The sequence below is a fragment of the Panthera uncia genome, assembly GCF_023721935.1.
Source record: "Panthera uncia isolate 11264 chromosome B3 unlocalized genomic scaffold, Puncia_PCG_1.0 HiC_scaffold_1, whole genome shotgun sequence".
Taxonomy (NCBI): Eukaryota; Metazoa; Chordata; class Mammalia; order Carnivora; family Felidae; genus Panthera; species Panthera uncia.
This window is the reverse complement of record NW_026057582.1, coordinates 70,913,836-70,983,429: the sequence shown is the minus strand read 5'-3', so window position 1 is coordinate 70,983,429 and position 69,594 is coordinate 70,913,836. Positions and strand designations below refer to the sequence as shown.

Here is a 69,594-nt window from a genome sequence, read left to right as displayed (position 1 = left end):
ATTTCAAATTAGTTATCAAGTGTTATTATGTACAATTATAATATCATTTAAAAATGTTTATTGTCTGCAAAATGTGGAGTGATGCCAAACTTAGGAGATAGGAAGAAACTGAAACAGCATTAGGGTGGGAAAGTCAGGGTAAGGCAGTAGGGGCATAGCAAGGATTCAGAAACCAGGCCACGGTATTCCAAAAGAGTGCCCAGAATCTGCTAGGGAAGGTGGACAGATAACGACACACGTAAGAAATAGGCAGAGGTCTTACCCTTCAGGGACTCTGAGCATACCAGGGCTCAGGAAAAAGGTCTGCTCAGCCCAAGTTGAGTTGGGATGGGGAGTAACTTCTTTCTTCCTTCTCTCTCTCTCTCTCTCTCTTTTTCTTTTGAGCCCCCAGCAGGAAAATGAAATGCCCCTTAAGCATTTTCTCCTGGGCAGAGTAGCTGGGGGTGGGGTGGGGGTGGGTATGTGAGGTCTGGACATTTTTTAGTGTGAAGTTTTAGTGCTAGTCCTGGTGGGGACTGGGGAAGTCCTAAATATGTAATGATTTGCATTTAACAAATTGCAGGGTGGGAGTGACCATCTTTCTCCAGACTGCTTCTTGAATTGGGGGATATCCTGGGAGTAACAAAATGAAATGAAAACCAGATAAGGATGTTGGTTTTCTTGAGTTCATCACTTTCTCATCACGAGTCTCATCAAGATCATGGCAAGTTCTCACTTGCATGGAGGCATTCTTTTCTCTATCCTGTCCATCACTTTTCAGAAAGCTGATAAATGAAGTCACATTTTTTTTCCCCAAAGGAAACATAAAAAAGTCTTAAGGGTGTAACCCTAAGCCTGTGTTCCTCATGTACTCTTTCTTCAAAGGTCACTGCCTAAGGAGCTTTACGAAGATGGGTCCCTTGGCTCACTCTTGGACCTGAGCCTTACGGAAGCTTCCCTCTGGGCTTCTTCTCCCGTTGAATTTCTTTGCTTTGCCTGTCAGATTGTCTCAGTATTAGCTAGACACAATTCAGGAGAACTTGGTCCTAGGAACATCCCAGCCCTGGGCTCTGAGAGAGTTTTCAGGGAGGGTCTTGTGTGGTGAATGGGCTCCCTGCTATCTCACAGAGCAAATGAAGAACTGAGAGTGAGGGTGTTTAACTCAGAACACAGTGGAATTGCCTGGGTTGGGATGGGGCAGGTGTGTGTGGCAGCTGACTGGAAGCATTATATGGACTGTCATATGGTTTGTGTTTTGTTTGGACCTAAGCTTTCATAATTTTGGTGGAAAAGGGAAGAGGTTGAATTCCATGTACTTTCTGTCCAGGTTGTTGTCTGAGTAGCCAGATGGGGGAGGTTGGGATGCAACCCATCTGAGTAGCCAGATGGGGGAGGTGAGGAAGGAGGTGACTACGCGAACTGAAGCTCTCTTGCTGCTGAAATGGTTGCGTCTTGGAGAGTACTGGCCTGGCAGTTGGGACACCAAGGTTCCCATCTGGAGACAGCTCTCTGAATGGCCCCATGTGGTTACTTCCCTTTCTGTGTCTCAGCTTCTTCATATTTCAAAGGAGGAAGTTGTTATACATCAATGGGTTTCAAAATTATTAATTTTATAATGCCAGGTATATCTTTTATCAAAGAAAATTTTATACCTATGCCTGTACCTGAAAGAGCTAGAGATAGGCTCTTCTGATTGAATCAGAAGTGAGGGACTAGGACCTGAGATTATTTCATTCATTACCATTCTCTTCCTGTTTAAAAGCCATGGAACAAGATGATAAATTACACAAACAACCTTCTGTTCTAGTGCCAATAGAATGTATATTTAGGACTAATGAGCGAGGGAACTGACACCTTGACAATTTTGAGTCTTTCTATCCATGATCATGGAATACCTCTTCACTTATTTAGTTTTTCTGTGGCATCACTCATCAGAGTTTTGTTGTTTTCCTTATATAGATCTTGCACACATTTTGTTAAGTTTATACTTAAGTATTCCATTTTTTTGGTGCCAATAATGTAAATAATATTGTGTTTTTAATTTTGAATTCCACTTGTTCATTGCTAGTATATAGAAAAGTGATTGATTTGTGTTTATTAATCTTGTACCCTGCAACCTTGTTATAATGGCTTATTAGTTCCGGCTGTGTTTTTGTCAATTCCTTTAGATTTTCTACATAGATAATTATCTCCTCTGTAAATATAGACTTTATTCTTTCTTCCCAATCCATTTACCTCCTTCCCACCCTTTCTTATTTCATTAGCTAGAACTTCCAGTATGATGTTGAAAAGAAGTGGTGAGAGGGGACATCCTTGCCTTGTAGCTGATCTTAATTGGAAACTTTCTCGTTTTTCACCACTAAGTATGATAATAGCTGCAGGTTTTTTGTAGATATTCTTTATCAAGTTGAAGAAGTTCCCCTGTATATCTAGTTTATGGTAAGTTTTTATCATAAATTGGTGTTAGATTTTGTCAAATGTTTTTCTATATCTATTGATATGGTCACGTGAGTTTTATTTTTCAGCTTGTTGATGTGATGGATTACATTAATCGACTTTCAAATGTTGAACCAGCCTTGAACACCTGAGGTGAACCCCACTCATTTGGGGTGTATAATTCTTTAAAAAAAATTATTGGATATGATTTGATCATGTTTTATTGAGGATTTTTGCATCTATGTTCATGAGAGTTAATTGGTCTGTAGTTTCTTTTCTTGTAATGTCTTTGTCTGGTTTTGGTATTTAGGTATAGCTGGCTCCAAAGAATGAGTTAGGAAGTAATCCCTGTACTTCTATCTTCTGAAAGAGATTACAGAGAATTGGCATAATTTCTTCCTTAAGTGCTTGGTAGAATTTACTAGTGAATCCATCTGGGCCTGGTGCTTTCTGTTTCAGAAGGCTATTAATTTATTGGTAATCTCTTTACTAGATATAGACCCATTCAGATTGTCTATTTCTTCTTGGGTGGGGTTTGGCATATTATGTCTTTCAAAAATTGTTCCATTTCATCTAGGTTGTCAAATTTGTGGGCACAGCGTTATTCAAAGAATTCCTTGATTATTCTTTTAATGTCCATGCGATTTGTAGTGATGTCCCTCTTTTATTTCTGGTTTTCATGACCTATGTCCTCTCTCTCTTTTTTTCTTAGTTAGCTAGAGGCTAATCGATTTTATTAATCTTTTCAAAGAGTCAGACTTTGGTTTAATTGATTTTCTGTATTGATTTCCTGTTTTCAATTTCATTGAATTTTGCTCTAATTCTTATTATTTCTTTTCTTCTGTTTACTTTGCATTAATTTGGTTGATTTTAGAGATTTCTTCTTTTCTAATAATATAGGCATTGGCTGCTATAAATTTCCTGTAAGCATTGCTTTTGCTACATCTCACTAATTAAAAAAATTTTTTAATGTTTATTTATTTTTGAAGAAAGAGAGACAGAGCGTGAGTGGGGAGGGCAGAGAGAGAGGGAGACACAGAATCCAAAGCAGGCCCAGGCTCTGAGCTGTCAGCACAGAGCCTGACATGGGGCTCCAACTCACAAACTGTGAGATCATAACCTGAGCCGAAGTCGGACACCTAACTGACTGAGCCACCCAGACACCCCAACATCTCACTAATTTTAGATAAGTCATGTTTTCATTTAGTTCAAAATATTTAAAAATTTTTTTTTGAGATTTCTTTTTTGACTATATGCTCTTTAGAAGTTTTTTTTTTTTAAATGTTTATTTTTGAGAGAGACAGAGTGAGTGGAAGAGGGGCAGAGAGAGAAGGAGACACAAAATCTGAAGCAGGCTCAAGGTTCTGAGCTGTCAGCACAGAACCAATGTGGGACTCGAATCCCTGAACTGTGAGATTATGACCTGGGCTGAAGTTGGCTGCTTAACTGACAGAGCCACCCAGGTGCCCCAGAAGTTTAATCTCCATGTACTTTATGATTTTCTAGTTATCTTTGTGTTATTGATTTTTAGTTAAATTCCATTGTGGTGCAAGAGCAAACATTGTATGATTCCCATGATTTTATTTTTTTTTAAAAGGGTATGTATATTAAAAAAATTTTTTATGTTTATTTATTTTTAAAGGAGAGAAAGACACAGTGTGAGTGGGGGAGGGGCAGAGAGAGAGAGGGAGATACAATCCAAAGCAGGGTCCAGGCTCCAAGCTGTCAGCACAGAGCCTGACTCAGAGCTCGAACTCACAAGCCATGAGATCATGACCTGAGCTGAGGTCAGATGCCCAACCGACTGAGTCACCCAGGCGCCCCAGGATATGTATATTTTAAAAGTTTGTTTATTTTGAGAGAGAGAGCGAGCATGCATATGGAGGAGAGGGGCAGAGAGAGAGTGAGAGAGAGAATCCCAAGCAGGATCTGCAATGTCAGCGAAGAGCCCAATTATGTGAGATCATGACCAGAGCTGAAATTAAGAGTCAGACACTTTACTGACTGAGCCACCCAGGCGCCCTGATTTCCATTCTTTTAAATTTGTTAAGGTGTGTTTTATGGCCCAGAATGTGGTTTATCTTGGTGAATGTTCCATGTGATCATGAGAAGAATACATATTCTGCTGCTGTTGGATGAAAGAGTCTAGAGATGTCCCTTGTATCAAGTTGATTGATGGTATTGTTGAGTTCAACTATGTCCTTACTGATTTTCTACCCCTGGATCTGTCCACCTCTGAGACAGAGGTGTTGGAAGTCTCCAGTTATGATAGTGGATTCATCTGTTTCTTTTTTCAGTTCTATAGTTTTTGCTTCAAATAGTGTGCTGCTCCTGTGGTTAAGCAAATGCATCTTTAGAATTGTTATATCTTCATGGAGAATTAGCCCCTTTATCATTATGTAGTGCCCTTCGTTATCCCTGATAACTTTCCATGCTTTGAAGTCTGGTCTGGTGAAATATAGGTATCCCTGCTTTCTTAAAAAAATTTTTTTTAATGCTTATTTACTTTTGAGAGACGGTGAGAGCCATGGAGAGGCAGAGAAAGAGAGGGAGACACAGAATCCAAAATAGACTCCAGGCTCCGAGCTGTCAGCACAGAGCCCAACGTGGGGCTCAAACCCATGAGCTGTGAGATCATGACCTGAGCTGATCCACCAACTGAGCCACCCAGGCACATTTCCCTGCTTTCTTTTGATTAGTGTTACCATAGTATATTATTTTTCTCTATCCATTTACTTTTAATCTATATGTGCTTTTATTTTTTATTTATTTATTTATTTATTTATTTATTTATTTTTATTTATTTTTGAGACAGAGAGAGACAGAGCATGAACGGGGGAGGGGCAGAGAGAGAGGGAGACACAGAATCGGAAACAGGCTCCAGGCTCCGAGCCATCAGCCCAGAGCCTGACGCGGGGCTCGAACTCACAGACCGAGAGATCGTGACCTGGCTGAAGTTGGACGCTTAACCGACTGCGCCACCCAGGCGCCCCTATTTCAATTTTTTTTTTTAACGTTTATTTATTTTTGAGACAGAGAGAGACAGAGCATGAATGGGGGAGGGTCAGAGAGAGAGGGAGACACAGAATCTGAAACAGGCTCCAGGCTCTGAGCAGTCAGCACAGAGCCTGACGCGGGGCTTGAACTCACAGACCGCGAGATCATGACCTGAGCTGAAGTCAGACGCCTAACCTACTGAGCCACCCAGGCGCCCCAATTTCTGTATTTTAATTGGTGCATTTTGACCACTGACATTCAAAATGATTATTGATCTACCATATTTGTTACTGTTTTCTTTCTTTCTTCTTTGCTTTTTGTAGTGGTTGACCTACAGTTTGCAATATATTTACAACCAATCCCAAGTCCTCTTGCAAATAATACCGTACCATTTCACAGGTAGTGTGCCTCCCTTATAATAACAAAATAATCCTAATTCCTCCCTCCCATCCCTGTATCATTACTGTCATTCATTTCGCTTATGTATAAACTTACATTCCATAATATATATATAATATTCTATTATGTCCACTTACACGTCATATATATATCACATACATATATAACATTTATGTATTAAGTATATATATATAGGATCTCACTACAGACACCATGGACATTGCAAGGATAATCAAGGAATACTATAAACAGTTCTTTGCCCACAAACTTGATAATCTAGATGAAATGGGCCTATTTGAAAGATACCACTTGCCAGCCTGCATGGTTTCTGAGGAGAAGTTGGATGTAGCTCTCATCTTTGTTCCTCTATAGGTTAGGTGTTTCTTTCCTCTGGATTTTTTAGGGATTTTTCCCCTTTATCTTTGATTTTCTGTAGTTTGAAGATGAGATGCTATGGTGTAGTTTTTTGGGGCAGTTATCCTGCTCCGTGTTCTCTGAGCTTCCTGGACCTTTGGTTTGGTGACATGAAATTTGTGGGAAATTCTCAGTCATTATTATTTCAAATATGTCTTCTATTCCTTTCTCTTTTTTCTTTTTCTGGCATTCTCATTATGCATGTTACATATTTTGTAGTTGTCTCACAGTCCTTGGATGTTCTGTTTGTTTGTTTTTTTTTCAGTCTTTGTTCTCTTTGTTTTTCAGTTCTGGATGTTTCTGTTGAGATACGCTTAAGCACTAAGATTCTTTCCCCAGTTTCAATCTACGAATAAAACTCATTCAATTTACAAATAAGCTCATCAAAGACATTCTTCATTTCTGAAAAGCGTTTTTGATCTCTAGCCTTTCTTTTTGGTTCTTTCTTGGGATTTTCACCTCTCTGCTTACATTGCCCATCTGTTCTTGTGCCCTGCCTTCTTCTCCATAGAGCTCTTGGCATATTAACCATAGTTGTTTAAATTCTTGCTCTGATAATTCCAATATCCCTGCCATATATGGCTTTGATGCTTGCTCTCTCTCTTAAAATTTTATTTTTTGCTTTTTGGTATGCCTTGTCATTTTTCTCTTGATAACTAGACATGATGGTAAAAGGAACTGCTATAAATAGGCCTTTAATTATGTGGCAGTAAGATGTGGGGAGAGGGGAAGCATTCTGTAGTCCTGTGATTCCGTCTCAGTCTTTTAGTGAGACTGTGCCTCTGGACTGTGAATTTCACATGTCTCCCTGGGGGAGACAGGATAGCTAGGGGGGCTGGAGTTGGGTATTTCCTTTCTCCCGGGTCAGTTAGGTCTGACAGTACCCCAGCAGGTTAGGCTTAGGAGAAACTGGTTTCTCCTGAGGGCAAGGCTTTTTAAGAAGAACAGAGTCTTCTGTTTTCTTTCAGAATGGCTCATTTTCCTTCTTTCCCTGCCAGGAGCACGAGGGGATTTTCCTCCAGTATTTACTGTGAAAATCTGATTGAGCACTAGGAGGTAAATCTCACCAAAGTGTGGGGTCCCTCTGTGGCCAGGTCGTCCTGCAGTTTTTTTAACTCTCAGGCTTGTCCACACTGAGCCTCCAGCAGTCTGTCAATTACAGCTCAGGTTTTTCTGCACCAGCACTGGTTCCCACAGTGGTTCTTGCTCCGGGAATCTCGACTCCATTGAGCTGTGGCTCCCTGTATTTGCCTGTCAGTTTTTCCAAATCATAGGGGTAGTGGTTTGCCCTCTCCCCCCCACCTCTTATGACCCCAAGAAGGGTTTGCTGATTGTTTAGTCTGTCAGCTTTTTACTTGTTGTTTGGATGGTCTGTCAACTTCCAAGCTCCTTACATTCTTAACTTTAGGCGCTAGCTGATTGTGTCAAGTTGGATTGGATGTTGCCAGATAAGTGCCTTTAGACCTGGGGTTTTGTGGCCTCATATTGAAATCATGTCTAATTTGATCACTTTCATATTATCAAAAACAGTTTTGTATTTTCTAAGATTTTATGATGCTTTTTCAGGTTACTTGTTTTTAATTTGGGGACTTATGTTCTTTTTCTTTTTGTGTTGCTATTTATTTATTTATTTATAAAATTTAAATCCAAATTAGTTAACATAGAGTGTAATAATGATTTCAGGAATCGAATTTAGTGATTCATCACTTACATATAACACCTAGCGCTCATCCCAATAAGTGCCCTCCTTCATGCCCATTGCCCATTTTAGCCATCCCCGTACCCAACACCCCCCCAGCAACTCTCAGTTTGCTCTCTGTATTTAAGAGTCTCTTATGATTTGTCTCCCTCTCTGTTTTTATCTTATTTTTCTTTCCCTTCCCCTATGTTCATCTATTTTATTCTTAAATTCCACAAAGGACTGAAATCATATGATATTTGTCTTTCTCCAACTGACTTATTTTGCTTAGTATAATACTCTCTAATTCCATCCACGTAGTGGCAAATGGCAAGATTCCATTCTTTTTGATCACCAATATTCCATTGTATATATATACCACATCTTCTTTATCTATTCATCAGTTGATGGACATTTGGGTTATTTCCATACTTTGACTATTGTCAATAGTACTGCTATAAACATTGGGGTGTGTGTGTAATTTGGGGACTTTCTGACAATAGCTCCTGGGATAGATAACCACTTTCAGCTTTGGAGAATGAGAAGTTCCAGCCCTCATTTTCAGCTTTCCTCTGCTGCCAGGATCCTGTGGCATCCTAGTAATGTCACTTTTTGGGTGACAGGATATGACCCATCTAGGGGAGAGGACCCACTATGTCTCTTTGGAAGCAGTTTTCTGTTCTGTAATTTCTGTATGCTGTATATCCAATGACAGACCTGGGGCTCAGAAAATTTATGGGAGTGAGGCAAGAAAGAATCATAGTAATAACCTCACTGGGCTGCTGGGGAAGTGTCATTGCTGGCATAAGCCAGGCCTCTGAGTCTAGGGATTGTTACATAACAAACATTCAGCTGAGGAAATTTTAAGGATCTAATTGGCTTTATTAAATGATTTATGAGTCAGGCAGCATCGCATCTAGAAAACAGAGGGTCGCTCCGAAGAGATGCACAAAATGGAGGGTTTTTATAGAAGGAGGATGAGGCAAGAAAGCAGAAGGAAACGATTTGTTTCAGGCAAGGTGGCTTTTCCTTAGGGAGAAAACAGATTACCTCATCTTCCTTAGGGGCCTGGAGAGGGCCCACAAGGCAGACTCAATGGAAAAATTCCTGACTGACAGGTTTAGACAACATTTCTGAGGGAGATTGAAACTGCAATTAGATTAGGTATCAAGCCCTGGTTTGGGGACTGGATCTAAGTGAAGCCATTTGGGGCCTGTGGTTTTCTTTTTAACAGAATGGTCCCTTACCTCCTGGAGGGTAGGAGATCAGCCAAGAAAAACAGGAGTAGCAGTAACTTCTTGAAAGGCTGAATGGGTCTGTTAAGAGGTTTTCTTTTTCCAGGCTTTTCAGTCCTTGAGGTGAAGTAGAAAAAGGGGCTGGCTCAGTGACCACCAATTTTCTCCTGGTTCTGATTCTCAGGCTATGAGCTTTCACCATATCGCCCTTCCCCTCACACAGAAAGATCTTTTCTGTGGTGAGGTTGTTGCAGGAACCACATTTCTAGGCTGTTGATAGTGTTATCAACAATGATAGTATCATTGCTCTGCAGTTCTCTGTACACAGGGGCTTGAGATCTATCAGCTTTTTTTTTTTTTTAATTTTATTTTTTTAAATTTACATCCAAGTTAGTTAGCATATAGTGCAACAATGATTTCGGGAGTAGATTCCTTAATGCCCCTTACCCATTTAGCCCATCCCCCCTCCCACAACCCCTCCAGTAACCCTCTGTTTGTTCTCCATATTTATGAGTCTCTTATGCTTTGTCCCCCTCCCTGTTTTGTATTACTTTTGTTTCCCTTCCCTTATGTTCATCTACTTTGTCTCTTAAAGTCCTCATAGGAGTGAAGTCATATGATATTTGTCTTTCCCTGACTAATTTCACTTAGCATAATACCCTCCAGTTCCATCCACGTAGTTGTAAATGGCAAGATTTCATTCTTTTTGATTGCCAAGTAATACTCCATTGTATATATATACACCGCATCTTCTTTAGTCATTCCTCCATCGATGGACATTTGGGCTGTTTCCATACTTTGGCTATTGTTGATAGTGCTGCAATAAACATTGGGGTGCATGTGTCCCTTTGAAACAGCACACCTGTTCCTTGGATAAATACTTAGTAGTGTAATTGCTGGGTCATAGGGTAGTTCTATTTTTAGTTTTTTGAGGAACCTCCATACTGTTTTCCAGAGTGGTTGCACCAGCTTGCATTCCCAGAGGGCTGTCAGCTTTTGGATAGAATACAATCAACCTGATACTTCCAATGACTTCTTTGTTCATTTATAACTTCATACAGATAAGAGAAGACCTCTGAAATCTTATCTCAGATTGGACATAATGTTGATGCTGCTTTTGTATCTGTTGGATAGGTCATCACTTGGAAGGTGGAACATATAAAGTAACTTCTTGTTTTCATTCTTGGCCCCTAACTCTCACAGAGGGTTAAGTAGCTTGATAAGTCACACTAATACAGGGATTCCAGAAGATACTCAGGTTAGTCAAACACCGTCACTTGACAGAGCTGTACGGATTGTGGGAAGCCACAGGGAGGCAGGTTTCATTTCGGAGAAGGGAGAGACAGGATGGGTCCACTTGGCCTCAAAATACAGACATGAGAGTGGCAGGCCCACGGCCATGTGGCCAAGGGCCTGGGAGAGGAGAAAGTGTGAGGAACAACATCTTTTCATTGGCAGAACTGGCTGGGAGTTGGGAGACCAGGGTCCAGTGTTGTGCCTGAGAAGAACTCACCCCAGGGCCGTGCTGGTCGCTTTCCTTTCTGGGCCTTCTCTTTTAATGGAGCTGGTTAGTGTCTATCAGTGTCCTTCAGAATTGTGACTTTCTTAAGCCATGAATATTTTCCTTAAGTAAAATTTGGACCTGTGCTAAGTATTTAAAATTGATGAGCTGTTCTGATGGGGTGGTGTGGGGTGAGGGCTGGTCCCTTCGTTCTCCTCCCCTTTCAGGCGGTGCCCCAATTTGAAAACCATGTGACAGGATGGATTCTGACTAATGGCTTGTCCACCAGAACAGTCCTGCAGGCCCAGTGGAGACACAGTTTTGGAGAGCTGGGAACTAACTCCTGCAAATCAAATTGCCTGTTGCTGGTGAGAAGTAAAATCCTCAGTATTGCACACTCAAGAGTTTCTGCTGAGAGGCTGTTTAGCTTGAGGAGACCAGGAACCAGCCAGAACTGCAGGTCAAAGTATATGATTTTTGAATATAATTCACTCTGTTTTTACCAAAAGAAGGAAGGATGTTCTCAAGAGGCAGGCAGTTAGATCATCTAGTATCATTGTAAAAGGAAACAAGAAAAATGGTGAGATTCTACTCTATCATAAGACAGAGATAACACAGCGCTGCTATTTTAAGCATATGTAGGCATTGTCTACCTAATCCTCATGTATTTATTTTTTCCTTTAGAATATTGATATACATAATGATATGCTTTTTTTTTGTATATTAAAACAACACAATAAGATACAACGAAGTGTAACTCTAAGAAAAGATGAAAAAAAATGCTGTTCAAGTGACAGAAACACAAAATAGCATACTTTACCATACATATTAATGTTTCATTAGTCTTACAGTTAGTTACTAGTGGCCATAGTCAATAATCTATTGTTGATTAGTTTAAAAATATCACATAAGAGATAATTAAATAAGAATGAAATAAATTTTTGAAACACCTATGGAAACACTCAATCTTAAATAACTTAGATGTGTATAATTATTTATTACATATTATATTATTATGTTTTACTTTTTGTTGTCTATTTTGGCTAACTCCCCAGGTAGCACTCTAAAAATTAGTCTCCCTAGTACTGGGAGAAATATACTGGGGTGAATTTTGACTTTCTGTGCCTTTTTGCAGGGGGCAACATTTTTCTCCTAAGACCATGTTGACGGTGAAGGGTGCAGAACACATTGTCCTGGGATGGCAGAAGTGCAAGTGCAAATGGTGTGGTTTGGGTTGGCAGAGATGGGGTGACCCTAGTGCCCACATCTTCAGTGTCCCCTACCTCTCAGCACACCTGTTTTTTTGGAGCAACAGTCTGGAGACAAACTTCACTTTCTGTCAAGGCTGGGTTCCCAGGTCCTTTGCATTCCGGTCCCATTTCTTCTGTCGCTGTTGACTCAAGGTCAGGGCTGTCCTGTAGTCTCCTGTGGAGGTGACAGACGCCACGCTCCTTGAAGAACCCCAGTCCTCAATATCCCTATCCAATGTCTAACTTTCCGTACCTGTCCAACTTGCTCTTGGAGCACCCACCTTTCCCCGCTTTTCCTCAGACACCATTATCAAGGTCACCACCCCTCACCTCTGTAGCTCTGCTATAGCTATGATGAACTGCCAGTGTCTAGTTTCTCCTGACTCTGATGCTCTTCCTTGGGGGTTGGGGGGAAGGTGGGGGTGGTGAGTGGAGGCACCAAGTCTCTGTAGATAGGAAGTCTGCTATAGCTATTGGTTTGGGAGAAGTTCCCAGTTGGGTTTTCGCGTACGAGCTTGTCATGGTTGTTTTATGGCTTTTCAGTCAAGTCAGGAGGGCATGTAATACAGAGTTTGCACCTGGAGAAAGAAAGTGGGAGAAACCGAGTCCTTTTGCACTAGTTTTCAGTGTGCAAAAGACTTTCTTCCCAAAGTTTTGCTGCTGCGGTTTACTTAATAGGGAAGAGTGCAGACCTGTGGAGGGGTGGGGATAGGCTTGGCTTCTGAGATGCTCATGATCAGAATTGTCCTCTGGAGGTGAACACTGTGAGGTCTGTGGCAATCTTCCCAGCAGGGCAGCGGGAGGGAGAGAGATGCCTTGGAAGTGCTGACTGGCAGAGAAAGACATGGAGGTGAGATGGGTCGGCCCTGGTGTTTCCTGGGCACTGAGTCCAGAGTGGTGCTCTTGGGCTCTGAGTAAATGTCACAGAGAGGCAGGGCTAAATGGACTCATTCGTCGCTCTCCCTTCCCTTTTCCCCACCACCAAGTACTCTTTCTGTTTGCCAATGCAAACACTTAATAATGAGACTGTTATCCCCCAGAACATGCAAATAATAGATAATTCCTATGGATAGATGATAACAAATATAGAGAGTGCCTGTGTATTGTCAAAGATGTGATGTTGATTGCAATTTGGTTGATGAATGGCTTACACTGAATATTATAGGCAAATGACTTTCTGATAAAAAATAGTCATACGATAATGATTAAATTTACTTCAAAGTATTTTTGTATATAGCCAGTTAGACTTGATAAAATATGAGTTCAGTGACCATTCCATTTAAGATGATGGAAACTGCAAAAAGTCAGATGGTAAATGTCACACTGCAAGGAGTAATTAGCATTTTGATGGATGTAAAAAAAACCCAAAACCTTCCAGCTGATTCTGTACAGTTATCTTAAGAAGGTGTTTAAAGTATGGTTTAAATTATGCAATTTTTAGTAATCTTTTATTTGAATATAATATTGGTATACACAGCTATGGGCTAATTTTTAGGGTACACGTCCTTATTTTAGTCAACATTTTGTGTGGAGTTTTGTGTAACGTTGGAGTATCAACATAAGAAAATGAGAGTGCCTAGGTGGCTCAGTCACTTAAGTGACTCTTGATTTTGGCTCAGGTCATGATCTCACGATTTGGTTCATGGGATGGAGCCCCGAGTGGGGCTCTGTGCTGACAGTGCATAGCTTGCTTAGGATTCTCTTTCTCCCTCTCTCTCTGGCCCTCCCCGACTTGCATGCATGCATGAGCGCACTCTCTCTCTCTCGAAATAAACATTAAGAAAAGAAAGATATTTAAAAAAAAAAAATTTTTTTTTAACGTTTATTTATTTTTGAGACAGAGAGAGACAGAGCATGAACGGGGGAGGGGCAGAGAGAGAGGGAGACACAGAACTGGAAGCAGGCTCCAGGCTCTGAGCCATCAGCCCAGAGCCCGACGCGGGGCTCGAACTCACGTCCGTGAGATCGTGACCTGAGCTGAAGTCGGACGCTCAACCGACTGAGCCACCCAGGCGCCCCAAGAAAAGAAAGATATTAAAAAAAAAAAAAAAAGATGAGAACAGTGGTCTGTAATTCAGTGGGGTTTGGTTGTAGCCTAAGGGTTTAAGAGAAGAATGTTGGCTGTCCATAGGCCCTTGGATTGCTTCCCTTTCTTGGCCATCGTGAATAACGGTGCTGTGAACGTGAGTGTTTGGTCGCTATTTTTAAGCAAGCAAATCTTTATTTTTTTCTTCCTTCAAGTACTTGTATGGTTTCATTTTTTTGCTTTTAGATATCTGATTCATTTGAGGTTTATTGTGGCTTACAGTGCAAGGAGTAGGTCCAATTTTATCTTTTTCCCCCCAAATGACTATCTCGTTGTTCCAATACCATCTATTGAAAATTCATTGTTTCTCGGTGATTTGAGATGCCACCTTTATCATATATTAAATCAAGCTTTGTATTGAATTTCAACTCTGTCCCTTTGGTCTCCCTGCCCTACACATAGCACTGGCATACAGTTTTAGAGTCTACTTTAATACCTAGTAGGGGAATCTCTGGTAGGGTGAAGAGTAGAGAGCTTTGTCCTGAGAAGAGATATGTCTTTCCACCCTTCTCCCAGGTGGTGGGGGGAGGAGAAATGAGGGAATGGATGGCCAGGAGGAAGGAAGTAGCTCATCCTGATCTCCAGAGTGGTGTGGGAGGGGTTAATTTGTCCTGGGGAAGAACCCCATTTTCCTGGAGGAGCCCAGACTCTGTCCTGGCATGTGCTTGTTGTGTACCGAATGATGTTTAATGAACCCATGAAAAGTTAGTTAATTCCACTCTAGACATGGACATTTATTAAGGCTCTGGCCACCCCCTCTGGAGCCGCCCCAGAGCAGAATCAGTCACAGCGGCGTCCAGGTCTGGTTCTGCTGCTTGAAGCGTTCCATTGTTCTGTTTATCCAGTTCACGAAGCTGGACACCCTGGTGAAGACTGCGGGAGGAATCCCCCTCCTGTCTCCATAGGAGACAATCCCCTCGGCCACATTGTTACATATCAGGGGGCCTCCGGAGTCCCCCTGTGGACAAGGAGAGGAAAAGACCTTAAACCAGGCCTCTGGGCTCCTGCTGCCCTAAGGCCTGGCTCTCAGAGAAAGCAGGGGCGAGTGGGGGGAGGATGGAAGGGCGGTGGAAGTATGGAAGTCAACCTTCCGGTCTTTCCATGGTTGGGCTTCAGGCCTGGCTAGAGTTACTGTCTCTAGCTCAACCCAAGTCAAGGTGCCTTTGCCTTCTCCAGGAAAACACTGCACACGTATATGTTGTGTGCCCAGTGCTCCTCCCGTTACCCTAGAGACCAGATTGATGGGAAAAGACCCTACCTCCCTCTGCTCTGACCCCTCCAGACTGACGCCGCGGGGAATAGCCTGTTTCGACTGCCCAGCCTGTCAGGCAGTATTGGCAGATGCCCATGGCCTTACCAGGAAGGCGGACTTCCTCGAACTTGGGTTCCCCACACAAATTTGTGTTTGGCCGGTGTAGAAATTGAAGCGATCGCGGCACCTGCTATCCCTCTGCACAGTTAGCTGCACCTCATGGAGTCTGTTTGTACTCCTGCTCAGGCTCACCAGGCCCCAGCCTGCCACGGTGCACACAGCCCCAGGTCTCAGTCTGGCCTGTGCCTGAGGCAGAGACACTGTCCTCACAGCTTCACTCTGTTGGATTCTGTTTTCCAGCTGGCAGGAGAAGGGGAGGGGGCACTCAGGGGCGGTGTGTGCAGCACACCGTCCCTGCCCTGCGGCTCTGCCCCTGCCTCCTCCTCGGCCTCCCAGGATGGCCAGGCCCCCCTGCACTGGGAGTGGACTGGCTCAGCAGGAGAACTGGAGGGTCGGGCGGGCCGTACCTGCAGTAACATGATGTCATTCACGTTGCTCTGTTGATTGTAATCAGGGTGGCGGATGGCTCTGAGCACAGACCTGCGCTGCTGGGTTCTTTCCTCCCTCCTGATGTTGTGGGCCCCCAGGATGACAGTGATAGGACTGCAAAGGAGAGGTGGCCTAGGGGTAGGCGTGAGCCTCAGGAGCTCAGCCCGCAGGCTCTGCAGGCCAGGTGGACAGCCCAGGGCGGCAAGACTGCAGCCGAGGGAACTGAGGGGACAGGAGGGTTTCAGGGGCCGAGTCCTCTGTGCTTCTCCTCAGCCCTGAGCTGAGGGTGGTGGGGGACGCAGTGACTGAGCCTTGCTTCCCCTGGAATAAGTTGAGAAATAGCTTGAACTCCTATTTTGAGCCCTACTGTGTGCTTTCATTGCCTCCTCCTGCTCTTTTTGATCATGTCCTCCTTTTCTCTTCATTCACCCTGGCCCGTTCTCCACCCCCAAATCCCACTCGTCTCTTTTTCCCCTTCATTGCTGGAAGCTTGCTTTCACATGGCTGGTCAGGGGCTCTCCTGGGCCTGCGGTACTGGCACACGAGCTGCTCACCTTCCCCAGCAGTGAGCTGCCGTCAGCACAAAGTCTTCTCTCACCAGGAAACCCCCGCAGGTGCTGTACCCCACTGGAGTCTGGATTATAAGAAAAGCCATGTAGGGGCGGGAATGAGGCCTGGCCTCTTGGCCTCCGATGATCTCCCCTGGAAGGAAGCATTGCGCACTTATCTCTGTGCTTGCTGACCCTGTGGTGTGGGCATCAGGGTGGTTGCTCCACAAAGGCTGGCAGGTGAGGAGGCGGGAGACATGAGGGAGTGGAGGAGTTGCGGGTGAGAATTGGGTTTGCAGGGCACCACACGTTGGGGGAGGACTCCCGGGTTTGGCAGGAACCACTGCTGGCTCCCCATCCCAGACCTGAGCTCCCTCCCAGCTCCCCGGAGGATAGCTCTGGTTCCAGGCAGGGTCAGATTCAGGCTCCCACCATGAGGAGAGGTGGTCTGCTGCTGGGTGGCAAATCTGGAGCCCTCTGGGGTGGCCTCTTCCGAAGTTCCCTGGTACTTAATTCCTCAGGGAGCTTCCCAGGTCCCTCTGAGGCCTCCTCAAGGTCAGCGCATGAGCAGCAGGGGACTGGTTTTTCAGATTCTAGACATGAGCTGATGGTATTGTTATTGCTGCATCCTTATTTCCTAGGCTCGGACACACGGACTGCAGAATGAATCTAGAGAGCACATGTATATCACATGTCCTTTGTGCTGGCAGCAAGTCCAAAGGTTTCATGTACACCAACTAACTTAACTCTCATTGAACTCTAGGAGGTACACACTGGTATTCTTCCTAGTTTATAGATGAGGAATCTGAGGAACTGTGAATTCAAATAACTTGCCCAATGGTACAGAGTTAGGAAGCGTCTAGGCAGTCTGGCTCCAGGGTCTGTGAGAGGGGTCGGGCCTGAGGTTGGGGGTGGTCACTTACCTGCCCCAGCCCCGGGGGGTAGGAGAAAGGCCATCAGGAACAGGAGCAGCTGCATCTTCTTGGGAAGACTGCCCCAGTCAGATGCCGCTGCCTCTCTCACTTGCCAGACTTGTACCCCCCAAGAGAGGAAGGAAGTCTGGGGGTGGGGGCTCAAGAGCAGTCCCGTACTCCTGCTGGTGTGACAGGTTTCGTCACCTGTGGCTGCCCAGGAAGCTTACCCACCAACTGCCGGTGATGTGGGGGGAAGAGAATAGTCCAAGCCAACGCTGTCCTGCACAGCTGCTGAGTCAGTGCTGGCAGCAGAAATGGGCACCTGGGGTGACAGGGAAGGGGGCTTGGGGCCCTGTGTCCCAGAACCCTAAACCCACCAAATTCAGTAATATCCCAACAAGGCAGGAAAACTGGTAGCTGCCTATCTCCTCTGTTTCCTGCCTTTCCAGGATGAGAGCCTCAGTCCTTTGGCACTTGAGTTCTTTAAATGAATGCACATTTCCTAGATTGCTTATTTATTTATTTTACTTTTTTTTAGGGAGAAAGAGAGTGCATGAGAGTGGGAGAGAGGGGCAGAGAGAGGGGCTGTGTGGGGAGCCTGATGTGGGGCTAGATCCCATGACCCCGGGATCATGACCTGAGCCAAAATCAAGAGTTGGATGCTCAGCCAACTGAGCCATCCGGGAACCCTCTAGATTTCTTCTTTAAGTCATATTTAGTAAGGTGGGGCCATGGGTGAATGAAAGATAGGTGTGGGGTGGTGGTGGTATGTGGTGAGGACACTAGGAATAAGTCAGAAGAGGAGGCCAAAGAGTGAAGAGGAAGCCTGCCTATCTTTACCCTTTGGTCCCTGGACCCCCTGCTGGCACCTTTGCTGCTCCCACTTCTTTCTAGAGGTTGTGGAGGCAGATCAAATAGCTCCCTCTCCTGAGTGGGTAGAGTGCACTGCCAGGGAAGGAAAAGGGCAGAACAAGGCTCTGCCACTGATAATTACTTTCTCAGGGCACTTGAGCCCCAACAAACTCTCCGTGAAAATTATCACACATTTGAGAATTTCTGTTTTCCTGCTTCCTACTTAAGGTGAGGACCTTTTTATCCCAGAATGCTCCCTGCACACAGAAAAGACCTAGAGGCTTAGTTTTGTTGAGAGCTGTCAGACCCTGGCTGAAAAACAGCAAAGATCCTTTTCATCCATGATATGAGTCCAATTAACTTAATCCCCGTTCTTTGCCCCCAGGGGCTTCTAACAAGGGAACGCATGCTTGCTGTGCTCCCTGTAACACATAAAGCACCACCTACAATACATAAAGAACATGCAGTCCACGTTGAGAAGAAGCCAGTACAGAGTAACACAGACACACTTAAAAATACTTAGAAGATTCTGTGGGTGCACAGAAAAACATTGTAATATAGCATAATTTTTGCGAAAATGTCAGAATTAAAAACTAATACAATTCTCAAACTTTTATGGATATGATGGCCCCATTTGAATATCTTATGAAAATTAAGAATCCTCTCCTTATATACAAATATACATGATTTTCACAGCTGCAAAGAACTTCATCCTTCTCTGATACATGCTTAATGATGGCAACCTTGTGAAATTTCTTTCTGCATCTAGAAAGAACTGTGTAGAAAAAAGAGAAACTATTATAACGGCTTTATTAGTGCCTTAGCATTTGGGACAATTTTAATTTATTGCTACTTAAATGTTTTCAACACTTTAAAAGCATTAGTTTATGGGAATGCAAGCTCGTGCATCCACTCTGGAAAACAGTATGGAGGTTCCTCAAAAAACTAAAAATAGTTTTTTTTTTTTATGACTATGACTCAGTTTTTTATGACCCAGCAATTGCACTACTAGGCATTTATCCAGGGGATAGAGGTGTGCTGTTTCGAAGGGACACATGCACCCCCATGTTTAAAGCAGCACTATCAACAATAGCCAAAGTATGGAAAGAGCTCAACTGTCCACCGATGGATGAATGGATAAAGAAGATGTGGTATATATATTCAATGGAGTATTACTCAGCAATCAAAAAGAATGAAATCTTGCCATTTGCAACTACATGGATGGAACTGGAGGGTATTATGCTAAGTGAAATCAGTCAGAGAAAGACAAAAATCATATGACTTCACTCATATGAGGACTTTAAGAGACAAAACAGATGGACATAAGGGAAGGGAAACAAAAATAATATAAAAACAGGGAGGGGGACAAAACATACGAGACTCTTAAATATGGAGAACAAACAGAGGGTTACTGGAGGGCTTGTGGGAGGGAGGGATGGGCTAAATGGGTAAAGGGCATTAAGGAATCTACTCCTGAAATCATTGCTTCGCTAGATGCTAACTAATTTGGATGTAAATTTTAAAAAATAAAAAAATAAAGTTAAAAACAAACAAACATTAGTCTAACTCTTTTAAAAAGGGAAAAGGATAAAGACCAGCCTGAGGGAAAAAGGGGAGTAAAATGTATGCTCCCAATGATCTACATAGAAATGTGGACAGAAGAGTTCATGAACAGCGACCTAGGATTTCATGCCAACCTTCCCACGAGAAACAATCCCAAGCAAACCTGTTCAAAATATCCCAAACCTTACAAACCTCAAAGAACTGCCAATGCAGGAGTGTTTATCACGCTACAAAGGAAGGAATAATGGGCGTTAGGTGGCTACTACTGTTCTGAGGGAATTTACTGAACCTACAAAATTCAAAGCTCTGCTTTGATGGCCACATAAGGTGAAGGGTGTAGAAATCAAAGACCAAAACCCACACAACCAGGTCCAACCAGAGACACTCCTCACAATGAGCTGGGACATTAAAAGTCTATACCCTCAAAGTAACAAAGAAGAGATAATGAGCTCATCCCTGCAAGTGATTTCATGAAAGATTGGAATTACTTGGACCTTTCATGGAATCTCAGACCTTGAACTTGCATTGATGTGGTTATGGACTGTGTCCCAAAGTGCCTGATGGAATCAAATGCAAATCTAGAGGAAATTCACTTAATTCCAGGGTTTGATTTATACCTAAAAATTATTTTTCAAGTAGAATGACAAGCATATAGTCAAATATAAACAAGAGGATAAGCAAAGAGATAAGACAACAGAAGTAGGAAATGATAGACAATAAGAACAGAGAACAAATTTAATTATTGGGATAAGTGTATTAGAATAATAAAATATAGATAATAAGACAATTATGCTGAAATAAAAACAAGCTTTAAAAAAGCTGTGGGGAACACGAACCTTAAAAAAAGTGACAAAACATTTGAAAAAGTGAAAAATGTAATAACCAAAATTAAAGTCACAGTAGAAAAACTTAATAACAGATTAGACAAAGCTAAAGAGAATTACTAACCTGAAATGGCTCAGAAAAAAGTGTTAAGAATGGAACATAGACAGACCTAAAGATAAAAATATAGAAAATAATAGAATTAGAAGATTGGACATATATTTACTTGGAATTCTAGAGGAAGAAGAAAAAACAAGAGGTCATATAAAATAGAATAGTGGCTGAAATTTTTAAAAAGTTGATGAAAAATATCCAACTAGAGGTTAAAAAAAAACTTCAAGCAGAATAATACAAAGAAATTCATACCTAGAAATCATTGTCTTAAAGAAATGGCAGAAATCTTTTAAAAATTTTTTTTATTAATTTATTAAGTCAGCTCCATGCCCAATGTGGGGCTTGAACTCTCAACCCTGAGATCAAGTGTTGCATACTCCATTGACTGAGCCAGCCAGGCGCCCCAAGAAATGGCAGAAATCTTAAGAACAATTGGAGAAAGAAAGATTACTTTCAAATTAATACTGGATTTGAGGCTGACTCCTTAGCAGCAGCAATGAGTGAATACTCTCCAGGAAGAAACAACTTCATAGTCATTTGGGAAGATTTTAAAAACACATCTTTTCTTTAAAAAAATTGTTTTTAAAGGTTTTATTTTACTTTTGAGAGAGAGAGAGAGAGAGACAGACTGTGAGCAGGGGAGGGGCAGACAGAGAGGGAGACAGAATCTAAAGCCGTCTCCAGGCTCTGAGCTGTCTGCACAGAGCACAATGTGGGGCTTGAACTCACACACCATGAGATCATGACCTGAGCTGAAGTCGGAGGCTTAACTGACTGAGCTACCCAGGTGCCCCTAAAAACCAAAACTTTTAGAAGATAAGATAGAAGAATTAATTTTTTTACAAACTTAAGGTAGGGAAAAAAATCTTGAAATAGGACGTAAAAAGCCCTAATATAAATTATAATTACAAAGGAAAAAAATAGATAAATTGATCTATATAAAAATTTCAGAAATTCTGACCGCTAAAGCCACTATCAGCATAGTGAAAAGTAAAGCTACAGAATGGAAGAAGATATTATCAATAACTGAGAAAGGGTTTGTATTTGGGAGATACATGTGTGCATATTTGTATATAAAAGTCATATTTCTATATAAGCCATTGGAAAACCATTATGTAATTTTGAAAATCTACATGAAATTGACAAATCCTCAGAAAATTTAATGAAACATATTCAATAAATTTGCATTTTCTTATAAACACTAAATAAATCATTCAGTTATAAAAAATATTCCATTAAGGTCAGCTATAGACTCATATGGCTTCACTGGAAATCTCTACAAAATATTCAAAGAATACTACACAATTTCTTCTAGAGAGTAGATGGTACCTATCTCCTTTATGAGACTAGCAAAATGTTGAGGCCAAGCCCAATGAAGACAATATGGGAAAGAAACATTACAGGCCGTATCAGTTCAGAATATTGATGCAAACCAAATCAATCAATTAGCAAAAAGATACCATGACCTTCCTAGGAATGGGGAGGGGTTTCATTCAAAACTCAGTTGCTGAAACACGTCACATTGATTGATGGAACAAGAAACATATGATTCTTCACTTGAAGCAAACCAGGGAAAACATTTGCTAAAATTCACCCTCATTATTAAAAAAAAATTTTGGTAATCTATGAATAGAAATGATGGCTTTAATCCGGTAAAAATTATCCACAAAAATCTCACAGCAGTCCTTATACTTAAGGGTGAAATGTTGAATTCTTTTTGTTCAAGAGCAAAACAATACAAGGACACCTGAGTACCCATAATTATCATTTCTCTTCAACATCAGACTGGAGATTTTAGCGAGTACAGTTAGGCAGGAAATAGAAGTGAAAGTTATGGGGAACAGGAAAGAAGGAAACAAAACTGTCATTGTTTGAAGAATGATAGTGTACATAGAGAATGCCACAGAATGGACAGATAGATTATCATAATTAATAAGATAGTTTAACAGATTTGTTAGTCACAAAATCAATTTAAAAATTAATCACATTTCTGGGGTGCCTGGGTGGCTCAGTTGGTTAAGTGTCTGACTCTTGATTTCCATTCAGGTCATGGTCTCACGGTTTGTGAGTTCGAGCCCTGCATCTGGCTCTTGCTCTGTCTGCCTACCTCTCTCTGCCTCTCCCTCACTCTCTCTCTCAAAATAAATAAATAAATATTAAAAATTAATCACATTTCAATATGGATAGCAATACTGTTAGGAAATGAAATTTTGGAAAAGGTAATATTTCAATGGCATGAAAATGATCAAATAACTAAACACAAATCTAAGACAAGATGTGCAAGATGTCTTTGGTGAAAATTATAAAATTGCATTAAGAGACACTTGACAAAACCCAAACACAGAGAGATTCTATGTTTGTGGATTGGAAGACTAAATATTATAAAAATATCAATTCTCTAAAAGTGATCTGTAGATTCATTGTACTCAAGAAGTATTTCATACAACTTAATCAGTTCTAAAGATGTGTGGAAAAACAAATGGCTAATAGCCAAGACGCTCTTGAAGAATAAGATGGGAGGTCATGCTTTTAGCAAATAAAGCCATAGTAAGGAAGATGGTGTGGTAGTGATATGGGCACAGGAACATAGACTGATGGTCTGGGAATAGAGATCCCATACACATTTGGGCACTGACATACACATATGGACACATATGATATATGGACACTTGATTGATAATGGAGTTTGAATGGCAAAGCAGTGGGGAAAAGACTATTTTCTTTTTTCTCCCTGATAAACACAACCAGGACAATAGATTCTTTATGGTGTCCTATAGACACCCCCAAAATAAAACATGACCTTTGTCACATACCATATCCAAAAACCCATTTTCAGTGGATTATGGATCCGAGCATAAATAAAGATTTGAAAATATAATGTAACAATGTCTTCATGATAGGTAAAATTTTTAAATCATATGCATAAAAACACTAATCATAAAGAAAAGGATTGATGAACTGATACATTAAAATCAAGAGGAAACAAAGACAATAGGTAGAGGGGGTCAAAGATGCTTATAACACACATAGCACTTACATTCCAATTATGTAAAGAACTTCTATAAATCAGTAAGAAAAAGACAATTCAATAGAATAATGGGCAAAAGACTTGAACAGCTTCATCTCGAAAAAGAAAACATCCAAGTGGCCAACACACATAGGAAAAGATGTTACTCTCAGTAGATACCAGAGAACCAACCAGTTTAAATCACAGGGAAATACCGGTTACAGTCATCAGGTTGACTCTTTTCCTAAGTATATATTCTAGAGAAGCATGCGAACATTTCCACCAGATACATGTCCAAGAAGGTCATAGCAGCGTTATTCATGAAAGCCCCAGACTGGAAACAGTAGTAAGACTCATCAACAGCAGCACAAACATCAAATCGTGGTATACTTACATAATGGAATATTGCATATCAATGAAAATAAATAACTAATAACCACATGCAGTCCCACAAATAAATCTTACAGACTTAATGTTGAGAGAAAAGTCCCTGAAGGATTACATTCACTGTGAAAATGAAACTATTTTGAATAGAAATGCGTCCATAGGGGGTAAGGCATGATGCAAAGCAGGGAAGTGGTTATCACAAAAGTCACAACAGTAAGTTAATTCTGGGGTTGGAGGGCAGAGAGGGCATTTTTAGCAGGAAGAGACATATGGGGGCTTTCTGAAATTTGGCCAGCATTCTTAAGTGTATATATATTTCATGTGTGTATATTTTGCAATAAAAATTTCTTTTTTTTATTAAAAAAAATTTTTTTAACGTTTATTTATTTTTGAGAGAGACAGAGACAGAATGCGAGTGGGTTACAGGCAGAGAGAGAGGGAGACACAGAATCTGAAGCAGGCTCCAGGCTCTGAGCTGTCAGCACAGAGCCCGACGCGGGGCTCGAACTCACCAGCTGTGAGATCATGACCTGAGCCGAAGTCGGATGCTCAACCGACTGAGCCACCCAGGCACCCCTGCAATAAAAATTTCTTAAAAGTTGGTTTGCCAGCGGTTGGGGATTAGAGAGACCATTTGGACAGAGAATGGAATGTCAGAGAATAAATGTGGGCACATATTTTTTTTAATGTTTTGATTTTCCCTTTTAATAAAAATTGTGATATTTGAACAAACATGTCTCTGGTACATTTCACAATATTCCTAGCTGGTTACATCTACGTTTGACTGTTTTATTACATTTCCGTCAGTTACAATTTTTTTCTCCTCTGGGATATTGGGACATTAAAGTAGGATGTCTCCCACCTCCTCCCTGGGCCCCATATACCGCCAAAATGCAAAGCTCTGGGCAGGCAGTTGCCTGCTGAGGCTGGGACACTTCCTCTCCCTCCCTTTGATGCTGCTCTGGTCAGAAACCAATCTGGTTGCCCTTGGCATTGTAGGAGACCAGTGTACTACTGAGAAGTTCCGGACATTCTTAGGGCTGCCCTAATATCACAGTTAGAAGGACAGACTAGAAGTTCCTTGGGAAGTTTCTACTGATGAGCTGGTGATTGTTTTATGGAGCGCCAGCACCGGGAGAAGTCTGTTTCTTCACTATTGTCTTCCCACCACACATGTCTGCTGGGAGCGAGGCACTTTCTTGCAAAGAACTGGCCCTTGTTTTGGTCTAGTAGGAAAGAGCAGGTGACAAAGGAAAGTCAATGGGAACTGCATACAATCTCCCCATCAGCGTAGTTTGAGGGAAAGAAGGACCCAGAAACCCTGGGTGTGGCAGAGGAAGACTTGAAAAGAGGCTCAAGGACCTCAGTGTCTCCTGGAAGAAAAGCACACTACTGAGATGGAGTGACTGGCCCTGGGGCCTCGGGTAAATGTGAGAAAGAGCTGGAGGTGGACATATACCTTGAGACTCTCTTCCTAATTGCTCAGGCCATCCAACTATTCAACAATAGGAGCTCAGTAATATTAATTCTGATATATTCATGGAATGAAATACTATCTGGCCGTTAAATAGCATGTTTTGGAAGACTGCTTAGTGGCATGGAACACTTTGCATCACCTAATAGTAAGTGGAAAAAGTAGAATATGATGTGGTGTATGCAATTTGATACTAATTCTGTTTAGAAAGAGCAACAGCCAGAATAATCATTTTATGACTCTTTTTTTTCACCTTTATATTATCCATTTTTTTCTGTCATCAGTGTGTATTAGTTTCATAGGCAGAACAAAATTTAGGGCCCATGATCCTTATAAACAGCAAACACTATAACGAATTGTGGTAGAGGCGAGCTAGCAGTTTAGCAAAACAATTTCCTTTTCTTGCAGAGGACCTGGGTGAACCCAGTCATCCAGCCTCACTTGAGGTGAGGTGTGACTGTGTGATTACTGTAGCAAATGGGGTGTGAATGGAGATGGTGTTGTACCTTTCAGACGGGCCTATAACGAACCTCTACCTGGGTTCCACTTGGATGAACAAGAGGGACTTGGAAGACATCGTTAGGAACTTGAGCCTGGTTTCCTTAATCATGGGCACACATGTAACTTTTGTCCCAGCTGGGATACTTGAGAGTAAAAAGGGGCATTACTCAGCAGGAACACTCATTGTGGACTGTGGGTGAGTGAGAAACAGTTTCCATTGTGTGAGTCACTGAAATGCTAAAGTTTATCTGGTAGAGTAGTTAGGGTTGTCTTAACTAACACATGTACCAACTTTTTTTTTTTTTTTAATAACTTGCCTATTAATGTTTTTGGCTTAGTTTTCTTTCTTTTGTTTCCTTAGCCTAGTTTTCTAGAGCGGTGGACAATGTAGATGTCAATGGCTGCATAATACATAATATAAATGTGCCATATTTTACCATTTCTCCATTTTGGACATTAATACTGATTCCAATCTGAGGTCCATTATTAAATAATGGTGTGATTAATGAACACCTTTTGAATAACTTCCCTACACACATGCGTGCGCGCGCACACACACACACACACACACACACACACTTTAAACCTTATATAGGATTAAGTTCTAGAAATAAAAATCACAAAAGCAAGAGAGAGAAATAGGTGTGAACTGACTTCAAAATGTTAAGGGAACGTCAACAGCAGCCCAGTCTTCATGATGCTACCGTCATTGTAAGGTAATAGTTTTTCTTCCTAACATATGTCATACTGTGTCAAGTGCTTCTATCAGGTGTAAGGGAAAAACTGACCCATCAGGCTCTGTCTTTCAAGGTCACACACCTCTGCCCCTGGTGGTGGATGTCCTTGGTTACTCTGCCCTTGGCTCAACCTTGCATCCTGGGGCTCCATGGAGCTCTTCATGGCTGACTTTCTGAGGACTCTACATTTCTTAGGTGTGATGGCTTCTCCTCACAGTGTTGTTCTTTACTGCTGTGCCCAGAGCTGTCCACTGGTCGTCACCTTCTACTGTTCTCTTGCTTACCTCCATACATGCATTCATCTTACCTCCTGTGCTATTGCATTGTGCTGTGAGCTCCAGGGAAGACTTGGCAGATGGACATAGGGACAGTCTTGTGTGAAATATTGGCTTTTATTTGCTTTTCACTTTTTTTTTTCAGTGTACTGGATTTTGTTTTTCACATCTATGTGGTTTGTTTCCTTTTTAGTGAAGTTCTTTCTTTCTCTCTCTCTCTTTTTTTGAGAGAAAGAGAGAGTGCATGTGTGGGGGAGAGGGACAGATGAGAGAGAGAGAGAGAGAGAGAGAGAGAATATTTTTATTAAAAAAATTTTTTTTAACGTTTATTTATTTTTGAGACAGAGAGAGACAGAGCATGAACGGGGGAGGGTCAGAGAGAGAGGGAGACACAGAATCTGAAACAGGCTCCAGGCTCTGAGCAGTCAGCACAGAGCCCAACACGGGGCTTGAACTCACGGAGTGCGAGATCATGACCTGAGCTGAAGTCGGACGCTTAACTGACTGAGCCACCCAGGTGCCCCGAGAGAGAGAGAGAGAGAGAGAGAGAGAGAGAGAGAGAATCTTAAGCAGACTCCATGCCCAGTGCTGAACCCAACCCAGGGCCTGATCTCACCACCGAGAGATCGTGACTTGAGCCCAAATCAAGAGTTGGACACTTAACTGACTGAGCCACCCAGGTGCCCCAGTTCTTTCTCCTTTTGATATGGGTCCTACTTGATTCAGTGTTTGTCTAGTTGTTCAGCTATCGTGAATTTGTTCTGTCACATTCAACTCACTAGTTGTGGTGTTTGAAGGATATGGGACCCTAAAATAAGGTTATCTGGTCACAATGAACTATCTTCCACCTGAAATGTGGCATTTCATGGGTCTGTGGACTAAAGTTCATGTCTTCTACGTGTGAAATAAAAATAAGCCTGCCTCTTCTCTCTCTCTCCCTCCCTCACTTCTGGGCATGGCCTCTATCGTGCATAGATTACAAACCTGACGACCCGTGAGTCTCCCACTTTCTTCCAACTTCACATTGCCCTTCTGGAACCAAACAAAGTCATGCCTGTGCAACTGTGATGTGCGATACAGATAAAGTTTAGGGATTTCAATTATTTTCAAGACAAGTTTTCTTGGGGCACCTAGGTGGCTCAGTCGGTTGAATGTCAGGCTTCAGCTCAGGTCATGATCTCATGGTTCCTGAGTTCAAGCCCCACATCGGGCTCTGGGCTGATGGCACAGAGCCTGCTATGGATCCTCTGTCCCCCTATCTCTGCTCCTCACCAGCTCATCTCTGTCTCTCAAAAGTAAAATAAACATTAAAAAAAAAAGAGAGAGACAAGCTTTCTTGTGGATTCTAAAAACAGATCCATTTATGCCAAACTGAACTGCTTGGTGGAAGGAGAGAAACCAGGGGAATTTAGGAGAAATGTCTCATCACTGTATGTTTCCCAATGGCAGGAACAGAGCCCCTTATATGCTTGGCACAAAGAGAGAGATCAAATTTGATCTGATGGATGGCAATGTGGTACTTTACGGTCCAGCAGCCTGGAGCCCTCTGCCTCACAAAGCTGCCATAACCCAGGGTACCAGCAGGGGGAGTCTGGGTCCTGAGACTAGGCCAGGCTTAAAGGGGCTGAAGCTACTGAGTGAGTGACTCCATAGGCTATAGTAGCTAAGTTCCTGGGGGATGCTGGTTTGGACTGAGGGACTCAGCAGGTCCTACTCCTTGGGAGGTGGGTACTGGCTCCTCTGACAGGCATTGGGTGGGTTGGCAGCTCCAGGTGTGGCAGGATGGAAAACAGAAGCTGTTGTGGGATGGTCAGCCAGGGAGGAAGGTTAACTGAATTTAGTCCTGGGCCCTGAGCAGTGCAGAAAAGTGAAACCTGGGTGGGGCTGGGGCCTCATCTCAGCCTCCTAAGCTGCAGAAAGTCTTGGCTGTAGGAGAAACCTGCCCCCATTGCCCCAGAAAGACCCCCCCCCCCGGAAACAGGAAATGGAATGCTTGTGGCATGGTCCCCTGGAGTTATTCCCTTTCTACTGACCAAATTGTGGGGTTGGTGATGGTGGTTGGCTTAGAGAAGTTATGGCATTTTTATGCCCCAGGAAAGATAATTTTTGGGGAGAGAGGATTGTCCTTTTATAACAGAGTTTAGGCTGAACCCTTGCAGAGGGCTAAGCCCCAAAGAGGTGTTATTGAGAAACTGATGAGAAACTATGCAGCAAAGGGTTTAGGGAGGACCGAGGGCTGGGGGAGAAAGGAGAAAGCAAAACCTGTAAGTGACAGCAGAAAACTTCCTGGGGCAGTGTTGCTGCATATTGAAAGTGGTTCAGTGAATAAATAAGACCGCAGCCATACTCGCTCTAGAGATCTATTTATTATGACCCTGCAGTGCCCACTCCCCATCCCCCGAGCCCCAAGGAGTTCTTGCCTCTGCCTCAGAAAAGGTGGCCAAGCACAGAGGACAGTTAGCCTCACGCCTGCTGAGAGAAGTGCTTCATTATTCTCTTTATCCAGGGCAGGAAGTGTGAGACCTTGTCGAAGACCCCTGGAGGTGTCCCATTCCCGTTTCCATAAGAGAAAGTCCCTTGGGCCACGTTGTTACACACGAGGGGTCCCCCAGAGTCCCCCTGTGGGCAGAGAGAGGAAGGACTGGGCTGGTGACTGCACTCCTGGTGGTCCTGCCCTCCCCACTGCCCTGAGGCTGGGGGTCTGTGTCAGGGGGCTGCATGGGAGATTGGGCCCTGGGCAGACCTTGTCCCCTCTCTCAGTCCCTGCACTCCATCCAGGCACTGACTGTTCTTTCCAGCACCACCCAGGCCAAACATTTCTCTCCAAACCTCAGGGAAACACGGGTGACAAGGCTGCTGTGAGGAGACTAAGCCTTCTTCCCCCAACAGGGGACCACTGGAAGGGGTGGGGAACTGAAGACTGGATTTGTAGACCCAGCTGCCCAGGCTCTCAGGCTGAGGCATGAAGGCACAGCCACTCCCATACCCTGGACCTCCCTAGGTTCCTCAGCCCTGGGGCCTGTCTAGGTAGATGCTGGAAGCCTGACCTTGTAGCTGGTCTTCATCTTCTTCGGGTCTCCTACACAGATCTGGGTGGCCCCCATGTAATAGCCACGGAAGCGGGATCTGCACTCCCGATCCTCCTGCACGATCAGCTCTACCTCCTGCAGAGTGGTTGCTAGAGTGCCCATGGCCACGCGTCCCCAGCCGGCCACACTGCACACCTGTCCCGGCCTCACCCTGTCCTTGCCTTTGGGCAGGCCCAGGGGCCTCACAGCTGCAGTCAGCTTGGCCTTTTTCACCAGCTGATGGAAAGAAGCAAGAGGGGCCAGCTCAGTCAGTGGTCTCTATGCGGCTGCCCTGTCTTCCTTCTCCCCTGAGCCACTGAGACTGGTCAGGTGGCCAGGCCAGGTATGAAGGAGGGGACAGGTCCCAGTGGGAGAGGAGACAATGTGGACCCAGGAGAGCGAGGGCAGTGGGGAGGTCTCCTTACCTGCAGTAACATGATGTCGTTGGAGTAGTTCTTTGGATTATAGTCTGGGTGGGGGATGGCTCTTCTCACGGGGATGATCTGCTGGGTCTTCTCCTGCTTCTTGATGTTGTGGGCCCCCAGGGTGACGTTGATGGAGCTGCACGAGAGCAGAGTGGGCAAGGGAGTGTGGGGTCACAGGACACAGCTCTGCCCAGGAACCAGGAAGGTCAGGTGACAACCGGGGTGGGCAGAACTGGAGCCGAGGGGCACATAGAGGTGACAGATGGGTCCTGGATTCTCTTTTTTTCAATGACACTGAGGGTAGGAGCTCTGGGAGCTCTCTTTTGCTCTCAAGCAATATCATGAAATTACTGTGAGTTTGCATTTTGGTGCTAGGGCATGCTTCCGTCCTCCACTGCTGCTTTATTTGCCTGGTGTGGTCCATCTCTTCTCCACTGTGCCACTTACTCTCACATCTGATCCACCGACTCCAAAGCTCACCTGTCCTATGTGTCAGCCTTTCTCTGCCCCAGCCACACTCTCAGCTGGCTCCTTTGATGAGCTCTCATAGGCTTGAGTGACCAGGAGCCTCGGATGGCCCCCTGGGCTGCAGCCCTGGGGGGGAAGGGCAGGGGTCCCCCTAGGGGTCTTTGCCCCTCACCTTCCCAAGCAGTGAGCAGCCGTCAGAACAAAGTCCTCGTTCACAAGGGCACCGCCGCACCTCTTCTTGCTGTTCCCGACGAGAAACTGAACAAATACCATGTAGGGCCGAGAGTGGGGCTTGGCCTCATGGCCCCCGATGATCTCCTCTGAAAGAAAAGGCTGGTGGATGGGGTGACTGGGGGCAGCTGTGGTCAGGAGGGAAAGAGTAAGAAGGCGGTGACTGATGGTCTTCTCAGGTTCTCCTTGTAGCTGGAGGACCTTTCCTGAACCTCATGCCTCAGAACCCCCCTGAGAAGGGACAGTGCTTGTTCTCCACATCCTATTTCAGACAAGTGTGTGGGGGAGGTAAGATCTACCTTCAAGATGGTAGAATCTCAGAGGATCGTGGACAGGACTCCCCTGATGCCTTCTTTCTCAGTGAGTCCCCCCGGGCCCGTCTGAGCCTCTGCTAACATCCTGATGGGTGCCATTTTCTAATAAGCTACCTATGGCCTTATGGAGTTGGATTCTCTGATATCCTCATGTTCCAGGGCCTCGCACATCCTAAGGTGTCAGTAGACGTTTTTAAGTTGCATGAACGAACGGCTTTCAATTAGCATTTGGCTGAGGTTGGATGGAGAGATAGGGCTGGTGGGATTCAAGGCCGCAGGAATCAGGGAGGGCATCGGCAAAGACAGTGGAGCAGCCGAGGGCCTAGGAAGGCAGGGGTGGGTGGCGCTGACAATGGGTTACATGGGCCTGGGACTGAGGTTGGGGTACAGTCATCTAGCTGCTGCTGAGATCACCCTCCGTGGGCAGGATGGAGCAGGTGGAGAGCACTGAGAAATTTAATTGGCTTTTAAAGCTGAGTCCAGCGACAACACCCTCTACTGCAGCTGGTTGGTCTGAGCTTACCTTTCCTGGGTTGGAGCAAGCAATTTCAATGCCTGTCTTTTGTAGTTTCATATCTCCTACCAAATGTCTTTCTACAAACAACCCACTTTCCAAGCCATAAGAGAGAGGCTAACCCCTACCAAACCTTCTAAGGAGTACCCTTCCTGCTGGCCATCCTTGTTGAGTGTGTCTGTCGAGCATCAGACCTGTCAGTCTTGGTTTGAGATAGGAGCCGGGGCTCAGAAAATTCCTGGGCTCAAAGGAGGACAATCCAGGGCCGCACTGGGCAGAAGGGTCAGGACTTACAGGGGGCTTTGTGGGATGGGCTCAGGCCTCTGGAATGGGGCTGGTCACTCACCTGTCCTGGTCTCAAGGGGCAGCAGAAGGGCCAGCAAAAGCAGAAGTGGTTGCATCTTCCCTGAAGTTCTTCCCAGGTCAGAGCAGCCTGTCTTTCTTCCTTCCAGAGGCGAAGCCCTGAGGGGAATGAAGGACAGGTGGCTCACTGACCGTCTAGGCCTCCTCGACTTGTGTTCCTGTAGAGCTGGGCGTCGTCATACAAAGTGGTTTTCTTGGGCTGGGTGACAACGGTACTGCCTCCACACTTGCACTCCCACTGTTGAGTCACGAGGTGAACGTGAGAAGAAAGAACAAGAAAGTGACGGCTGGGACTGCAGCCCGCAGAAGGGCTGGTACCTCAGAAGCCACTCGGTGACTGAATCGAGACAAGAATGTCTTTATTTCTCGGCTCTTGGCTCTTTTTCCTTTCTGAGGAAACCGTGAATAATTACTGAGCTAGCTGGGTGCGGGGACATGAGAGGCGTGGCTCCTGAGCTTGAGATGCTGATGGTCACCAGGGGCAGACCAAGAATCTGTGCTGAGTGTACCTTTCCCCTCAGTCTAAGCACACTCATCAATTGCAGACATTCAGCAAACCGCTTCTTTTCAGGCTGCCTTCACTTAGGTGGGGGTTTTCTTTTATTTTTTTAGTTATTGTTTGCTTAAATGTTTATTTCTTTCGAGAGGGAGAGAGAATGAGTGGAGGAGGGGCAGAGAGTAAAGGGGAGAGAGAAAGAGAGGGAGAGAGAGAGAGAGAGAGAGAGAGAGAGAATGAGAGAGAAAGATCCAGGCAGGCTCTGGGCTGTCAGCAAGGATCAGGACTATGAGATCCTGACCTGAGCCGAAATCAAGGGTCAGATGCTTAACCACCTGAGCCACCCAGGTGCCCCTGAGGTGGGTGGTTTTAATTTTTTTTTATGTTTATTTATTTTTGATGGAGAGAGACAGAGCCTGAGTGAGGAAGGGGCAGATAGAGAGGGAGGGAGACACAATCTCCACAGCAGGCTGTCAGCACAGAGCCTGATGTGGGGCTCAAACTCATGAGCAATGTTATCGTGACCTGAGCCCAAGTCACCCACTTAACTGACTGAGCCACCCAGGAGCCCCTAAGGTGGGTGTTTTTAAAATGAGATTACTTTTCTGAATACATTCTTATATAAGAGACTTAGTGATGGTTGAAAAATGGGAGAAAAAATTTACTCGATAAGCTGTAAGCTGTAGGACACCTTTGAAATAATAGGATACCTTTGAAACACAACTTTTTATTATAATAAGTTTCCTTTGGAGGCACACTCACACGTACACACACACACACACACGCACGCACGCACACACACACGCGAATCTGTGGGAGGTGGGAAGAGGCTGGATTAGACCAAGATGGAAGAGCACCTGAAGGTCATTCAAGCCCATGGAAGATGGGTTGCAGCACACCAGAGGGTGCGACCATGGCAAGGCTGTGACAGGCACTCGGGCTAGGCTGGGAGTACCGAAGGGTCCTCTTGAAACTTCTCAGACTCCAAGCTGCCACCCTGATTTGGGGAGGGAGCGCTGCATGGGGAGAGCTACAGCTCTCCAGAATCTTCTCGCCCATTTCTCTTAGGGTGGAGAAGTGGCCCCCTATCTCAGAGCTTCTGAGGTGGTCCTCCTTCCAAATGGATTCCTTTATGTTGCCATATTGAGGTAGGATGGGGTGGGAGTGTAGGTGTGGGAGGAGGTAGAGGGCAATATGGATGAGACAGAAGGGTGCTCTAGAAGAGGGTCATTTTTCCTGGGACAGTGTCTCCCTTTTCCCGATGGAGCTAACAGTCAGCCTGGCAGGGGGCTGTGGCGCTGGGAGGTGTATTTGGAAGGAGCTGGGTCTCAGTGCAGCAAAACTTTTTATTCTAGAGAATGTGAACCAATGGTCGCCGTAACGAATGAATGTTGTTTTGGTGAATAAGGGAGGAATCTAATTTCCACTAGAGATGGAAGTTTATTAGGTCCCTGGCGGCCTCCTCTCCACCCCCTTTGCTCAGTGCAGTTCTGGCCTCTGCCCCAGAGAAGGTGGGTGGATTGATCCTGGAGGCGTCTGAGTCTGGTCCTGGTGGGCTGAAGTGTCTCATTATTTTTTCTATCCAGTGCATATAGCCTGAAATCCTGGTGTAGACAAGTGGAGGTGTCCCACAGTGTTTTACACAGGAGACAATGCCCTGGGCCACGTTGTTGCACACAAGGGGGCCTCCAGAGTCTCCCTGTGGGCAGAGGGAGGAAAGGCTGAGCCAACCCTTCTTTGGTCCTACCTCCCTGCTGTCCCTGGGGATAGGTGGTCTCTGTTAGGGGGCTGTGGGTGAGATCAGGGCCAGGGTAGGCCTGTGGCCTCACCTGGTCCTGGGGTTCCAGCCTGGTCCTTACACTCCCTTCCCTCTTCTCCCTCAGAAAACCTCTGCCCATAAGGAGCTGTGGGACAGTCTCTCACCCCTGCTACAGACACAGGGCCAGAGATGGGTTTGGATGGAAAGGCTGAAGACAGGGATATGGCTAGTTCTCACTGCCTCTTCTCAAAGTGTGGCTGTCCCAGGGCTGGGCATGGACAGTACTGGGGATCTCACCTGAAGGGCAGACTTCTTCCTTCTTGGGTTCCCCACACACATCTGGGTGGCGGGGTTATACAGGTGATTGTAGTGTGACATGCATTGCTCATCCTTCTGGATTTCAAGCTCTACCTCATGCAGTTTCTCTGCCCCGGAGGAGCTGTCCATTCTGAATTGTCCCCAGCCGGCCACACTGCACACCATCCCTGGCCTCACCCACACATTCCTTTTGGGCAGCCTGATGGGGCTCACGTTGGCATCCAGGCGGGCCTTTCTTGACAGCTGAGTGCCGGAGGAAAGGTATTGTAATCTACCGATAGTCACAAAGAGCCCGGGGACAGTCATGGCATTGCCATCTTCACAGCCCCGGGTCAAGTGGAAGGTCATACTGGGAAGGAGGGAGAAGAATGAGGTCCCAGGGAATGCAAAGCCCCCAGGAATAAAGTGCACAAGAACCAGTGGAGCGAGGGCCCTACCTGCAGTAACATGATGTCATTGAGGAAGGTTTCAGAAGTGTAGCCTGAGGGGCGGATGATTTCTCTCACGGGGATGATCTGCTGGGTCCTCTCCTTCCTCTTGATGTTGTGGGCCCCCAGTGTCACAGTCATGAGGCTGCACACAGAGCAGGGTGGGGGGTGGGGTGACAGGAGGTACAGTCTCAAAGCTGTGGAGGGAACAGGACAGCTCGGGGCAGGGCAGGACTGGAATTGGAGAGGAATTCTAGGCAATGGGGCCCTGGGGCTGAGCATCTCTGTGCCCTCTGCTTCTTGGCAGCCCAGGCTGGGCAGGAGTTAACCTCACAGTTAACACCTGAGAGGTGTCACAGAAGGGCGGGGTTCCAGGTGTCCCTTCTTACCTTCCCCAGCAGTGAGCTGCTGTTAGCACAAAATCCTCACGTACAAGGAAACCCCCGCACTGTTTGCAGGTGTTGTCTGGTTTGTAGATCCGGAGAAATGCCATGTAGGGACGAGAATGAGGGTTGGCTTCATGGCCCCCGATTATTTTCCCTGAAAGAAAAATTCTACCCTGCCTGCTGTGCTCATGAAGCCGAAGGCTGGATGCAGAGAAACTGCGGCAGGTGGGAGTCGGGGTGGTGGAGAGCACAGTCCCTAGTAGCCAGCAGCAACCCAGAAGGCTTCCTCAGGCAGCCTTCCTGGCTTGCTACATGAGCCGTGAGACTCACATCTTCCCTCTGACAAAGAGCAGAGGAGCCCTTGTTCCTTATTTCCTGCTGCAGACACATAGGGTGGCAGACAGAATTTGCATTTGGAGCAAGCAGTGAAATCCCCATGGATCCTGGAAAATCCTTTCCCTGAATGTACCTAGGTCCTCTCTCCCCTTTTGTTTCCCAGACCTTAATGAACTGCTCCACGTTTGTCATGTTCGGAACTTGAGCTCAAAATGCTCATGTTGTATTGTGGGTTGCGTTTGATCTTTGCCAGAGCCCTGCACGTAGTAGGTGCTCAATAAATGTCTTGGCCGCCTGAAACAATGGTTCTTGATGAGCCTCTCGATGAGGGCTGGTCATGGTTCTAAGTAGCAGGGAATACGGGGCCTGCCAAAGCCGTTGTGCCCATTGTGACTGACAGATTACCAGAGGGAACTTGAAACAAAAATGGTCCAACGTAAGTGTTATGGGGACCAGGACGCCACCAACTGTGAGATCAACTGGGTCCTCGACTTCTTTCGTGGACAGCATAAGAATGCCAAATCTTGGAGAAATGAGTGAAGGTTGAGGGTATATTTTAACACCTTGGGTTAGAAAGTTAGTAGGCGTTACTTTGACTACAGAAGCCAGTCCCCTTCTCCAAGCTGCCCTTTCCTGAGACATTAGTCATTTCTCATTCCTACCTTCCAACCTTCTTTCAGATGCCTTTGTAAAAGAACCCAATTTCCAGATGACTAGGTTAGGACCTGGGAAGGGGATGGTACCCACGGGCCCTCCTGGGGATCAGCCCCCTGCCCTGCCATTCCTGCTGAGGGTTCATCCCGCTTCAGATCTGCCCATCTCTGAGTGAGGTGGGCAGATCTGATGCGGGATGAACACTCAGGAGGGCTTGGATGTGCCTGAGTGTAGCATGTAGGCAGGGCTGAGCCATGGTGGGATGGGGCTGGGCCTCTGCTGGTGGGGACAGTCACTCACCCGCTTCAGCCTTGGAGGCCAGAAGAAAGGTCAGCAAGAGCAGGAGCGGCTGCATCTTCTCAAGAAGGCTGCCCAGGTCGGAGCTGCTGGTGCCTCGTCCTAGTGTCCTCTCCCTGGTGTTCTTCTCTGGTGTTGTGGTATTTATCACATAAGGCTCCTCCCTCTGAGTGCCTCCTACTGCTGTCTGATCAAGTCCTGGACTGAGTGAAATAACTTATCAGTCACCATATTGGTATCCGTAGCTCTTGACCACACCAGCTGAAAACAGGAACCACAGGCTAGAGATGGGGTGGTTAAAAATGTCCCATCAGAGAGCAGCAAGTCCCTGAGCTGCAGAAATCTGAGCTTCATGATGATAGATCCAAGATGTTTCGTCTTCCTTGGCTCTCTTTAGCCCGTCAGGACGATCTTTTACGGAGGCCCCTTTCGAGTGAGACTCAGGGGTATTGGGGGTGAGATTCCTTGCTTCTGGTGGAGGAGACAAAATCATCGGTGATCTGATAAGGATGGTGAAGGTCATGGCTAGAGAGATGGACAGAATGAATGGTGTGGGAGTCATGTTGAAGAGGGCTTGGTCCAGTTACTAAAGAACTGAGTGGTTTAAAACAACAGCAGTGACACCACCACCACGACCACAACCACCACCACCATTTATTTTTCCCATGAATCTGCAAGTTGCTCAGGGTTTAGCGTGGAGAGCTCCCCTTTGCTCCCCTTGGTGTCAGGAGAGGCTTGAAGGTTGGAGGCTGGGATCACCTGAAGGCTCAGTCACCAGTGCCCAGTGGTTGGTACTGGTTATCTACTGGCATGTCAGCTCCTCTCCATGAGGTCCTCTCATGTAGTCTTTGCATGGGCTTGTTTAGTCTTCCTTGCAACGTGGTGGTTGGCTTTCCCAGAGGGAGGATGTCCCCCAGATCAAGCCAGGCAGAAGCTGTGTTCTTTCTTTACCAGACTTCGAAGTCATACGGCATCCGTTCTACCAAATTCAGCTTCTTGGGGGCAATCAAAAGCCTCAACCCATATTAAAAAGGAAGAGGCATATAGAACCCACTTCTGAGGGGGAGGAGTGTTTCAGTCATGTCAGAAGAGCCTGCGGGATGGGAGACATACAATGTCAGTCATAGTAAAGGACAATCTGCCACATGACTTTAGGGGCAGGTGGAGTTGATCAGAGGACTTGAAACCACTGATTGGTTTCAGGTTATAAGTCGAGGTTATAGCCTTTGGACAGATTGGGGCCTGCTCTGTCGAAACCAAGTGTATTGAGGATGGAAGAGGGTTGGGTCTCTGAAACGAATTCCTGATAGTGTGTGAAGTGGCAATGAGTGCCAGGGAGCTAGGACAGGATCCTCACACCACTGTCTGGAGAGCTATATTCTCATATCCTTGTAGTATTTGCTCAATGAGTTCTTCTGATGGTCTCCCCATAATGGATAACAAGAAGGGAGTAATGGAATTGAAAATATTGTTGCTTCTAAACATGTTGATCCCAGTTCTCTTGAGAAGCAATAAAGTCAACAGTGACTCTGGCTGGTGGGGAGCCAGAGTGAACCAAAAGACGGCTTTCAAGCCCCTGCGAGGTGGGGAAGGTGGCCACACCAGGCTTCCTATGCGGACACCCTCCCCCTTATCCCACATGGGCTTGGACGCCCTGCACTGGGCAGTCCAGCTTGGGATGGCAGAATAAACGTGAGGTGAGGAGGGCAGCCCAGCTCGGGAAGTAGACGCCTAAGTGCGGTGAGGGGGATATTCACATCAGGGACTGGCCTAGTAGGTGGTATCAGAGCTCAAGGAGGCAGACAGGGGCCTCCACTGAGGGGGCAGTCTGGTGCAATTCATCAGAGCAGTTGGGTATAGTGAGGTTTGCATTGGCACGAAGGGGCTGCCTTTAAAAGGGAAATAGCATACGCCAAGGGCAAGGCTTTTTTTTTTTTTTTTAAATTTGTGTAGCAAGATGTATATTTTTTTGTCTATAATTTTACTTTCATCTTATCTATGCCTGTATATTTAAAATGTATCTCTTGTAAATAGTACAAAATTCGGTCTGGCATTTCTTAGCTAGACTAACAATCTCTGCCCTTTAATTAGAGTATTCAATCTCTCTTTATGTTTAATGGAGCTGCTGATAGGGTTGGTTGAAGAATATCTTATTGATAGTGATTTGTATTGGTGTGACTTAGTCTTTGTTTTTTTGTCCTTCTTTTTCTGCCCTCTTTTGTTGTGTCCCATTTTGTCCTCTTTGTTGGCTTTTATTTATACCTGTATATTTTATCTTATTTACTCTAGGATTACAATACGACTCCTCACGTATCACAGTCTCTACTTTGAATTGATGTTATGCCACTGCACATAAGAACCTTGTAATGATGTCTCTCCGTTTAACTGCCCTCCCACCATTTGAGTTATTTTTGTCATACATTTTACAATATGCCATAATTCCTAAAGCATTCTTGCCTAAAGTAATCAATAATCTTTAAAAGAAATTTACATAAAAGCTTTTATATTAAGTCACATTTCACACTTTTATTTCTCTTTTTCCCTTCCTGCTTTCAATGGGATCATTTCCCTTTAGCCTAAAGAACTTCTTTTAGTGCTCTTTGCAAAGCAGTTCTGATGGCAACAGTTCTCTTATCATTGTTTTCCTGAAAATGTCTTCATTTGGCCTTTACTTTATTTTTTTAAAATTCTTAAAATTTAATCTATTTTTTTAATTTACATCCAAGTTAGTTGGCGTGTAGTGCAACAATGATTTCAGGAGTAGACTCTTTAATGCACATTACCCATTTAGTCCCTCCCCCCTCCCACAACCCCTCTAGCAACTCTCTGTTTGTTTTCCATATTTAAGACTCATGTTTTTTCTCACTCCCTGTTTTTATATTATTTTTGATTCCCTTCCCTTATGTTCATCTGTTTTGTGTCTTAAAGTCCTCATATGAGTGAAGTCATATGATGTTCGTCTTTCTCTGACTGACTACTTTCGCTTAGCATAATACCCTCTAGTTCCATCCGTGTAGTTGCAAATGGCAAGATTTCATTCTTTTTGATTGCCGAGTAACACTCCGTTGTGTATATGTACCACATCTTCTTTATCCATTCCTCTGTTGGTGGACATTTCGGCTCCTTCCACACCTTGGCTATTGTTGATAGTGCTGCTATAAACATTGGGATGCATGTGCCTCTTTGAAACAACATACCTGTATCCCTTGGATAAATACCTAGTAGTGCAATTGCTGGGTTGTAGGGTGGTTCTATATTTAACTTTTTGAGCAATCTCCATACTGTTTTCCAGAGTGGCCGCACCAGCTTGCATTCCCACCAGCAGTGCAAAAGAGATCCTCTTTCTCCACATCCTCGCCAACGTCTGTCGTTGCCTGAGTTGTTAATGTTAGTCATTCTGACAGGTGTGAGGTGATATCTCATTGTGGTTTTGATTTGTATTTCCCTGATGATGAGTGATGTTGAGCATTTTTTTCATGTGTCGGTTGGCTGTCTGGATGTCTTCTTTGGACAAGTGTCTATTCATGTCTTTTGCCCATTTCTTCACTGGATTGTTTGTTTTTGTTTCATTGATTGTTTGTTTCACTGGATTGGTGTTGAGTTTGATAAGTTCTTCATAGGTATTGGATACTGACCCTTTATCTGATATGTCATTTGCAAATATCTTCTCCCATTCTGTCGGTTGCCTTTTAGTTTTGCTGATTGTTTCCTTCACTGTGCAGAAGCTTTTTATTTTGATGAGGTCCCAATAGTTCATTTTTGCTTTTGTTTCTCTTGCCCCCGGAGACGTGTTGAGTAAGAAGTTGCTGTGGCCAAGGTCAGAGAGGTTTTTGCCTGCATTCTCCTCGAGGATTTTGATGGCTTCCTGTCTTACATTGAGGTCTTTCATCCACTTTGAGTTCATTTTTGTGTCTGTTGTAAGAAAGTGGTCCAGGTTCATTCTTCTGCATGTCGCTGTCCAGTTTTCCCAGCACCACTTGCTGAAGAGACTGTCTTTATTCCATTGGGTATTCTTTCCTGCTCTGTCAAAGATGAGTTGGCCATACGTTTGTGGGTCCATTTCTGGGATCTCTATTCTGTTCCATCGATCTGAATGTCGGTTCTTGTGCCAGTACCATACTGTCTTGATGATTACAGCTTCGGAATACAGCTTGAAGCCCAGGACTGTGAAGCCTCCCACTTTGGTTTTCTTTTTCAAGATTGCTTTGGGTATTCGGGGTCTTTTCTGGTTCCATACAAAGTTTAGGATTGTTTGTTCTATCTCTGTGAAGAATGCTGGTGTTATTTTGATAGGGATTGCATTGAATATGTAGATTGCTTTGGGTAGTATCGACATTTTAACAATATTTGTTCTTCCTATCCAGGAGCATGGAATCTTTTTCCATTTCTTTGTGTCTTCTTCAATTTCTTTCATAAGCTTTCTGTAGTTTTCAGTGTATAGATTTTTCACCTCTTTGGTTAGATTTATTCCTAGGTACTTCATGGTTTTTGGTGCAGTTGTAATTGGGATGGATTCCTTGATTTCTCTTTCTGTTGCTTCATTGTTGGTGTATAAGAATGCAAGCGATTTCTGTGCATTGGTTTTATTTCCTGCGACTTTGCTGAACTCATGGATCAGTTCTAGCAGTTTTTTGGTGGAATCTTTAGGGTTTTCCATATAGAGTACCATGCCATCTTCAAAGAGTGAAAGTTTGACCTCCTCCTGGCCGATTTGGGTGCCTTTTATTTCTTTGTGTTGTCTGATTGCTGAGGCTAAGCCTTCCAATAGTATGTTGAATAACAGTCATTTTGCCTGTACTTTTAACAATATTTTCACTGGATATAGAATTCCAGGTTGAATTCTAGAAATACATTGCCTATTTCTTTTTTTCCCCTTCAACTGTTTAAAAAATGTTATTTGACTGTCTTCTGACTTCTATTATTATCTGGAAGAAGCTCATTGTTATGCTTCTTGTTTCCTGTAAAGTAATGTATCTTCTTTTCCCCTCTACTTTCATTTTTTGATCTTTATCAGATACCAATTTGACTATTAGGTGCTTAGATGTGGCTTTCCTTGTCCTACCTGAGACTCACTGAAGTTCCTGACTCTGGGGATGAGAAATGCCATCCAGCAATAGGCCTGTGATGAAAAGGAACCCATGGCTGCCCTTCTCTCGTGGTGAAATATGTTGGTTGGTCAAAAGCAGTGTCGTGTGCGATACAGATTGGTAATAAAGCTGTAAGTTCTCTAAGTCCACAAAGTGTGGTAATGGAAGGCCAAGCCATCCCAATGCCCGTCCCTGAAACAAATGACCAAGATTTGGCATTCCTCAGGCCTATCCCCCACCAGAAACTGGCTTTGCATTTCTCTCTCCAGTCACACTGGGGCCTGACTCTTCTGGTGGGTGTGTGGGGAAAGAAGGACAGTGAAAGGAGATCTTGGGGACGAGGGGCACTTCCTTGAGGTCTTTACAGAGTTAATTTATTTTGTTTTATTTCTTAATTTTCATCACAGAGATTTTTAAGCAAGGGAAGAATTGTTTCCTCTGAGTTGGGGGTTGAGGGATATTTCCCCAGACAAAGGAGATTTGAAGGAATTGGCACGTTAAGGTGCTCACCTACTTGCATCCGAATGTGCCCATGAATAGACTGCAGCTTTACCAAGGCAGATGTTTTGAATACTTGTCAAGGAATGGCTGCCACAGGAGCCTACAGGCTTTTTCTCCAGGGAGGTGTCTGAGCAGAAGCTCATCTTTTGTTCAGGGTTGCTGATAATTCATCACAGACTGGGCATTAGAAAACATGTCAGGCTTCTTTATAGAAAAATTAAAAAAGATGTTTATTTATTTTGAGAGAGAGAGAGAGAGAGAGAGAGAGAGAATCCCAAGCAGACTCCATGCTGTCAGTGCAGAGCCCAACTTGGGGCTCGATCTCATGAACCTGAAGTCATGACCCGAGCCAGAATCAAGAACTAGACTCTTAACCAACTGAGCCACCCAGGCACCCCCGTCATATAAGGCTTCTTCCTGGCCTGGCTGTCAGGAGGCCTGGGTTCAGTCCAGGTGCTGTCCTAACTCTGGTCCCTTTAGTCAGTTATGATCTGTTTCTGGTACTTTGTCTCTCCCTCATCTCTTGAGGGAGGATGAGAGACTACAACAAGTGTTCTCAAGCTTGTTTTAAACCACAGAACCATTTCCTCAAAGCAGATGTACTATGTGAACTGAATATGCAGGTGGCTGGGAAACTTTAAAGAATACTATTTTTAATTTTGCTTTCTGCATTTTCCTTTTTGTTTTTTCCTTTTTTTTCTTTAACTTGATTTATTTTGAGAGAGAGAGAGAGAGAGAGAGAGAGAGAGAACAAGTGGGGGAGGGGCATAGAGAAGGAGAAACAGAATCCCGAGCTCGCTCTGTACCATCCATGCAGAGCACGATGTGGGGCTCAAACTCATGAACCCACAAATCGTGAGGTCATGACCTGCGCGGAGATCAAAAGTCAGACACTTAACTGATAGTGCCACCCAGGCACCCCTCCTTTTGTCTCTGTTAATCAAGGAACCAGGTCCTTAGTATGCGTTCGATGCAGGGATTTTTTTTCAGCTCCAAATCAGAAGCTGTGTGATCTCATCGCTCTTCCCTTGCAAAAGTACTCGAGGTCGTTAAAAGATTGTGTTGCTTCACGCTTTGTGCATAAGATGTGAAAGGGCATGCCTTTGAGGGTTACATGATCCCAGAGTGTTTACCCCGTGTCACAAAAGAGGATGGTGTTGTGTATTTTTGGTGCAGGTTTTTTGGTGCAGGCTAAACCATCAGCCCAGAGCTGGGACCTTAGGCCCAGCTCCCAGGCAGTGCCCACGCTAGTGGTAAGACCTTGGTGGTATGGCTCTTGCGGGTGTCTGGTGAGGTAAGCCCAGCATAGGGAGATCCTCGTTCAGCAAAAAATCACATCTAAACCTCTATATCGTGGCCTCCAAGCCACAAACTACCAAATGTGGAAAAGTCTACGCAGTCTTGGGGTCTGTGGATGCAACTACGTAGCCCGGGCCTAAAGGGCAGTGGTGGTTCTCCCATTTTTCCAGACCACGTGAGCCTCCCTGATTCTAGTTTGAGTCTGCACAGGAAGGGTCTTGCAGTCATGACTGGGATTGTTACTGGCCTGTCCAACTGGATGGGTGTTTAACTTAAGCTTAAATTGCCTTTGGGCCAATATATAATGTGGTTTTTTTCTACCATTTGAATCTATGCAATGACATTCATACCGGCTGCTTTTGAAGCAAATGTCCCCTAGGTATAGAGGGTGTTACAGTAAACAGAGTTTGGTAACTTCATGTCTAGATGCTGAATGACTAAAGTCATTTCCAAATCTATGTACTGCTGTTCTAGAGTCACATGTGATAATATGTATACAGACTGTGACCAGCAATAATAAAAAAGTACAAATTCTTGATTCAGGTGGACTTACCATAGAGATGTAGGCCGTGTGGACAGGTGTGAAGGAGGGAGAAGGGGTTAGATGATTCGGGTGAAATTCAACAGTGTCGGATTCACCTGGGCTCAAATGATAGAGCCTGCATTATGTTTCCTGCATGTCCCCAATCAATGCCTGACATGTAGTAAGTGCTCAATCAGCATTTGTTTATTGGTTGATGGAAAACATTGTGCTTTCCAGTCCTACTGCAGAGAAGAGCCCTTTCAAACTCAAAAGGCTGATATAGCCCAGGGTGGCCAGCAGGGAGTCTCAGCCTAGAGGCTGGCAGTGACGAGAGGGACAGGTGGAGAGGGACTTAGGCTATGGAGTGACTAGACAGCCAGTGGACCCTGAGCACAGGGGGTGACATTGGGCTGGATGTGAGGAGTTGAGCTGGCCCTTCCCAGGTGATCGATGGGGCCAAGGGTTCTGGAGAGCCACCCGCCAGCCCTGTCCTCCATGGACCCTGTCTGGTGCCCTCACAGGGCAGGTGCCTCTGATGCCCCTCTCTGTGAGGGCGTGGACTGGGCTGACATCTCAGTGGCGAGGCCCTGTTGGAACTCTGGGTGTTCTAGGTGGAAGGGATATGAGGAAGGGGCTGGCTCAGATCAGTGTTGTCTGGAGGGCACAGGAGTTGTGGCCACTGAACACTCCCAGGGGTTTGGAATACTCTGAGGTATGGAGAAGAAGGGGCAGCCAGGAGACTAGAGGCTGAGCTGGCCCCTGAGCTCAGAAGAGGTCAGGGAAGGGAACTCAGTCGAGATGAGGATCAAGAGCTACTCAAGAGACCCAGCCCCACTCTGTGCCAGCATCCTTGTTTGTGGGAGAGAAATGTCCTTCCACTTCCCAGTGGGGGACTATGTCCTTGAGCCACAGCCCGAGACTGGGCAAGCGTGGTTTCTAGGACCCATGTTGTTATCTTTCCTCCCTGCCAGAGAACACAGGGGAAAGAGGTAAGAACTTCACCCTGAGCTCCAGGACCAGAAAGGTTCATGCTTTCTCCTGATGGTGCCCAGCTTCAGCCCTGGCAGAAGGGCAGGCTCTGGGGAGACAGGTGTGGGTGAGAGGGAGCTGGAAGGAACTTTTCATGGGGTTGAGGGGCGGGGGGAGGAGGAAGAAGAGGAAGCAGAAAACAGCAGAATTGTGTCACTGGCCTTCTAAGCACAGAGTGGATGCCAGGGAAAGAGGGTCAGTAAACACACACAAGAAACCAGCCCTTCACACTCAGTTGAGAGACATTTATTTGACAGCTGGCACCTTCCCTCCCACCCTCCCCAGTGTGATTCTAGATCAGCTTCAGAGCAAATAGTCTGGTTCCTGCAGGAAGAGGCCTCTCATCGTTTTCTTTATCCAGGGCAGGAAACTTGTGACTTTAGTGTAGGCCCGTGGAGGTGCCCCATCTTTTGGTCCATAGGAGACGATGCCCTGAGCCACATTGTTACACAGGAGAGGGCCCCCAGAGTCCCCCTGTGGACGGAGATGGGGAAGGAGTGAGCCAGCTCTCCTGCTGTCCCTGCCCTCCCTGTGCCCACTCCCCAACCTCACCCCCCACACCGCCCTCCCCAGCCCCTTTGAGAAGGGTGCTTTGCGTGGCCTTCACGGGAAGTCAGGAAGTCTGAGGGCAGGGCAGGCCTGGACATGGTCCCTGCTTCACTTCACCCCAGGTGGCAGCTCCCTCTCCTCCCCTGGTCCCAGATCCTCTGCTGGGGACTGCTGGCTTCACTCTCCTCTTTAGACCCCCCTCCCCCAAAGCAGGTGGGCGGGGCTGCTCCTCAGCATGGAGGAGGAGCCCAGTACCCCAGGTGGGTGCCAGCTATGAGGAGCCCCCTGTTTTTCTCACCACTGCACGCCCAGGGCGCACAATTTTCTAACATCGGTGCCCCGGCATGGGGCAGAGTGCTGCCAATCCCTCCTTCTGGAGGAGCACTGCGTTTGGATCCATTGCTCACCTGAAAGGAAGACTTCTTTTCCTTTGGGTCTCCCACACAGAGCTGAGTTTTGTGGTTGTAATAATTGGGGAAGCGGGATTTGCACTCCTGATCCTCCTGCATGATCAGCTCTACCTCCTGCAGTGTGTCTGGGTATCTTCCCGTGGCCATCTGTCCCCAGCCGGCCACACTGCACACCTGTCCCAGCCTCACCCTGTCCTTGCCTTTGGGCAGGCCCAGGGGCCTCACAGCTGCAGTCAGCTTGGCCTTTTTCACCAGCTGATGGAAAGAAGCAAGAGGGGCCAGCTCAGTCAGTGGTCTCTATGCGGCTGCCCTGTCTTCCTTCTCCCCTGAGCCACTGAGACTGGTCAGGTGGCCAGGCCAGGTATGAAGGAGGGGACAGGTCCCAGTGGGAGAGGAGACAATGTGGACCCAGGAGAGCGAGGGAAGTGGGGAGGTCTCCTTACCTGCAGTAACATGATGTCGTTGGAGTAGTTCTTTGGATTATAGTCTGGGTGGGGGATGGCTCTTCTCACGGGGATGATCTGCTGGGTCTTCTCCTGCTTCTTGATGTTGTGGGCCCCCAGGGTGATGTTGATGGAGCTGCACGAGAGCAGAGTGGGGTGTGGGGGTGTGGGGTCACAGGACCTAGCCCAGGATCCATGAGGGCAGGTGGCAGCTGGGGTGGGCAGGATTGGAGCCGAGGGGAAACTGAGGCAACAGAAGGGCCCAGGTTTGAGCTGTCTGTGCCTTCTGCTTCTCAGTAGCTGAGGTAGGATTCTGGAGCCGTTGCTGACCATGCCGGTGGTTCTCAGGGGACAGTTCCCCAGAGAAACATGTGAAATTGCATGACTTTGCATTCAGAGGTCAATGCAGGCCCCGGCTCTTCAGCAATGCCCCTAGCTCCGGCCTCCCCTCTCCCCACAATGTATGGCCCTCCCTCACTCCCTTTCAGGAGCCCTCCTGACTCCTGTCTTCCTTGGAGCCCTGGGAGCTCCCATTGCAGAAGGCAGGGCTCCCTGCTGGGCTTTTCAGGGCTGTGCTGGCTGCTGCTCCTCACCTTCCCCAGCAGTGAGCGGCTGTCAGCACGAACTTCTCTTGTATCAGGAACCCACCACACTTACTGCACACCTCCCTATTCTGGATCCACAGATATGCCATGTAGGGCCGGGAGTGGGGCTTGGCCTCATGTCCCCCGATGATCTCCCCTGAAGGAAAAATCTGTTCTGCTCCTGTGCACCCACTGAATCCACAGATCAGGCGTGGCCTGGATCTGGGAGGGCCATGGAGGGGGCCTCAACTTCCTCCTCTGGGAAAGGGATGGGTAGTAGTCTTGGTCTGTGAATCTATCTTCTACATATAATTGGAGGTGAGCATACCTGTCTTTGGGATAGCCAAGTTCTAGAGGCTCCTGAAAACTCCTTTCCTGACTTTGCTTTGTTTCAACTGAGTTTCTAAGGCCCCTGTCATCCTGTGAAGTCTAGGATGTTGCTGCTTTTCCAGTGGCTAGGACTTAAGTTTAGGGATCTAGATGTTGTCTGACATAGTCTATTTCCTAGGGCATGACATGGAGCAGGTGCCTAGTAAGTGTTGGTTGGCTGCCTGAAGGCGTGGCTCCCCAGTGAGCCTCTTGGAGGAGGGTCGGTAGGGCTACTGCTGGTAGGATTCTGGAAAGCAGGGAAGTTTAGGTCTTCCAAGCTCATCTTTGAAAAAGGAGAGCCACAGCCTTCAACAAGTACAAAAAGATTGAGATCATACCGTGCATATTTTCAGACCACAATGCTATGAAACTCGAAATCAACCACAAGAAAAAACTTGGAAAGGTAACAAATACTTGGAGACTGAAGAACATCCTACTAAAGAATGAATGCATTAACCAAGAAGTTAAAGAGGAAATTAAAAAGCTCATGGAAGCCAATGAAAATGATAACACAACCCAAAACCTCTGGGACGCAGCAAAGGCGGTCATAAGAGGAAAGTATATAGCAACCCAGGCCTTCTTAAAGAAGGAAGAAAGATCTCAGATACACAACCTAACCTTATGCCTTAAAGAGCTGGAAAAAGAACAACAAATAAAACCCCAAACCAGCAGAAGACAGGAAATAATAAAGATCAGAACGGAAATCAATGCTATTGAAACAAAAAAAAACCCCAGTAGAACTGATCAATGAAACCAGAAGCTCGTTCTTTCAAGGAATTAACAAAATTGATAAACCACTAGCCAGTTTGATAAAAAAGGAAAAGGAAAGGACCCAAATAAATGAAAGAGGAGAGCCACTAACACGTTGGGAAGAAAAGCAGAGTTGGAGAAAGGGATGAGGAGACTTGGGACAGAGCAAAGGCCACAGCAATCTTGTGGGGACAGTGATCCCACGAACTCTGGTTGCAGCTGAGCCCCGGGCTTCTCTCCTAAGCAGATGCTTCAGGAAGCACCTGGCTCATCTCACTCAGAAGCCAGGCCTACTCTTCCCTTTGCAGGGGGATTTATTATGTTCTCTTCCAGTTCTCATCCTCTGCTAGGAAAGTTCCATTTCCAGATGGCAAAGGTAGAGCCTGGGGAGGGGACAGTATCCCCTGGCTCTTCTGGAGACCAGCCTTCTGCCCTGGCCATTCCTGCTGGTAGCTAATTCAGCATCATACTTGAGAGTGTGAGGCAGGATGAAGCCTGGGGTTCCGAATGTTCCTGGTGGATAGATGGATCAGGGGTGTGCAGAAGGGGCAGGAGAGCTCTACCCACGGTGGGATGGGGTCGGGCCTCTGAGGGTTGTGGTGGTCACTTACCTGCCTTTGCCCTAGAAGGCAGGAAAAAGGCCAGCAGGAGCAGGAGAGGCTGCATCTTCCCAGGAAGGCTGCTCAGGTCGGAGATGCTGGTGCTTTCTCTGTGCTCTCTTTTAGCTCCCACCAGAGGAAGCGGGTGGAGATGGGCTCATTGACCTTGAACTCCCCTTTGGTTTTGTGGTGCTTCATCTTCGATGGCTTTCTACGAAAGCTTCCCTGCCCCCACTCCCTCTGTCTGATGGTGTTCCCTGGGTGGTTGTGTGAGAATCGTGCTGTGACCACATCAGAACCCACACCAGTTGACTCAGACCTGACCACTTGTTCCTCCCAGAATAGGAAACCAAAGGTACCAGGTTGGGGCTGAAGGTTGTGGTATCAACCTGTAAAGGTACTAGAGTCCAGAAACCTGAATCCCCAGTGATAAGACCACCAATGCCTCATTTCCATTTTGCTGCTAAGTTCATGAGGATAATTTCTTTAGTAGAAGTGTATGTAGACCCTTGTCTGTATGCTCAAACGTATTAGAGATGTGTCTCCTTCCCTCAGAGGGCTGATGGTCTGGTGGAGGAGACAGAAACAGCAGTGATCAGGATCCAGTCTGGTAAGTGCCATGGTAGAGGGATACACAAGACGGTAAGAGAGCATGACTACTACCTACTAAATCCATACGGTAACCCATTCATCATCACACCTTCTTTCTTAGGGATTTTTAGCATCTGTTTTTAAATTACAAAAATGCTCAGTGTGATAAAGCTCATCTCTCCTGTCAATGTTTTTTTTTAAATTATTTTTTAATGTTTATTTATTATTGAGAGACAGAGACACAGAGCGTGAGCAGGGGAGGGTTAGAGCGGGGGGAGACACAGAATCTGAAACAGGCCTCAGGCTCTGAGCTGTCAGCACAGAGCCCGATGTGGGGCTCAAACTCACAAACTGCAAGATCATGACCTGAGCCGAAGTTGGTTGCCCAAACGACTGAGCCACCAAGGCGCCCTCTCCTGTCAATGTTTTTAACAAAAGTCCTGCACCTAATACGTATTGGTTTAAATTAATGAACCACTGTGACCTAGATGTTGAATGACTGATTAAGCCTAGGTAATTCCTACTTTGGGTGGACTGGGGTCAGTCCCACCCAAATCATAAGAAGTCCAGGTTGGTTCAAAGAAGTCCAGGTTACTAGATTGCCAATACCATATGAAGTGGGAAAGCATGCTGGGCAATCAAAGACCAATAGTTGTCCTTTCAGTATTCTCTGTCCTCCGTCCAGAGAGCCACACTCCTGATACAGCAGGCTTGGCACATAATAGATTCACATTTGCTAACCAAACTCTGTTGCTAATCTCACTATAATGGATGGAAGGGACCAATTTTTTGTAAACAGCCAAGCCCAATTCTGTTTAAAGAACAACTGAGTAGGGGCTTCTGGGTGGCTCAGTAAGTTGAGTGTCTGACTCTTGATTTTGGTTCAGGTCATGATCCCAGGGTTGTTGGATAAAGCCCCACGTTAGGCACTATGCTGAGCGTGGAACCTACTTGGGATTCTCTCTCCCTCTGCCCATCCCCCCTACATGTGCACTCTCACAGCACTCTCTCTCTCTCTTTCTTAAAAAAAAAAAAAGAACAACTAAATATCTCTGAGTGGTTAGAATCTGGTGATTTAAGTTTCCATCTCTACATTTTCTGTATTTTACGATTTTTCTATGAGGAATATTATGTATAAAAATATATAATTCCAGTGTTAATATCCTCCTTATCAAATCAAGTATATTTTTCAAAGCTACTTTTTTTGAACTTAGCTTGCCCAGTAGTGGACATTTAAAAAATAAAAGTATCTTTCTGATTATAGTGGTAATATATGTTCATTAAGAAAATTTGGAAAGTAGAAAGAAAAAATGTCACTCATTTGTCTGTCTCTTACTGATAGACTGTTACCATAAGCAGTGCATTTTAAATACCTGGAATCAAAGTACATATACAATGTAGTTTTCTTTTGTCCTCACTTAATCCTATAGCTTAGGTATTTTCTTTATGCTCTTAAGAATCTATTAGCAATATCACTATAGTCTCTCTTTCCTAGTTGTTAAAAAATTTAGCACGCAATTATTTTCTAAAATTGTTGGAAAATTTGAAAAATAACTTAAGCAAAGAGAAAACAATTAAAATTATATGATTTCTCATCATTCATTGATAATCATCTTTAATGTCTTGAAGTATGATCTAATATATTTTTCTCTCATGTGTATCTACATTTAAATTTTTTATTTTTGTTTTTTTTAGATTTTTTCAGTTTTATTCATTTATTTTGACAGAGAGAGAGAGAGAGGAGAGACAGAATCTCAAGCAGGCTCCACACTGTTAGTGCAGAGCCCAGTATGGGGCTTGATCTCTCTCATGAACTGTGAGATCATGACCTGAGCTGAGATCAAGAGTTGGACTCTTCACTGACTGAGCCACCCAGGCACCCACCTGCATTTTTTAAAATTAAAAAAAAAAAAAAGGATTATACTAAACATGAGGCTATGACTCAATTAAAAATTGAGGTGTTATGTGAAATTCACATAACATAATTCATTAAAGTGTACAATTCAGTGGGATTTAGTGCATTCAAAATGTCGTGTGACTACAACCGTTTCTAGTTTCAAAATTTTTCATCACCCCAGAACATCCATCCATCCCATTCATAACTTAATGGGTACTTAATCACTTTCCATTCTCCCTTCTCCACCCCTGCCTGTTCTACTAGCGGCCACTAATCTTTCTGTTTCCATGGATTTGTATATTCTGGATATTTCATATAAAAATTATCATGTAATGTATGACCTGGCTTATTTTTTTTAATGTTTATTTATTTTTGAGAGAGAGAGAGAGAGAGAAACAGCATGAGCAGGGGAGGGGCAGAAAGAGAGGGGGACAGAAGATCTAAAGTGGGCTCTGCCCTGACAGCAGAGAGCCTGAAATGGGGCTCAGGACCATGAGTCATGAGATCATGACCTGAGCTGAAGTCAGATGCTTAACTGACTGAGCCACCCAGGTGCCCCAATGTCTGGCTTTTTTGTAAACATTACTATTTCTCCACATCTTCATCAATACTTGTTATTTTTCATTTTTTTATTATAGCTATCCTAGTGTGAATGGGGTGGTAGCTTGTGTTTTTGATTTACATTTCCTTATGACTAATTATGTTTAGCATCTTTACCTATGCTTGCTGGTCATTTGTACATCTTCCTTGGAGGAATGTCAGTTCAAGTCCTTTGCCCATTTCTCAATGGAGTTGTTTGTCCTTTTGTTGTTGAGTTATAAGAGTTCTTTATATATTCTAGATACTAAACTTCTATCAGATGTAATTTGCAAATATTTCCTTCCATTCTGTAGACTGTATTTTCATTTTTTTATTTTCACTTTCTTGATACTATTCTTTTGTGTGAAAAATTTAAAATTTTTTAATGAAATCCAATTTATCTATTTTATCTTTTGTTGTTTGTGCTTTTGTTGTCAAATCTAAGAATCCAGTATCAAGTCAGAGGTCATGAAGATTTACCCTATGTTTTCTTCTAAGAGGTTTATGGTTTGACTCTTATATTTAGGCTGTTGACCCATTTTGAATTGATTATTGTGTATGGAGTGAGGTAGGGGTTGAACTACATTCTTTCCATGTAGTTATCTGTTTGTCTCAGCAACATTCATTGAAGGTACTATTCTTCCTCCACTGAATAGTCTTGGCACCGTTGTCAAAAATCAATTGGCCATAGATGTTTGAGTTTATTTCTGGACCCTCAGTTCTAGTCCAGTCATCTATATGTCTATCCTAATGCTGCTACCACACTATTTTTGATTGCTATAGCTTTGTAATATGTTTTGAAACCAAGAAGTGTGAGTCCTCCAGCTTAGTTTTTCTTTTTAAATATTTTAGCTTTAAATATTTTAAATATTTGGGGCTCCTTGCAATTCCATTTGAGTTTTAGAATTGGCTCTCCCATTTCAGCAGAAAAGATCATTGGAATTTTGACAAAGATTGCTTTGACTCTGTAGATCACTTTGGGGAGTATTACCATCTTAACAATATATGCCTTCCAATCCATGAACATGGGATGCCATTACATTTAATTAGTTCTTCTTTAATTACTTTCAGCAATGTTGTAATTTTCAGTGTACAATTTGTTCACCTCCTTGGCTAAATTAAATTTAGTCCTAGGTATTTTATTCTTTTGGATGGTATTGTAAGTGGAACTGTTTTTAAAATTTCCTTATTGATTGTTCATTGCTGGTGTATAGAAACAACTGATCTTATATTTTACCTGCAATTTGTTTAATTCATTTTACTAACTTGTATTCAGGTCCCTCCCATGTTCATATTGTCAGAAATTACACTTTTATACATGTGTACACATTAATATAGCTGGGATCTGGTTCCAAATCTGTGATCTTATCCACAGCTCTATAAATGTCATCATATATGTATATATATAGACATATATATTTATGTGTGCTTACAGTTCTTTCATGGTCTAGTGGCTAGGATATACTTACATGTGCTGTGTGTATAGTTGTATGTTTTTATTTGTTTTGATCCCTTCAGTTTTTCTTTCTGACCATGATTTTGGTACATTGTTGTTTCAGGAGGATTTTTAGTGTTCAAACAGAAACTGTGTGAAGTCAACTATTTTCCCCTCATTATGAAGTAGTCAAGATCTTTAAGATATTCTGCTACAGAGGTCTTTGTGGGTAACCACATGTGAGAAGACATGACTTCAAGGGTGATGGGAACCCAGAGGGAGATATTTTCTTTGTGTGAAGATGAGTATCATGTTAGTGGTGTGTGTTATTTGGTTGGGGAATATTCATCCACAATTGTGACTAAATTTAAATCCAAAGTAGCACCCCAGATTGGAATCAAGACCTGGGAGGGGGTGACTGCTGGGCATGCCTGGCTAGACTGCGCCAGGCACAGAGTCAAAAAAGAGTCTCATACCACATGTGTGGTCTCTAAGCTAAGAGCTGAATGAATTTTAAGGGTCATCATGGGCTTGAAAACTCAGTGTGTTGCAGTAACCATGATGCTCTGAAGTTTAGAAGTTGTTCTCCATTTTTCTGTCACCATGGAAGCCTCCCTACTCTGGCATGATTTAAGGAAGATAAGGAAATGTGGTATCTCCTCCATGTCAGAGTTTATATTGAACTTTATACCCCATAGGATACCCTAAGTGTAAACCATAAAGAAATGGCTGCCCCGGTTATATATTTTCCTTCCTGCATCTCTCCTGCATCCAGAAGTAGGTCTCCACTGACACCAGAATTATTAACTCTAATCCTAGGGTCAAATGTGACAACATACATGAAAACTGGACGTTGTAAGACAAATATTAACCTTGAATAAGATGACTTTCATTTGTGTGGATTTCCTACACAGATTCAGTCTAATCCAACCAACCTGATCAAGGAAGGAGATTTAGGGAAATTCTGATGATTGTCCTTTGGCCTTAAGTTTCATGAGGGCATGGAAAGTGCCTGCCATGCTCACTTCTGAGCCTCTTATTTATTATGAGCACATAATAGGTGCTCAGTATCTCTTGTTTGCTGATTGATAGCAAAAGTAATGCTGTTAAGTTCCAGTGCAAAGTTGCTTTCCCTTGCTCAACAGATGGCTATAGCCATCTTAGATGGATCTTAGACCAGAAGCCATGTTACCATGGGTGATCAAAAGACTGGCCTAAAGGGGCCAAAGCTGTGAGTGAATGGTCTATGAGTGAGCTCTGAGCCTATGGAGGATGTGGGACTGGGTGTGAGGGGCTCAGCCACACAGGAGGTGTGGAAAAGAGTCAGGCTGGGTCATAACATGGCAAGGAGTTATGAGGAGGTGGTGAGAGGTAGAAGAGAGAAAGAAGCAGAAGGCAGAGGAGTAATGTGAGCAGAGGGAACAGAGGCAGACTTGGGCTATAGGTGCTACCCAGTGATTATTGAATAAATAAAGGAGAAATCAATCATTTCATTCTAGAAATGGATATTTACTAAGGCTGTGGTAGCCTCCATGCAGGGAGATCTGGACTCTTCCCCAGAGACAATGGTCAGTCACAGAGGGCACTTTGCTGGGTCCCTGGTTTTATTGATCTCTTTTTCCAGGCTAGGAGGCTCAGGATCTTGAAGACCTGGAGGTGTTCCATTTTTCATCCAAAGGAGATGTGTTCTGTCTTCACAGGGGGGTGCTTCATGGTACAGGGGGGTACTTCATGTTCTAGGATTTTCTCAGTGGTGTCTTGTCATGAATAGTTATTGATTATTCTTCTTGTGGAGAGCATAAGCAGGGGAGGAACAGAGAGAGAGAGGGAGAGAGAGAATTCCAAGCAGGATCTGCACAACTAGCACAGAGCCCGTTGAGAGGCTAGATCTCACAAACCATGAGAAAATCATGACCTGCACTGAAAACAAGAGTTAGGAGCTCAACCGACCGAGCCACCCAGATGTCCATTAATGCTTTTCTTTTTTGGGAGTGAGAGCCTGCAAATAACTAGTTAATGTTTTTAGCCTGGTTTTCTATAGGGTTCCTAAAAATCCTATTTATGTTTATACCATACTCCATTATGTGGATATACCATAGTTAATGATTTCCTACTTTGTTATTTAGGCCATTTCTAATTTTTGACAATATTAAATAAAATTGAGAGTAATATCTTTATGCTCAAAGTTTATTGTTTATTGTAGCCTCTGTGTGTGTGTGTGTGTGTGTGTGTGTGTGTGTGTTTGTGTGTGTGTGTGTGTGTGTGCTTCGGGTTTTGCTTTTTACTCCCAGTGGTAGAATGGTTGTGTCATATCATATAAACATTCTAAAAAATGATATTGGAACACTGAACTGTTTCTCTTTTTTGTTGGGAAACCTACGAAGAAAGACAAAGACACCTAGGATCCTGGTTCATCAAGCACTCTCTGGTTCTTGCCTGGCCATGGTCATTACCACAGTGTGGTACTGTTTCATCCTTGTGCCTCTCATCCCTAGGATCTTGCCTTTACACCATTAGACAGGGCCAGGGTTCCCACCAGGTGCTAGCAATTTAGGAGGATGAACATGAGGGTAAACCCGCCTTGTGAGGATCAGGGGATGGTTGGGGGGACTTTCATCCCTTCCCTTGCTCCAGCCTCAGTCCCTTATCTGCTGGGTCAGAACATCTCCCTTAGCTGGTTTTTCAGGTCTTTCCCTTTCTTTTTCCATTATTCTCTAGCCTATCAAATAATAATTTGAAGTGGAGAAGCCCCATTGGATATTTATAGTTTCCTCTAAGTGGTACAGGATTCCCCTAAATGTAGCAAAGGGGATTTTTAAAATTCAGGAAGAGGCTATTAGGAAAGAGTTTACACACCAGATTGGATTAACTGCTTATAGGAGTCATCGCACAAAGAAAACCAACCTATGACAAATTTGGGTATTTCTCACTGAGATTAAATGGTTTTTCTACATGTTACCAGGAGAGGAGTCCACTAAAATGTAGTCATTGAATGATTTTCTGTGATTTTTTCAGGTAAAGAATAACTGCCAAAAAGATAGGGCAATGGCTTGGGAAAATAATTATAATTATGGACCTCACAGGAGAAAATGAATCAGGTTACTTGAATAAATACAAAAGTAATATGGCAACTTCTGTCTTTAGCTTTAGTGGGCCAGGTTAGTTAGTCTAACCCTCTGAATGAAAAAGAGGGGAGAAAAATTTTTTAAAGCACTGGTGAAACTGACGAGACAGCGGGGAACTGTCAGGTTAAATTTTGGATTTAATTCTGAAACCCAGAAAGGCAAGCAGAAGTCAAAGCAACACAAAGCATTTTTTGCCCTGAAGGTATTTGCCATCTGAACAATTTGGCCCTAGTTTTGGTGATTTCTTGTGGCAAGAAGGATAAAAGTCAAAGACCTGGGTTTAAGCAATATGGAGAATCAAGTAGAAAACTCCCTCACCCGAGTCTGATGTCCCATGGGCTCTCCTTTAGCATAAAGGTAAAGTGGAATGAAATCTATCCCCACCAGAGAAGACAGCCTTGGTACTGAATAAAGTAGAGAAACAGCTAAAAGGGAAAAACAACCAAACCCTGAGAAGAAGTTGTGACCAAGGGCCAACCTTCCTGAAGATTTACAGCCTAGGTTCTCATTGACTGGAAAGACAGTGTCTAAAGCAGTGGTCTTGATTTTCTGGTGGTTTTGAAGGGAAATGCCCCCAGGTACCATGCAGAAGCAATCGCGAATCCTCTCTGAAGGAGACTTTTTTCTTTTTTTTTTTAATGTTTAGTTTTGAGAGAGAGAGAGAGACAGAATGTGAGCTGGGGAGAGGAAGAGAGAGAAGGAGACACACAATCCGAAGCAGGATCCAGTCTCTGAGCTGTCAGCACAGAGCCTGATGAGGGGCTTGAACCCATGAAGGGTGAGATCATGAACTGAGCTGAAGTCGGATGCTTAACTGACTGAGCCACCCAGGCGCTGAAGGAGACATTTTTATTCTAGGCCTTGGAAATCCTTCCATCCTCTACTCTCCCTCAATATCTTTTTAAAAGTGGCGAGCTGCACATAATCAAAATGCCAAAGAACACAAGAAAAACATGACACCATGAAGAAGAGTCAACAGAATTAACACTTAGCAGGAACAAGTCAGCAAGTACTCGAGATGTTGGAATTATCTGGCACATATCATGTGCAAACTTAAAAATAATTGTAGAGAATAGGAAAATATGAAGTGTCATAACAGGTTGATAAATAGGACTTGCAAAAATAATAAATGCAATAACAATTAAAAATTAAATGGATGGTTTGGCTTACAGACAGAAGACAATAGAAAAGAGCATTACTAGCTGGAAGAAATATCAGAAGAAGTTATTAGAGTACAATACGGGAAAAAAAAAAAAACTAAACTAATCTAGTTACCAGGAACTATTAAAAGAAAATGAACATTGTCTATATAAAATGATCACAATTTCTAATAGTGCTTAAAAAATAGGCTGGAATTAAAATGCAAAAATGTTGGGAGAGGGTAATTGAGATTAAAGTTCCTAATTTCTTTTATTTTCAGGGAGGAGGGTAAGCCTGATTAAATTTAGTCTTTGATAAGTTAAGGAAACATAATGTATTTTTATGTAATCACTAAAATAATATAAATATGTATATTTTGAATAAATATGTATACATATTTTGAAATATGTATCTCTTTCAAATTAGTAGAAGAGAAAAAAGGAAAGGTAAACAGTAATCTATCCTAGAAAAGGTAAAAAAGAAGAGGGGAAAAAACATAGAGTAGTTGGGGACAAATAAAGAGCATATTAAAAGAGTACACCAATGACTATATTAAAGGTAAACATACAGAATGCTCCAGTCAAAAGTCAAAGAATGTCAGATCAACTATGAAAACAAAACATAAATATGTTTTCTGTGCAATAAACAGGTTTAAAAAATTGAAAGGAAAAGAAAGGAAATGAATACACCATTGATAGTAACCATAGAAAACCATTATAGGTATATTCATACCAGACAAAATCGACTTTAAATCAAAAGCATCTGTAAAAATAAATAAGGCTGTTTCACCAACAGGTTCATCAATAAATAGGTTAAGTTCATCAGGAAGACATAATGATTTAAAATTTTAATGTGCCTAATTTTATGGCTAGAAAATACATAAAACAAAAACACAAAGAACTTCAGGGGAGATAAATAGTCTCGGGAATTGATAACATAAGTAGACATCCCCCCCCACCCCCCAAAATCAGTAAGAATGATTTAAACAAAACAAAGAACAAATTGGACCTAATATACATATTTGGAACATTGCACCCACCCCAGTGCAGAATATATTGTCTTTATAAGTATGCAGAAAACATTTTCCAAAATTGGTCATATATTGACCATAAAGCAAATTTTGAAAAATTCCAAAAACATAAATCTTGGGACTTTTTTTCTGGCCACAACATAATTAAGCTAGAAATCAATAAAATGGCAGCTAGAAAAATCCTTATAATATTAGAAAAAAACCCATACTCTTAAATAACCCACAAATCAAAATTCAAAAAGAAATTAAAAATTGTGTTGAATTGAATAATAACAATAGCAGTTCTTTTTTTCCCCAATATATGAAATTTAATAGTCAAATTGGTTTCCATACAACACCCAGTGCTCATCCCAAAAGGTGCCCTCCTCAATACCCATCACCCACCCTCCCTTCTCTCCCACCCCCCATCAACCCTCAGTTTAACAATAGCAGTTCCTAATAAAAGTTGTGGAATGCAGCTACAGCAAGTGGAGGAAAAGTTTATAGTCTTAAAACTCACGTATTACAAAAAAACTGAAATTGTATATCTGAAGAAGTTAGAAATTAATAAGTGAAAAAAATCAATGAAGCATGAGGAAGAAAGCAGAAGTTAATGAAATCACAGGCAAACATACAATAGAGAGGTTTAATAAAGCAAAGATTAATTATTTGAAAAGGTTAATAAAATTGACAAACCTTGGGAGAAACTAATCAAGGATAAAAGAGAGACGGAGCAAATATTTAATATTATGAACTAAAAAGGGAATATTTTTACCAATGCTGCAGGCCATTAAAAGATAAGCCAAGAATATTATAAAAAATCTTTGTGCTAACAAATTTAAATTTCAGACAAAATAGAAATATCACTGCCTAGCCCCTATTCACGAAGAAATTGCAAATTTAGGTAATCCTGGAACTGGTAAAGAAATTGCATTAGCAATCAGCAATTTTCCACATAGAGAACTGATCTAGATGGCTTTATTATTAATTTTTACTAAAATTCAAGGAAGGAAAACTTTTTTTTTTTTTCAACGTTTTTTATTTATTTTTGGGACAGAGAGAGACAGAACATGAACGGGGGAGGGGCAGAGAGAGAGGGAGACACAGAATCGGAAACAGGCTCCAGGCTCCGAGCCATCAGCCCAGAGCCTGACGCGGGGCTCGAACTCACAGACCGCGAGATCGTGACCTGGCTGAAGTCGGACGCCCAACCGACTGCGCCACCCAGGCGCCCCAAGGAAGGAAAACTTTTAATATATACAAACTCTTCCAGAAAAGAGGTAAAGAAGGAACATTACCCATCTCCCTTTATAAGGCTGGCACAGCCTCGATACAAATAACAGAATAAGAAAGGAAATTTACAGGTCAATCTCATTCATGATTCATAGACACAAAAACTCTGCCCCAAGTATGAGCTCTTGAAATTCGTCCAACAATATATAAAAAGGTCAATATACCACAAGCAGGTTAGGTTTACACAAAGAATACAGATCTCATTGAACCTTAAGAAAGATCAATGAATGTAATTTGCCACAAAACAGATCTAAGAGAAAAGTCATAGAGTTATTTCAATAAACAGAAGAGCAGTTAATGTAATTCAATATCCACTCATGATGACAAAGGTATCCTTTTACCAGACCAAAATGGAAAGAAATTTCCTTAATCTAATGAACAGTGTTCATAAATCCTCAGAAACCCTTTACTCAGCTCCTCATCGAGTAAGAAAATTGCTGCTTCCGCCTTTCCCACAAGAATGCAGGAAAGTCCTTCTCTCTAGGCTTCGTAGCATACAGACTGTGTGATACTGGTATTCTCCTCCCGGCTATTTTCCTTGGGAGGCCTGAATTTGGAAAAGATCTCAAGCGGGAAGTCTGTAGAGATTGAAGTCTATGGAGACCGAAGGGGGAGAATGTGAGAGTACATCTGAGAGAGAAAGCGGGATTGGACCAGAGGAGGGCAAGGTTTGTAGCCCTACAGATTCTGTTTCTAACCTCTCATCCAAGTTCTCTGGACCTGGTGTATGCTCCTGTGTTTGGGGCCCTGGGGTTCTCTTGTTCAGGGAAGATCATCAGGGCACAGAGACCAAGGTCCACGCCTGCCTAAAAGTAATTTGCAAGTGAAAATTACTACTAGGTAGTGGGTCCAGGTGTGGTAAGTTAGTTTAATTATTTAATTATTTATTTATTTATTTATTTATTTATATATTTATCTTTATTTTTATTTATTTTGAGAGAGAGGGAGAGAGAGAGACGGAGACACACACACACACACACACACACACACACACACACAGACAGTGAATGAATGAGAATCCCTTATGGGGCTGGTCAGAGAAAAAGTTTTGGCTTCTCCATGTGTTGGACAACCAGAATAAAAAATGTATGGAGATAGCATGGGGGTAGTAGTTTGGGCTCAAGGAATCTATTTATTTTTGAAGAAAAACTGAGAAGGAAGAACCGATATTCCCACTTATTCTGGGATATTATTCCCTGTGGATAACTCCTTCTTGGGCCTGTCTCCAGGAAATTTTGTGCCTTAGTTCTTACTGTCCAGGGCCAGTAAGCAATTGTTGTGGAGAAGCCCCTGGGTGACAGAGCTTGCTGAGCAACTTGCCTTAGCAACTTGTGATGTATGGCTGGCTGTGGTAACACCACGTATCACGTGGCATTGTATCTTTCCTTGACTCCTTGTGTTTTTCTCGATGTGATCGACCTGGGTTTGGACCTCCCAAATAAATTGTTCCTACCATAATCCTTGCTTCAGGCTCTATTTCCTATAGGAGTCAGAATAGGACAAAGTGGGAAAGCACAATTTTTAGCATTTCTTCCTTGTATCTCAGATTGGAAGTTGAAACTCAAAAGGAGTCTTTTCATAAATTACAAACCAGATAATCTCCCGGGATAGCCTTCCATTAAAATCTTTCCTCCTTATGGCATCCCCTCCTGGCAGTCTCTGGATCTTTCTCCCCTCTTTATAACCAAGTTTTGGGATGGAAGGTCTTTTCTTATCCCCTTTCACAGTGAGTTTCTGGGGACCAGGAATGTCACCCACATACTTTCTATTGGTAGCATAAAGCCAGCGTTGTAGCCTTAAAAAGAGCAGCCCGAGATTCTCAGCCCCACCAAAGGAAGGAAGCTTATCCTGTGCCTACTGAAGGCAGAACATCTCATAGGGAAAATGAGATGTTTATACTGGTAAATACTTTAGTAATCGAGGAAGAGTTGGGGCTCAGTCCTACAAAGTCACCAAAAAACGCTGCTGGCCTCAAAATTGGTTGTGTCTTCCCTTACTCTTCTAGTACTTCATTCTTCCTGTTTTACAGTTGTGTGATTGGCAGGATGACAAAAAAAACAGCCAAAGAGTAACCGAATGTGCACTGTGAACACAATGCACCCATAGAGCTTTATTTAATGCAGTCAGGAATGGTGGGGATGATAAGAAATGATGCGAAACACAGAGATGTGGGCTTTAAGGCATGGGATGAATGTGGAGTCATAAGGAAAAGGGTAATGAGAAATAAAGTGATAGTTCATAAATTACTTGGTAGATACTCAAAAGATTGCTGAAGAATCAGTGATAGAAAAGAGAATGACTTTCCAGGAGCTTGTTGAGATTTCCAGGAAATCGGGCGTGGAGGAATCTTTTAGAATGGATTAGTTGTCTTCAATTGCATTTTGGCGTTTTTCTTAATCCATACGACAAAGACTTCATCTCTTACTTTCTCGGTGTCTCTATAGGTTTTTTCATTTCTGGCATTTGACCTGGTCCTCTTTGCCTTTCGTGGATTACTTTCACATGGCGTGACATGTAGCCTTCTTCCTGCATGTCATTACCTTTCCACTATGCAGTGTCCTTTCTAAGAACGTGACATTCTAAAAGTGGAGACCAATTGTGTAACTTCAGTGTTGCTTTTTTGTAGGAAGAATAAATAAAAATGTTTCAAATTTTTTATCTAAATTCCAGGTAATGTACAGTGTAATATTAGTTTCAGGTGTACAATATAGTACGTTATTAGATTCAACACTTCCATAAATCATCTGGTGCTCATCACAGCAATGCCCTCCTTAATCCCTATCACCTATTTAACCCATCGCCCCAACAACTTGCCCTCTGGTAACCATCAGTTTGTTCCTTATAGTTAAGAGTCTCTTTCTTGGTTTGTTTCTCTCTTTTTTCCCCCTGTGCTTGTTTTGTTTTTTTGTTTTGTTTCTTTCTTTTAAAAAAAGTGTATTTATTTTGAGAGAGAGAGGGATAGCATGATTGGGGGAGGAGCAGAGGGAAAAGGAGACAGGGAAGTCCAAGCAGGCTCTGTGCTGTCAGTGAAGATCCTGAAGCCTGAGGCTTGAACTCATGAACCATGATATCATGACCTGAGCTGAAATCAAGGATCAGATGCTTAACCAACTGAGACAGGCACCTCTCATGGTAGTTTCGATTTGCATTTCCCTGATGATCAGTGATGTTGAGCATCATTTCATGTGTCTGTTGGCCCTATGGATGTCTTCTTTGGAAAAATGTCTATTCATATCTTCTACCCATTTTTTAATTATATTATTTGTTTTTTGTGTGTTGAGTTTTATAAGTTCTTTATAGATTTTGGATACTAACCCATTATCAGATATGTCATTTGCAAATATCTTCTCCCATTCTGTAGGTTGCCTTTTAGTTTTGTTAATTGTTTCCTTCGTTGTGCAGAAGCTTTTTATTTTGATGTAGTCCCAATAGTTTATTTTTGCTTTCGTTTCCCTTGCCTCGGGAGGCATGTCTAGAACGAAGTTGCTATGGCTGATGTCAAAGTAATTATTGCCTGTGTTTTCTTCTAGGATTTTTGTGGTTTCATGTCTCACATTTAGGTCTTTCATCCATTTTGAATTTATTTTTGTGTATGGTGTAAGAAAGTGGTCTAGTTTCGTTCTTTTGCCTATAGCTGTTCAATTTTCCTGACATAATTTGTTGAAGAGACAGTCTTTTTCCTATCGGATGTTCTTTCCTGCTTTGTCAAAGTTTAAGTGACCACATAATTGTGGGTTCATTTCTGGATTTTCTATTCTGTTCTGTCGATCTATGTGTCCCATTTTTTTGTGCCAGTACCATACTGGTTTGATTACGACAGCTTTATAAGATAACCTGAAGTCTGGAATTGTGATGCCTCCAGCTTTACTTTTCTTCTTTAAGATTGCTTTGGCTATTTGGGGTCTTTTGTGGTTCCATACCAATTTTAGGATTGTTTGTTCTAGCTCTGTGAAAAAATGCTGGTGGTATTTTGATAGGGATTGCATTACATGTGTAGGTTGCTTTGGGTAGTATTGATATTTTAACCACATTTGTTTTTGAAATCCATGAATATGGAATGTCTTTCTATTTGTGTCACTGAAGAATAGATTTTCAGCTTTTCATTTTCATTCCTATGTCACTGGACTCTCTGTTTCCTATTTGATCTCCACGCTCTTTTTCCTTTCATTATATGAAATGACTGTACAACACATACCTGATACTCAACATCAGTGTTTTTATTTGACATTTTGCCTCCAACCCAAACTCTAGCCAGGCTGAGGAGAGGAGGGCACCTTGCTATACTTAGGAAATCTGTGACAGGCAGACAATGGGAGCATTATATTGTGCTATATAATGGGGTCTATATGTGATAACCCTGTGCTACGACATCCAGATGGAAAGTAGACATTCCAATTGCCTAATCAGTCATAATATAACCTCGATACCCCTTTCATTGTCCCAGGCTTAATGAAAATAAAATAATCCCTTGAAAACATGTCATAGAAAAAGTGCAAAATGTCTGGGACCTGAGCTAAGGCTGGGGACTCATTTTGATTAGTCAATAACCACAAACTTGCAGTTAACTGCTGTTACCACAGATCATTCTTCTAGGGTTTACTGTGTTGCAAGAGCCGTTGACTCTTTACAGTCATTGTAGCCACAGCGGGAACCTCATGAATAGTTCACTGTGGGCTTTAGAACAAAGATAGAGATGGTGTTTCCTGCAGATTCTGAGTCTTTCCACTACTTGAGCTGACATGGGGAAGCCAAATCTCAGAACATTTGAGAAACAGTCCCTAAGGAAAGGGTTTTTATATAACACCGATGGAGGTGGAAGGTTCAGGTCTGGGCAATTCTTAAATTCAAAAAGAATGTATTAAGTACTTTCTCTCTGTGTGGCATTGTACAAAGCACTGGGAATCAGATGGTCAGCAATACCAATTTAGTTTCTAACTTTGAGGAGCGAGACATACATTAGCCAAATAAACATACATGTGTGTGATCATGAATGGTGGCAGTTACTCTGAAGGAAAAAAAAAATTAAGAGAATAGGATAGGTTACCCTGACCTTTATAGGGGTCAGGAAAGACCTTCCTGAGGAGGTGATATTTGCCAGCCATGAAAACACACAGTTGAGGATGGAAAGTGTTCTCCATTACATTTAAGTAATTATCTTGAGGTGATCACATACCTGGAGGTTCTGGAGTATCTGAACATTATGACAATATAATGAAGAGTTTTGCCAGAAACTAATGTCTTCTATTTTCCAGAAGATATGTAGAATTCAAAGACAATAGGCAGAAATTAACTGGAGTCTTTGAAAATTTAAATCTTCTGTTTTAACCAAGGCATCATCATAGTATGGAAAACAACTCTGGGCTGGGAGACAAAGAAACAGGGAGATGCCTGTTGAAAAAGGCATCTAGAAGGGGCACCTGGGTGGCTCAGTTGGTTAAGTGTCCGACTTCGGCTCAGGTCATGATCTCACTGCTGGTGAGTTCGAGCTCCGTGTTGGGCTCTGTGCTGAGAGCTCGGAGCCTGGGGCCTGCTTCGGATTCGGTGTCTCCCTTTCTCTCTGCCCCTAATTCACTAGCATTCTGTCTCTCTGTCTCTCTCTCTCAAAAAGCAAACAAACAAACAAAAACATTAAAAAAAAAAGAAAAAGCCATCTAGAATATATAAAGCAATCTTTAAGATTCTTAAAAAAAACAACTCAAATGTAAATGTGCAAAGGATGTGACAGACAACTCATAGAAGAGCAAACTGAAATGGCCAGTAAATATTTGAAAAATAATGAGCCTCACCAGTGGTCAGGGAAGTGGTAATAAAAACCCTCATGATTTTCCATTTCACCTTGAATAGACTGACAAAAAGGATTAAGCTTTACAACACTAAAACACTGGAACAATAACTTTGTGAAGCAATTGGGCAAGACCAAAGACGAGTGAAGGTACATATACTCTATGACCCAGCCATTCCACTTTAAGGATCTACTCTGGAGAAATTCTTGCACGTATGAACATAGAGGGACAGTAAAGAGTGTTCACTGTGACCTTATTTTTAAAACAAAAATCGGAAACAACCTAAATTTTCTAGGAATGGATACATAGAGTGTGTTATTGTGCATCGATTACTGTGAATAGGCTATACTTACATGTACCAACACAGATAAATCTCAAAAATACATCACTGATCTGTTTCTTTTAGAGAGGAAACAGGATGCCTAGCAGTCAGAGGTGAGAGGACGATTTTTACTTTTTCATACTTTTGGAACTTAAAATTTGCACCCGGTAAACATATTTCTTTAAAAAAATACAATTAATTAAAAAAATGTTGAATAATTGCAAGGTTGCAGAGGCTGGTATAGGATCAACCATTTTTAAAAAGTTTTAAGGAAGAACAGCCAGCTCTCTTCTGCTCCCCATATTGTTTCAGCAATTCACACTGCTCACAATTTAACTCAGATGAGTCCAGACTTGCCCCGTTGTTTCTAAACCTGAACCACCCATGGCATTGGCTGGGAACCAAAGCTCTTGATTTTCTTCCATTATTTGCTTCTGACAATGGAGACACCAGGGGGAAGAAAAGTATATCAGGGACCAGTGAAACATTGGAACCTACACAAGGGAGAGGCTGAGTTCTCATTTTCCTCCTACCTCTGAGGGCAGGCACCTGGTGTGCAGAGCAGCCCCTGCCCTGGGTAGTCTTTCTGGAAAGCCTGGCTTCTCTGGATGATCTTTTCAGCTCTTCTTCCTTTCTTAAGATTGTTTGCTTCCTTCTGAAACTTATCATGATGTGCAGGCTGGGTTACAACAAGGCGCTTTGCTGAAATCTGTTGTACACATTGATATCTACAGTGTAGACTGATATCTCCCTACTCAGATTTCTAAGTCCTGGTGTATCCGAGTTCAGCTCTCTTATGAGGGAGAACTGACCCTTCTCTTGGGCCCCTCCAACTGGAGGATGAGGCCTAAGTTTAATGCCTAGTTGACAAGGTCTTGGATCACTAGCCCAGCCTCTTCTCTCATTAAGTCCCTCTTCTTTGCACTGATTCCCAGTGCTTTGTACAATGCCACACACAGAGAAAGTACTTAATACATTCTTTTTGAATGAAAGAATTGTCCAGGAGTGCTTGGGTGACTCGGTCAGTTAAGTGTCTGACTCTTGATTTCAGCTCAGGTCACTATCTCACAGTTATGAGATCACGCCCCTCATTGGGCTCCATGCAGGGTGTGGAGCCTGCTTGGGATTTTCTCTCTCTCTCTCTCTCTCTCTCTCTCTCTCTCTCCATCTTCCTCTGCCCCTCCCCTGCTCATGCTCTTGCTTGCTCTCTCACTTTCAAAAAAAAAAAAAAAAAATTGCCCAGACCTGGACATTCCACCTCCTTCTGTATCGTATAAAAGCCCTTCCCTGAGGGACGGTTTCTCACGTGTTCTGAGATTTGGCTTCCCCATGTCAGCTCAAGTAATAGAAAGTTTCAAAATTTACATCTTGTACCTCCTATGGGTGGTGGTGAGGGGGAGTAGTCTTAAGTGACCGTGTGGCATTAGTAGTATCCTTAACAACTTTCTGAGTTAAATTGGGAGAGAAAAGTCTCAGAAAGAAAGGTGTATACTGCACCTGGACCCCCACAGGTGGCCAGGCTAGCCTAGGACAGAGAAGCATCAAGTGAAGGAATAAAGGAGAAAAGAGCTGAGGTGATGGGGTCATGGAAACCTGCCACTGCTCGGGTCTACATCTCAAGATTCTCAGAGAGAATCTCCCTGCTGCATGCGTTCCAAGTGTGTACGGACACTTGGCAAGCAGTCCAAAGATCTCACCTCTAACTGAAGACAAAAACTTCTTGGTGGCCCCAGAGCAGGCTCCCTGTCATTGGCTGGGGAGACCCTGTAAGACCATAGATGTTTATAGAACACTAAAATGACAGGTTTGTGGCTTTTCGTGCTAACTCTTCAGCTGCCACCACCTGAGGACTGGGTTGGGTGGGGTGGGTAGATTTCTTCTGTAAAGCTCAGGTCTAGTTGCATGAGTCTCATCCTAGTGACAAAGCAACCCCATCAAAATGTCCCTTTTGGCTCTAAGCTCTAGCAGTGTCCCATTATATAGAGGTTGCAAATCTCAGGCACGTGGTATCACTACAGAGGCCACTACAGAGTCTGCCTTAGCAGACGAATTTTTTTTTTTTTGTAGGAAAAAAATAGTTTTGTACGTGGGAAGAAACAATATAAATTCAAAAGTGACAGACAAGGATTAGCTGTATCACTGACCTCTTTAAAAAGTATATGGATATCCAATCAAAACCAACACGGTATCTCCCTTGAAATGTTATCTATACGAATTTCCAAGTAGACCACAGGACTGTTTTGGAAGGTCCTCAGAAGGTTCCATCATTGATCAGCTAACAGAGTAAAAACTCTGTTTTTACAGAGTCCTTTTCTTTCAAGCGGAAGGGGGAAAAGATAGAAGGATGGGAGAAACTATTCAAACTTCATCTTTCCTTGTGGCTTGCGGGCTCCTGCTCCTCCTCAGCCTTCTTGGAAGCCTCCTGGCCCTCCAAAGCCTCCCTGGCCTCTGCCACCACATCCATCTCAGCCTCCTCTGCCACCACCTTGGCCTCCAAAGCCACTTCTGCCTCCCCCTTAGCAGATGAATTTTATTCATTAAGTCTGTATTCTCTTCAGGGATTTTAAGATCTCTTCGGGGGCCCCTGGGTGGCTCAGTTGGTTAAACATCCAACTCTGGTCATGATCTTATGGTTTGTGAGTCTGAGCCTCATGTCTGGCTCTGTGCAGCTTGGAGTCTGCTTGGGATTCTCTCTCTCTCCCTCTCTGTTTGCCCCTCCCCTGCTCGTGCTCTCTCTCTTTCTCTCTCTCAAAATAAATAAATGAACTTAAAAAAAAAAAAAAAAAGATCTCTTCAGACAGCCCCAACATTTCTTGGCTAACATTTGTGAAGAAGGCTCTAAGGCTTTGTGTCCTCATTTTTAAAATGGAGGCTGATGTTGCTGGTTGCCTGTCCAGTAGCCATCTCCCCTTCTTCCTCACTAACCAACTCCCATTTTACTCAGAGTGGTAATGGCACCTGGTTAAATATACCCACCATCCCAGACTCCTTTGCACATAGGAATTTAAGTGTGATACAATTCTAGCCCAAGGAAGTCACTGAGCAGGGTTTCTAGGAGAGGTTTTAAAAGGGCATCTTCTCTTTATTCTTTGTCCCTTCCTTTCATGTTTGGAGAGGGAGTATCACTTATGGCATATGGCTGTGAGATGGTGCGAGTGAAAACTTCTTTCCCCTCTCTACTCCCTCCTTTTTACTGGTCTGCTCTCTCCTTTTCTCTCCAGGACAGTAGCTTGTTTCCAGTGTGCATTTT

The 69,594-nt window shown here is 43.7% G+C and overlaps 4 protein-coding genes across 5 annotated transcripts; all 4 read right to left on the bottom strand.

The window, feature by feature from the left end:
- Nucleotides 1-14,169: 14,169 nt before the first annotated feature.
- On the bottom strand, nucleotides 14,170-17,438 carry LOC125909632 (cathepsin G-like). Its single transcript, XM_049612990.1, has 5 exons — nucleotides 17,248-17,438; nucleotides 16,331-16,478; nucleotides 15,755-15,890; nucleotides 15,333-15,587; nucleotides 14,170-14,933 (listed from the first exon to the last, which is right to left on the bottom strand). Exons 1-5 carry the CDS (start codon nucleotides 17,300-17,302, stop codon nucleotides 14,760-14,762), a joined length of 768 nt encoding a protein of 255 aa, XP_049468947.1. The 5' UTR covers nucleotides 17,303-17,438; the 3' UTR covers nucleotides 14,170-14,759.
- Nucleotides 17,439-29,292: 11,854 nt separating this feature from the next.
- Nucleotides 29,293-32,687, bottom strand: LOC125909626 (granzyme H-like). 2 transcript variants are annotated; one of them, XM_049612978.1, is made up of 5 exons: nucleotides 32,337-32,687; nucleotides 31,104-31,290; nucleotides 30,464-30,599; nucleotides 30,018-30,275; nucleotides 29,293-29,589 (listed from the first exon to the last, which is right to left on the bottom strand). In XM_049612978.1, the coding sequence occupies exons 1-5, from the start codon at nucleotides 32,389-32,391 to the stop codon at nucleotides 29,434-29,436; spliced, it is 792 nt and encodes a 263-aa protein (XP_049468935.1). In that variant the 5' UTR covers nucleotides 32,392-32,687; the 3' UTR covers nucleotides 29,293-29,433. The 2 variants fall into 2 exon arrangements, with proteins under 2 accessions (XP_049468935.1, XP_049468936.1); XM_049612979.1 differs by having other exon boundaries at nucleotides 29,294-29,589; nucleotides 31,104-31,251; nucleotides 32,337-32,683.
- A 1,481-nt stretch (nucleotides 32,688-34,168) lies between these two features.
- On the bottom strand, nucleotides 34,169-37,085 carry LOC125909633 (mast cell protease 1A-like). The gene is made up of 5 exons (XM_049612991.1): nucleotides 37,031-37,085; nucleotides 35,744-35,894; nucleotides 35,364-35,499; nucleotides 34,906-35,169; nucleotides 34,169-34,548 (listed from the first exon to the last, which is right to left on the bottom strand). The coding sequence occupies exons 1-5, from the start codon at nucleotides 37,083-37,085 to the stop codon at nucleotides 34,276-34,278; spliced, it is 879 nt and encodes a 292-aa protein (XP_049468948.1). The 3' UTR covers nucleotides 34,169-34,275.
- An 8,530-nt stretch (nucleotides 37,086-45,615) lies between these two features.
- LOC125909627 (granzyme B-like) lies at nucleotides 45,616-49,408 on the bottom strand. Its single transcript, XM_049612981.1, has 5 exons — nucleotides 49,183-49,408; nucleotides 47,462-47,609; nucleotides 46,869-47,004; nucleotides 46,423-46,680; nucleotides 45,616-45,940 (listed from the first exon to the last, which is right to left on the bottom strand). Exons 1-5 carry the CDS (start codon nucleotides 49,235-49,237, stop codon nucleotides 45,770-45,772), a joined length of 768 nt encoding a protein of 255 aa, XP_049468938.1. The 5' UTR covers nucleotides 49,238-49,408; the 3' UTR covers nucleotides 45,616-45,769.
- Between the last annotated feature and the right edge of the window lie 20,186 nt (nucleotides 49,409-69,594).

What these genes read in the sequence shown, in the direction of transcription:
- LOC125909633 (XM_049612991.1), bottom strand. Translation starts at nt 37,085, where the DNA reads ATGCAGCCGCTCCTGCTCTTGCTGACCTTTCTTCTGGCCTCCAAGGCT. An exon ending in GGCCTCCAAGGCTGAAGCGG is followed by an intron (nt 35,895 to 37,030) that starts GTGAGTGACTGT and finishes TTTTTCTTTCAG; the next exon opens with GGAAAATAATCGGGGGCCAT. An exon ending in GCAGCTCACTGCTGGGGAAG is followed by an intron (nt 35,500 to 35,743) that starts GTAAGAAGGGAC and finishes CTCTGTGTGCAG; the next exon opens with CCTCATGACTGTGACACTGG.
- LOC125909626 (XM_049612978.1), bottom strand. Translation starts at nt 32,391, where the DNA reads ATGCAACCACTTCTGCTTTTGCTGGCCCTTCTGCTGCCCCTTGAGACC. An exon ending in GCCCCTTGAGACCAGGACAG is followed by an intron (nt 31,291 to 32,336) that starts GTGAGTGACCAG and finishes TCCTGACCACAG; the next exon opens with CTGCCCCCAGTCACCCCATC. An exon ending in GCTGCTCACTGCTTGGGAAG is followed by an intron (nt 30,600 to 31,103) that starts GTGAGGGGCAAA and finishes GCTCTCGTGCAG; the next exon opens with CTCCATCAACGTCACCCTGG.
- LOC125909627 (XM_049612981.1), bottom strand. Translation starts at nt 49,237, where the DNA reads ATGCAGCCTCTCCTGCTCCTGCTGGCCTTTTTCCTGCCTTCTAGGGCA. An exon ending in GCCTTCTAGGGCAAAGGCAG is followed by an intron (nt 47,610 to 49,182) that starts GTAAGTGACCAC and finishes TTTTTCCTTCAG; the next exon opens with GGGAGATCATCGGGGGACAT. An exon ending in GCCGCTCACTGCTGGGGAAG is followed by an intron (nt 47,005 to 47,461) that starts GTGAGGAGCAGC and finishes GCTCTCGTGCAG; the next exon opens with CTCCATCAACATCACCCTGG.
- LOC125909632 (XM_049612990.1), bottom strand. Translation starts at nt 17,302, where the DNA reads ATGCAGCTGCTCCTGTTCCTGATGGCCTTTCTCCTACCCCCCGGGGCT. An exon ending in ACCCCCCGGGGCTGGGGCAG is followed by an intron (nt 16,479 to 17,247) that starts GTAAGTGACCAC and finishes GCTTCCTTCCAG; the next exon opens with GGGAGATCATCGGAGGCCAA. An exon ending in CGAGGAAGTCCGCCTTCCTG is followed by an intron (nt 14,934 to 15,332) that starts GTAAGGCCATGG and finishes CCTTGTCCACAG; the next exon opens with GGGGACTCCGGAGGCCCCCT.